This window comes from Hyperoodon ampullatus (genome assembly GCF_949752795.1).
Source record: "Hyperoodon ampullatus genome assembly, chromosome: 7".
Taxonomy (NCBI): Eukaryota; Metazoa; Chordata; class Mammalia; order Artiodactyla; family Ziphiidae; genus Hyperoodon; species Hyperoodon ampullatus.
Window position 1 is genome coordinate 73,402,236 of NC_136920.1, and position 71,523 is coordinate 73,473,758.

At 50.4% G+C, this 71,523-nt stretch overlaps 1 protein-coding gene across 2 annotated transcripts; it reads right to left on the minus strand.

Annotated features, from left to right (window-relative positions):
- Positions 1-1,282: 1,282 nt before the first annotated feature.
- On the minus strand, positions 1,283-33,261 carry PTPN5 (protein tyrosine phosphatase non-receptor type 5; the record flags this gene model as incomplete). Of its 2 annotated transcripts, none has more annotated exons than XM_079709209.1 (13): positions 1,283-1,376; positions 1,812-1,925; positions 2,017-2,177; positions 4,321-4,431; positions 4,968-5,105; positions 5,289-5,368; positions 9,418-9,502; positions 11,930-12,119; positions 13,486-13,727; positions 14,218-14,295; positions 14,537-14,644; positions 15,185-15,399; positions 33,222-33,261. In XM_079709209.1, 13 exons carry the CDS (start codon positions 33,244-33,246, stop codon positions 1,283-1,285), a joined length of 1,641 nt encoding a protein of 546 aa, XP_079565335.1. The 2 variants fall into 2 exon arrangements, with proteins under 2 accessions (XP_079565335.1, XP_079565334.1); XM_079709208.1 differs by having other exon boundaries at positions 15,185-15,378; positions 33,222-33,246.
- Positions 33,262-71,523: the final 38,262 nt, after the last annotated feature.

Here is a 71,523-nt window from a genome sequence, read left to right on the forward strand (position 1 = left end):
CATCTGGATTCATGCCACACTCCCAGCATCCACAAGGGGGTCCCACGGATCTTGAGGGCCTGTGTGTGTGTGTGTGTGTGTGTGTGTTGCTAGGGATCTCGAGGGCCAGGGTGTGTGTGTGTGTGTGTGTGTGTGTGTGTGTGTGTGTACAAAGACAGCGGTACAGGGAGTGGAGGGGAGAGGCAATCACACAGACCCAGTTTTGCTCAAAATGCTCCATTTATTGCTCTATTCAATGACCATGAGCAAATTATAAAAAGACACCAAATGTCTCTGTCTGCCGTGGAATAAGTATTTAAAGTCAGCAATAAAAACACGTGGCTCCAAGATAACACGTTGCCAGAGTCATGCACGCCCTGCTGACGGGCTCTCAACACACGCATGGACATGGGACACACGCAGAGCTACACGCGGTGAGACTTCTGGGAGGCATTTCCCACAGTGACACCGAAAAATGTTTCACACACATCTGGGGCCGAGTCCCCACCCCACCCTCAGAGCTCCCCCTCTCTTACCGTGGCCCAGGTCCTCTAGGTTTACTGTCCCCATCTGTCCCCTTCCTCCCTGATGCCTCGCGGGTTGCTCACTGCCTCCTGCGGGCATCTGACACCCAGAGGCCACCCTGGCTGTGATACTCCTCCCCCCACCACCACCCAGAGACCTCTCCCCCAGCTGAGATCTTTCTGCCACCCCCTCAGGAGCTCCCTGTGCCTGACCTCCAGCTCCTCAGGCCCCCCGTCCTTATCCTGGTCCCAGTAACTAGGGGCAAAGTGCAATCTGCCTGTTGGGAGAAGTGGGGCCGGGGGCCGGGGGCCGGGGGCAGGCACCTCTGCCGGGGCCACTTGGGGGCTGGAGCTCAGTACCCCTCTCCCAGGCTGAGGAGACACAGTGTCCGGTACAGACAGCAGAGATGGATGGACAGACAGAACACGCTGCAGCAGGACACGTGGAGTGCGGCACGCAAATGTTTTGGATCAAGTAGCAATGGAACCATCATTAAAAACTGAGGCCCCAGGTCGCGCAGCGTGGGTCAGGCCCTGGGGCCCCAGGCCTGGCCTGGCACACCCCTCCCCCACCCTCCCCCACTCCCCAATATGTACAGTAGGAAGAGCTACGTTGGGGGGCGGGCAGGGGCCAGGCCCAGGCTGGGAAGCAGACTGAGGAGAAGGAAGCGGGAGGGACAGGGGGCAGGCTGGACCCGAGGCAGGGCCCTGGGTGTGGCCGGGATGAGGGCCCAGACTCAGGCTGGGTGGTACCCAGAGGACCTCGGGGAGGAGTGTGGTCACTCGGGGGACTGGCGGGACAGCTGCTTCTCGTAGAGGCTCATGACGTGGTGCACGAACTGGTACTGCTCACACGTCTGGATCATGCCGCCCCTGCCCGGCAGACGCACAGTGGGGACGGGGTCATGGAGGGACCTGCCCCCAGACCCACAGAGTGCCAGTCATCTGAGGCACATCAGGGACTCTGCCTTTGTGCAGCTTAGAGAGGCCAACCCTGGCCAGCCACTCCCCCTGCCCCTTCCTGTCCCTCCCAGCTCTGGCATAGACAGCAGGGACACAGGTGACATGTCCCACCACACTCGGCCCCTGGCCCTCTGTCCACCAGCTCTGTTTCTCTCCCCTCTTAATCCAGCCACCAACTGTCTGGATCCGGTTCCTCTACCCATCTGTCCTCCCTACTTCCTGTCCGCTGGTCAGTCCCCGCGGGGTGTGTCCCCCTAACCCTCACCCTATGCACACGTCAGTCTCTCTCTGCTGCCCCCAGGGCTCTAGCTCCCCACGTGCTCAGCCCCCCGCCCATGGGCTGACCTGTCCTGACGGAGCTGGCACGTGGTCTTCAGGATGTCCACCACGCCCTCGTGCCGCAGCTGCTGGCAGCAGATGCTAGTGGCGATGAAGCAGCCCGTCCTCCCAATCCCTGCACTGAGGGCCGAGGGCGTGGGTGGGTGAGGGGCAGGGCAGCCTAGGGCTGGGGGAAGCTGCCCTGCCCTCGTGGGTGTCTGGGAGGACCCACCTGCAGTGCACGACGATGGGGGCGCAGCGGGGCCCCTCCTGCTGGGCTGCCTCCTCCACCTCCTGCACCAGGTGCAGGAGTGGGGGGGCCCGGTCTGGGGTCTTCTGGTCGGGCCAGGATGTGTACCAGTAATGCTTCAGGCCTCGCTCTTCTGTGCCACTCTGTCCAGGACACAGAGGCCCACCCCAGGTACACGTGAACTCTTTTGAGCCCACAGGTCAGCCCAGAGATGGAGATGGGAGGGAAGGAGGAGACACACAGGAGGGAGGCCACAGGGAGTGGGGCCTCGGGCCTCTGACAGCTAGACCACATCACCCAGCGGCACCCGACACAGACCGGAAGCCAGGTGGGCAGCAGGGGCTGGTCAGCAGCGTCAGCACTGGTCTGCACGTGGGTTCTGCCCCAGCAACTCCAAGATCATCCAAGAGAGGCGAAGAGTCCCTTCTCCAATTCACTCCTGTCTCCTGGTCACCCCTTAACAGCCCAGTCACCCCCCAAGAGCCCTGGGATCCTTCCTCTTGCCTCAGTATACTTCCCTGCCCACCTCCAACCCCAGCAAGTGTTCCCCCCTCTGTGCTATCCTCTCCACCACCACTGCCTCCACTTTGGACTTTATCATCTCTCGACTGTGTGAGGCCCTCCCTCCTCCTCTCTGACGGCCCCAGCTCCACAGTGGTCAAACCGGTCTGTCTACAGCACAGGCTGCTCTCCTGCTCAGAACCCTTTGATGCCTCTCATTGCTCTTAGAATCAAACCCACACTCCCCAGTCTTCAGCCAGGCAAATAAGACACATGGTTCAGTATCTACCCTCCAGGCCCAACTCCTGCTCCTGGGAACTTGCACTTGATTCTCTTGCACTCCAAATGGTTTGCAGATCAAACCTCTGCTTCCCTCAACTCCTCCACGTATACACACATAGAGCTATTCTATCTTCCACGCCCTTACTTTTACTTTCTCTCTGCCTGGAATGCTCTCTCCACTTCTTTGCCCCCTAGCCAACTCTTACTCATCCTTCAGAACCCCATTCAGCACCACCACTTCCAGGAAGCCCTCCCTAAGCACCCTAGCTGACAAAGGGTCCTTCTTCTGTGCTCTTACCTATTTCTATGTCAGTACTTACCATTTTATAGGTGCTCCTTGAGGAGAGAGTCCAGGCTTTGGACAGCTCTGTGTTCCCAGTACCCAACCCAGAACCAGGCTCAGAGCAGGTGCTTGTAAAGGTTTATGGACAGAAGTAAATACCCCCAAGCCCCAAGCTGTCCCAATTCTTCCCTAACCAGTCCGGCAGCACTGAGAAGGTGAGACACCCCCAGCATATCTTTCGGGGGGAAAAAGGAAGCTGGTTCCTTGCACCCCTGCATTATCTGGCTGTGGCAGCTACCATGGCCTCTGCCCTCTACCTCCTGGCCCTTTCCACCCGCAAGCAAGCAAGCTTGGAGATGCTTAGTTGGGCACTGTCCTCCAGGGGCTGAGTTCTCCTTGACACCCCCTCTTTCACCTTCTCCAGTGGGAGGGGGCAGCTCAGAGGAACAAGTCTCAGGCCCTTGACATCCTATCCAGACCCTGTGGCTGCCAGCATCAGTGGACCTCCTAGGCTGTTTCTGGATAGGATGTCAGCTTACTGGCATCCAGCTCACTTCTTCCAGACTTTGGGTTATTACAGTGGCACCAATTTCCCCAAACATGGGTCGTAAGATTTCTCAAAAACAGAATGCACTAATTCTCCTGACTCCAAAGGAACAACCTCCTCTCTTATGCTGAGCCTGGAAGAAGCACAACTTCAGGGTGGGAGGATACCTCCCCCTACTCTTCTCGGCTGTTCTGTAATTGCTCATATTTTGTATGTCTTCTTCTCTTTTTTTTTTTTTTCCTTTTTCTGTGCAACCACAACCTCCCTGTGCAACCCAGATGCAGCAAGGAGTGCCTGCCCTCTGGTGGACATTGTCATACTACAGGCTGGAAGCTCAGGTCAAGGGACGCTTCTAGGCAGGATCTCAAAGGACAGTGCTGGAAGCTGCTGAAGCCCCCTTTTACAGACAGTCCTGGCCTTGGGTACATTTGAAGCAGAGCTGGAAGACATTATGAATGACAGTGTGGATGGAGAGAACCTAACAATATGAAACGCGCTGAGGGTTTGGTCCTTCTTCTGGCCTCCAAATCTATTCACCACACACTCCCTCGTCCCTGCGTATCAGTAAATCCTGGGAGTGACACACGCCTTAACTTCAGCTATCATGGCCTCTGGGACCCTGTTGGCTGTGGAGTCCCCCAACTGCCCAGCCCAGTCCAACCCCAGGCCTCACCCTGAGAGCAATGAGTCGGAGCCGGTAATCCTCAGTGTGGATGACTTTCTGCACAGTGATCTCCACGCCGTCGTACACCACCTGCTCCTCCGGCCAATACTCGGTGCACTTCTGCAGGGGCCCAGATCAGGCTGTGATACTCCCAGCACCCCAGCCATACGCTCCCCAATACCCCTCCCAGGCCAGCGGGAAGAGAGGTAACAGGGCAGTAGGTTTGCAGTTAGAGAGTTCAAATCTCAGCTTCATAACCTGTAAGTTACTTCCCTTTTCTGAGCCTGAGTTTCCTCATCTGGAACATGGAAGTAAAACCCCTTTTGAAGGACTTCTGTGGGAGTTCAGTTAAACGGGCCGTGATGAGTACAGAAGTAGCCAGCATCAGCCCTGGCAGGCTGAGCAGCAGCAGAGAGCATCGTGCTTAAGATCCCGAGCCCTGGAGGTGGAGAGGCCAGCTCCAGGCTCTGCCTCTGACTCTCTGTGTGGCTCTGAGCAACTAACTTAACTTCGCTGAGCCTCACATTTCCTCCTCTTGGCAGGCAGTGAGGTGAACATACCAACCTCACAAAACTGCTGTAAGGTGAATATGGAAACAAGACGCTTAGCTCAGGGCACAAAGCAGCAGACACCTGGTAAGGTACAGGGGTGCCTACCTCGTTCATCTCCTCGATGTTGGTGATCATGACAATGATGGGCGTGTGCTCCTGCCACACCATGCGCCAGAAGTCGCCAACTGTGCTGACGATGGGTCCCTGAGTGGCGATATACACCTTCTCTTCCCCACCATAGCCCTGCGGCCAGCCAAGGCCAGGCCATCAGGGTCAGAGGCCGTGCTCCTGGGGCCCAGTCCCCACACTCAGGCTCTTCCCGGGGGCTGGCAGGAGCCACATGGGCTTAGGGACAAGCCTAGAGGATGGATCCCATTGACTCGGGCCTCCCTTTCAGGGAGAGGCCATCGGGATGGGGCTACATACCCGGATGTAGTTGGCGTTGATGTAGGAACTCAGAGGATCGTCAGGGTCTGGTGAGGTCAGACACACTCTGCTGTGAGGGTCTGGGGTGGGGGAGACAGGTGAGGCTGGGATTTAACATATGCAGTCCCCCAGTGCAGAGCCCACTTTGTCTGGCCCATTTCAGGGCACCCACATTTCTTCTGGAACTTGAAGTTCCTTCTTCCCTTGCCCAGAAGCAAAACACTGACCCATCCCTGTGGCCCACTCAGGCAGGTGAGGCCCAGGCTGAAGAGGACAGTACAGAGAGAGGCCTTAGGTCTCTCCCTCTGTAGGATCCATGCCGCCCCTTGCCATGTGTCCCTTAAGCTGCCCTGTCCTCACTGTGCTTCGTGTTCGGGGGAGGACAAAGCTAAATCAGTCAGAAATTCCCTAGAGGATGAATCCTGGACAGCAGGGCTGAGTTCGAGTATACACTGCCCCCAATGTGCCGTGTAAGCTTGTAAAGCACATGGCCTTTCTAAGCCTCAGTTTTCTGATCTGTAATATGGGGGTAAAGATGCCTACTTCCTAGGATTGTTGGGAAGATAAACAAGAAAACAGGTGTGAAAGTGCAATGTTAAACTGTAAAGCACTTTATAGCTAAGATTTGGGTAGGACGCTGAGGGAGAATATTGCTATGAAAGGAGTAAAGTCTTCCACATCTGAGATGAGGTGACACACACGTGCACAAGGGTTCCCCCCTACCCCCATCTATTCACATGTCAAATCCCACAGCAGCAGATTCTCACAACGTCCTGCTCTTCTTCCTGGGTTTGTTTTGTTCCAGCTAGAGCCTCCCTGTATTGACTAGTCTGCTCTGTGAGCCTGCAGAAGCTGGGATTGAGCCGGCAGATTGTGGGGTGGGCAGGAAGCTGGGGCCCGGAGTCCGGGGCCCGGGGCTCTGCTCCGGATTTGTCACCAACTGGCTGTCTTCTCCCTTCTCTGGGCCCCAGGTTCTCTTCTGTGGAGGGAGGGCTGAACCAAAGGCCCTGCCAGTGTGCCCCATACGGGGCCCTCAAAGGCTGTGTGAGGAGCAGTCAGGAGCCTACACCACCGACCAGTAAGGCTGGGTTCAAGTCCTGGCAGCGTCAGTGTAGGCCATTTACTTAGTCCCCCCTGTGCCTTCTCTGTAAACTAGGGACATTCCTTCCATCACAACCTCACTCATCTTGTAAACGTTCAAGAGTAGATGTTAATGAGTCCTCAGACCCGTAACTCGGCCCAGCGTAAGGTGAACACTATAGGGCACGTGTCTGCTGATATTACTGCCATCATTACAAGTTCCACTATAAGCTAACAGGTCAAAAGAAGGACCCTACGCAGTGAGAGAGTGGCATGGACATATATACACTACCAAACGTAAAACAGATAGCTAGTGGGAAGCAGCCGCATAGCACAGGGAGATCAGCTCGGTGTTTTGTGACCACCTAGAGGGGTAGGATAGGGAGGGTGCGAGGGAGACGCAAGAGGGAGGGGATATGGGGACATATGTATACGTATAGCTGATTCACTTTGTTATACAGCAGAAACTAACACACCATTGTAAAGCAATTATACTCCAATAAAGACGTTAAAAAAAAAAAAAAAAAGAAGGATCCCAAACCCGGTAGATGAAATGGGACATGACACCCACAAAGCCTCCCCTCTCTGGCCTTTTCATGCCCCGGCCCCAGTGCTTGAGGTTTGGGCAGGTGATGGGTGGGGGGAGGTGGGGACAGGGCAGCTCCTGTGGAGGAGGGAGTGGAGGGGCGTCAGGTATGGGGGAGAGTGAGGGTAAATGGAAGGAGGCTCTGGGTGACGAGCGGGAGAGAGGACGGGCAGCACTGTGTGGGCCACCTCCCTTGTCCTCGTGGTGCCTGCCCAGTTCAGGACTCAGAAGTGGGCACTAGACACCGGGGCCTTTGATATTAAAGAACCACCGTGAGAATGGTGATGGTTCTATTGACCCTACCGAGCGTGGACTCTGAGCCTGACACTGTGCCTGAGCACGGGGGCTCCTAGATCAGCCAGGCCCGGTCCCTGTCCCCTACTGCTGGGCAGGCAGTCGAGCAGTGTATGGCCTGTGAGCACCGGGGACGAGAGAACAGAGGGGACTTGACTTGGCTCAGACGGAAGAGGGGGCACCTGGGTTGGGTTTGAAGGACCAGTAGAAAGCGGAATAGGGAGCACTGCTCTGTCCGATTCAAGTGTACAGGGCCAGGTGGGAGTTGGGGAGAGATGAGGCTGGAGAGCAACCAGCTGACAAAGGGTCCAATAAACCATGCTCATAAGGCTGGACCTCAACCCGAGGATTACGGGGTAACAGTGACAGTGTTTAAAGAGGAGAGTGACATGATTAGTTTTCTGTTTTGCATCATTTTGGTGACAATGGTAGAAGATGGACAGAAGGAGAGAATGTGGGACTCAGGAGACCAGTTTGATTACTGTAATGATCCACATAAGAAGTGTCAGGGTCAGAGGGCTGCCCTGCCCTGCACAACTCCAGGGGGCACTATGTCAATGCAGTCCATGTAAATGGCACCCCTGGAATTGTGCAACATGCAAGTCCGACCCCCCCAAACCACTGGGAAACATGGAAGCCCTCACCCCAAAAAAGTAATTTGGCAGTGAAGTTGGAAAGGGCGAGCTAGATTTGAGGGATATTCATTCATTCATTCATATAGGTGCAGCTCCCCTGCATCCTGTCCTCAGTGCTGCTTGCTGGGTCACTCTGTACTGGAACTGTCCATGGATCTGTCTCTCTCACTAGACTGCGAGCTCCCTGTGCACAGAGTCTGTGTCTCATTCATGTCTGAATTCTCAGGCCCTGGTCATGGTGTAGAATGAATGAGAAAGCAAACCTTTGGGTGTCCTGGATCTGAGAGGGGGCTTTGCCATCCACCCCAGCCCGGTCTCTGAAGGCACAGGGTCAATTCTTGCTGGCCACAGAGAAGGTTCTCTGTTGGGCTCGGGGACCTGGAGGCTCAGGGCATGGCTGGAGGCTGGATTCTTCTCAGGAATCCAGTGGGGACCAAATGGAGTAATGGCCTGGCTCCCATACTCCCCCAGTGGCTATTCTGAGTGGCCAGCAAAGCCCTAGATTGTGGGGTACCCGAACCCCTCCCTCCAGGTTGGGCTGGGTGGGTGGAGGGCGGCAAAAGGAGGGAAGAGGTGAGCAGCCCTGAATATTGCATCCTGGCCTTAAATGGTGCTTTGTTTAACCGGAACTACCTAGACACTGTGTAACCATAGCAACCACAAGTCGATATTTTAAAAGTTAAAAATAAGTCATGACATCTTACATGTTGTTGGAGATGCTAATGGCAAAACTGCTTTTTTAAAGCCTCGTTACTCCATAAACTGAGTGGAGTAGGTTTGTGGATTTGCTTTCAATATATCACCCCCTAAGCTAGCCCTGGGGCCTGGGGCCAGAACTTGGCAGGGGTGACAGGCAGATAGGGGCTTGATGAAAGTTACCTGAAAATGACACTCCAGGGCTAAAAGAGGAATATCAGGTCGCCTGGTCTAACTGCCCCCAAAGGGGGAAAATCCCTATCAGACCTTCCAGGGGACTGCTCGTGCAGTCTAGTTTGAATGCCCTGACTGATGGGGAGCTTACTACCGGACAGGTAGCTCATTCCCTTATGGGGTGGCTCTGCCTGTTAGAGGACTCACAATCTGGCCAAACTGAACTCAAGGTAGACAAAAGAGCCCAATTCTGGGGTCACAGGCCCGTTTGAAACTCAGTTCTGTATGTCTTAGCTGTGTGACAGTGGATGAGCCACTTATCCTCTCTGAGCCTTAATGTCCTCTCTTTAAAATCTGCCCATGCTGAAGAGACCAAGGATGTGATAAGACTTTTCAGCCACCACGAACTGTCTAGGAGCTGCTGTTATTGTTCCTCTTTCTCTCTGGGCTTCCACAGGGCAAGGGTCTGGAAAGTGCTGTGTGAAGGAACAAGGAGCCCTCTACCCTCTATAGGGGGTGTTTCCCTTCACTGGGTACCTGCACCCTCCGTCCCCTCTCCTCGTGACTGTGGAGGCCCACTCTGGGGTTAAGGCCTTCCTCAGGGTGAAGTGGCACCCAGGTGAGGGGGAGCCTGTCCCCACACCCTGGGGCAGTGAGTACTCACTGGGAAGGATGGTTTTGTACCGGTTCTTCCGCACCAGCCCAGGGATGTTATACTCTTTCGGATCCACAAAGTTCATGGGAATTTCCTGCAGGAGGAGGACATGGGGGTGTGAGCAGAGGTGGGTTGACTTAAGTGCATGCATTCATTCAACAAACGCTGACTATTAAATGAGTTGTTGCACATAAAAAGCATCTAGAACAGACCTGGCACACGCTGAGTGCATAATAAATGTTATTATCACCATTGTTTATTGGGGGCCAGCCTGGCACGTAGTAGACACTCAAAGAAGAACAGAAGAAAAAGTGACCTGGCAAATCACTGCCTTCTTCTGCGCCCCGTGCTGCGGCCACACTGAGTGGTTTTACTGACCAGTGTTCCTACCCTGGGTGTCTCTACCTCAGGACCCTGGAGAGTGCTGCTCACTCTGTAGTAACATCCACCCCATCCTCATCTTCTCATGTCCTCCTGTCCATCATAAAGCCACCTCCTCCAAGAAGCCTTCCCTGATTCTCCAGCAGGAAAGGAGCCTCCTTCTGGGCCTCCCAGAGTTGTATTTGCACCTCCCAATCACTCTCTATGTCAAGAGTTCCAAGTTGGAACTTCTCTGCCTGGAATGTGAGGTCTTTTCCGATCTGGCCTTTCTTTACCACCAGCTGCTCTGAAGAGACCCACCCTCCAGTTGTGCCCATCTCTTCCTGTGGCTAATTTGTCAGTATCCAGCTAGCCTCCAGGTCTGAGCTCATGGCACCCAGCTTGTGGGGAGCACCGGTCCCACCCCTCTTCATCACCCCAAATCCTTCCCAGCCTTTAAGGTTCACCTCTTTCCCCCCCACCTATGTTCTCTGGGATGACCTCCCCAGTGTCTGTCTTCTCTTCACGCCCCTTCCCTCTGTCCACACGCTTTAGCACCTGACTTCACATGGTTTACAGTGTTCATTGTTTGTGGACACACTAAGTATGTGCTTTGTACGATGAAGATCATAATACTTACCTTCTAGGGTGGTTGTGAGAATCAAAAGAATAAAAAGTATGTGCAGAAGCGCCCATGGAGTGGGTGTGTGGGCACCCCCTCTTTCTTACTCTCTGAGCAAAATGATCTACTGAACCGGAGATGACAAGGGGATGCAAGCCCTTCCCTCAAGGGGAGGTGTGGCCGTGGGAATGGCAGCTGAGCCTGAGTGGTCGAGGAAGGCCTCCTAGGGGCCTCCAGGGTGGGGGATGATGACAGGGAAGGCACCAGGGCGGGGGCGTGGTGCGGGGCCCAGTTTGAAGTGGACAGTCCCTGCAGGGATGGGGATATAAGCCCGGAAAAGGAGTCTGGGGCTCGTTCAACTCAGGTAAGGCGGGCTGTGCCACATTCTGGAGAATCTGGAGCAACGGGACAGAGGGTGATGGAGGGCTTCTCAGAGGGGAGAGCCATCTGGTCCAGGTAGGGAGCAGGGTGGCCTGGGGTGAGGGGAGCTGTGAGGGAGGCACACGGGTTCTCCATCCCTCTGGCGTCTCCCAAGAGGGACTCTCCCCAAATGCTCACGGCCTCTTGCCCGTTCCTACCCACAGAGGTGGGCGAGTTACCCAATGAGTGTGTTTGATTGAGGAACCGGGCTTTTGGGCCCCAGCCCCTTCCTTCCTCCTTCTTTCCGGGCCCTCCTGCCAAGAAAGAATTATAGGGCTCCCCTATGAGGTGAGGCCGGCGATGTGCCAGCACCGCCCGGGTGGGTGGAAAGTTTGTTCACTCTGGTGGTTGGTATTAGGAAGTTCCCTACTGCTACATACCTAATCCTCATGTTAAATCTAGCCTTTATCAGCAAAAATAAAGGTGGCTTTGTGATTTTCCATGTCTTGGCTCTGAACTGGTTGAGTGCTCAGGCAGGTAAAACAGGGGTGTCATTTAGGGGCCCCTCAAAGTCCAACAGGAGGCAGCTGGAGGCTGCGGCTTAAGTCTAGAGGGGAGGTGGTCAGGTCCACCCTAAGCCTGAATCACAGAACTGGAGAGATTTCAAAGGAGGACGAACGATGTTAGGTGATGTCGGGCAGGGGGTGGGTGGGAAAGCGGGAGAGTCAGAAGAGAAGGCTTTCAGGAATTCCCTGGCAGTCCAGTGGTTAGGAGTCAGTGCTTTCACCGCTGGGGCCCAGGTTCAATACCTGGTGCCTCGCGGCGTGGCCAAAGAAGAAAAAAAGAAGAGAAAGCTTTCTAAGGCTTTCTCAGGCTTTCAGAGAACGTCCTGGATGATAAAGACTTGGGACCGCCACAAACACCAATCACCCCATGGGCGCTTTGCACAGGTTCTGCATCTCTTGAATCCTTGCAACACCCCTGTTATTTTTACTCCCATTTTCCGGATGAGAAACTGAGGCCCAGAGAGAAAACAAGACAGTAGGAGAGGTGAGAATGAAATGATGCTCATCCATCAGATGCTGAGTTTGGGGTACCCCGCTCCAAAGCCTTGCTGGGGGGATCAACCTGAGCAGAACGGGCTGCCCCCTGCAGGGTAGCTGGCTCAAAGGGACTCACAAAGAATTCTGCCTGAAGCAGGAAGGGGTCCAGGGCCTTCTCGTGAAGCTCTTCGGCCTGGAGGACGCGGGAGGCGCTGAGCAGGTACTCGCGGGCCGACTCCTCGCGTGGGGACATGAGATAGCCGAACCCCTCCTCATTGCAGCCCGGGGTGCACATGTCCAGGGTCAGGGAGACGTTGGAGCCCCTCCTGGAACGACCGGGTAAGGAGGGGTGAGTATCAGGGTCAGGGACGGCCATCAGCTGGGGGCCTTGGAGCAGGAGGATGAGGGAGGGACAGATGGGAGTGGGAACCAGGTGGGCTCCAGAGAGAGGAGTGGGTGTGCCATCACCCCTGACACAGGGAGGGTGAGGCTCAGCCCCGAGGCTTAGGCTGCCTGTGGTGGAGCAGCTGAGTGTGGCCTCAGCCCGGTTCCCAAGGTTCAACGCAAGGCCCCTGAGCACTCTCCTCTGCCACCGCTGGAGGTAGTTCCCAGCCCTGTGGCCCCAGGAAGCTCACAGAGAGGGTGCCTGCCTGGAGCAGAGAAGCAGGGCTCGACCTTCTATATGCCAGCCCCGGACCGGCAGTCTGCAAGGATGCAGAGCCCAGGAGAGGCCCGGGAAAGATGGGGTCCCAGGGGCAGCACAGAGGCAGCGAGGATGAGCAGACGGAACAAACCCTACTGTGTTCAGGGCACAGAACAGGAAAGCCCTCGATACACAGGAAGGGAATCTGAGTCCCACAGCGGGGACAAGAAGGGCCCAAGCACACAGTGAGGGGGTGGCAGAGCTGAAACAAAGAGCTAGGTTTTCCGAGTCCTCGTCCAGTGCTCTTTTCGTAACATCATGTGGGCCACTCAACCTTGGTGTGATCTGGCTTACCCAGCCAGGCCCCCAAAAGAGAGTGCTGACACCTCCCAAGGTGTGATCTGTGGAACACTATGAGACACTATAAAAGAGAGCTAGTGGGAACCTGTACAGCACAGGGAGCTCAGCTCGGTGCTCTGTGAGGCCCTAGGTGGGTGGGATGGGGGTGGGGGTGGGAGGGAGGTCCAAGAGGGAGGGGATATAGGTATACATATAGCTGATTCACTTCGTTGTACAGCAGAAACTAACACAACATTGTAAAGCAACTATACTCCAAAAAAAAAAATTTTTTTTTAAATTGAGTTCAAACCAAAAAAAAAAAAAAAAAGTAGGGTTCTGTGGTCAGATGACTTTGAGGAATGCCACACACTCCCCTTAGTCAGTCTACAATGAGTACAAGCATGTTAAAGGTCCCGACAAGTCCTGCAGTAAAGAAACCTATCCAAACCACAAGTGTATGTGTGAGCGTGCACGTGCGTATGTACACTTGTGTATGCCCATGTGTTTGTGTGTAGTAACAGCATCTCTTAGCATTCACCTTGGGGCATCCTGATCTATGTGAATCAGACCTGAAGAGGATGTGTCTCCCCTGGTGGGCTTATGAGCTCAGCTCTTCCCTGGGCACTGGGAGGCAGAGTCAGGCATCTGCCCTTCCGATCGGGAGCTGAGAGCTCCAGGGCCCACAGAGCCCACCTCGCCACTGCACCCACCTCTCCTGCAGACCCATGGACTTGACAGTCAGTGAGGCAGGGTCGGCCTCAAGCTTGATGTCCATCACGCAGTCAAACACAGGTGTCTCAGGGACAGGGTCCAGGTCCAGGAAGTCATCCTCGACCTTGTCCTCCATCCACTCAGAGTAGGTGAAAGAGGGCTGACGGCTCACCGACGGGCGCCTGTCCTCGGGGGGCAGCGGGCTGGGTGGCTCTGGGGGAGTCCTCAGGAGGTGCCACACCTAGTTGGGGGCATATGGCATCATGGACCGAGGACCATTCCGGCAGCCCCCCTGGGTGAGGGGCTGCCCATGGAGTTGAGCCCCCTGCCCTCCATGTGTCTGGAGCAGCCCTACTCTCCTGGGAGCTGTCTGCATCGCACCACCCCTCACCTAGATGGGAGGCTCCACCCCCGTCATGTCCTCCCGGCCCCCTCCATCTCCAACCCTCAGGTTCTTGTGGATTGAAGCCTTCTTCGTGGGGTGGGGGTAGGGTTCCTACTCCAGTCTTCTCCCTGCCTCAGCCCCTTTCCCCAGCCAAGAACGCTGCAAACCAAATTTGAGAAAGACGGCACCTCTCCCCCAAGGCTGGGCGCACTGGGGGAAGGAGACGGGTACCCCATCCTCAGCCCCACCCAGAAGGTCTAGTCTGTAGGTCAAATGGGAGAAGGTGGGGATCGGGCCTCAGGGTCACGGGAGGGGAGCACAGAGGCTGGTTCAGGAGGAGCCTTACCAAGGTGGTGACGAGGACCACGGACAGGGAGACCACCAGCAGATTAGGGACGTCCCAGGTCCCGACAGCCAGCCAGGCCTGGGAAACATCAGACAAACAGGTCAGGGTGATGGGAGGGTGGGCAGAGTTCTCACGTTTCAACAGGGATAAAATCAAGGCTCTGAAAACTTTGGACCCGGTCTGGGTGGGGGACAGGGAGAAGCACTTCAGGGGCCAGTAAATATCTCCTGAACTCAAAGAAGCCCCAGGTAGGGGTTGGTGGGACTGGAGGCCCCCCAAGCATTCCCTCCTACCCTGGGGCTCCGTGGAGCTTACTCACCGAGGGTCCCAGCTGCTCCAGGAGCGTGAGCACGGAGGAGATGAGGTCTGTGGCATTTTGCGACCAGATGGGGCCGTAGCCGCTGAGCCAGAGCATCCCGCAGGCGAGCTGGGGCGGCCGGGGGGAGCACACTGAGTCCGGAGCCTGGGTTCCTTGTTCCCATATACCCCCATCTCCCCACTCTCAAGAGCCCCCCTTCAGCTTCAACCTGGCCCCCCAAGGTCCAGACTGTGCAGCTGGGGCAAGGCCCGGGACTTCTCTCTGGAGAAAAGCTGACTCAAGGGAGCCAAGAGAAAGCCCTTCCAGAGGGGACCCTCCCACCCCATCAGGTACACACATAACAAGGAGAGTCTCCCAGAGATGCCTCTAGAGACAGGAAGTCCTCAGAAGGACCTCTGTGGGGCCAGGGGGTCGGGAGTGGGCCTGTGTTCCTGCTTCTGAGGTCAGGGCGTGAGGGGCTTATCCATTAAGGCTGTGGCTCAGAACTCCAGCCTTCTCCTCACACCAGCCCGAGGCCTGGAGTCACAAGGGACGCCACGGAGGCCCCTCATCCTTCTGTGTCTCCAGGCGGCCATCTCGGGGAGGAAGTGGAGGCCGTCCCTCAACCCACCCTCCCTCCAGGCCCCGCAAGGCCTGTGATGTCCTTACCAGGAACTGGGAGGCAGCCAGCAGGCACAGGCTGCTCCTGACAGCGAGGGAGGGGCTCCTGGCGCCTCGAGGTGGTGGCTTCTGAGCTGTCTCTGAGGGCGGTGAAGGAGGCGGGGGCAGTGGCATCTCTCTCTGCAAGGCCGTGGGCCCCTCAGCCTGGTCCAGCGCCTGCATCCCTACCGGCTGGGGGACACCTGCGGAAGGCGGACACACGGCTGGTGATCCGGGCCGTGCCGACCCCGGTGGACCGCTCCTTCTGGGGCTGCCGTGGCTTCCTCTCAACCCGGGATCAGTCAGCCTGGCTCCGCTTCCAGCAGTCACCCTCGATTAGCAAAGCAATACTCACCTACCTTCGTCAGAAAGAGCTAAGTGTGGGTGGACAAATTATTTCTCTTTGATTTCTCCAGTAAGAGAGTTAAAATGGCAGGAGGTTTTTCAGGGAGTTAACATCGTGGTGTTTACACAGCTTCATTCTTTTCCCATTCCTTAAGGAAGCGAAAAACCACCACCTCAAACTCAATTAAAAGAGAGAGGGAAAAACCGGTACGGCATGACCAGGCCGTGACCCTGAACAGCCCACCCATGCCTGCCCTCTGGGTTTTTGTCTCTCATGCTCTGCCCCAACTCGGTGTGTGTGCCTGGGGGGAAATGCTGGACACTTGACAAGGTCACAGCACCGTGCCCCTTCCCCACCTCAAGACCCCACACTGAGGGGGGATGGGGGTGGTCAGGATGGTGTGGAGGAAAATCTCGGTGCAGCAGAATTGATGTTAAACGTCTAAGATCCAGTTCTGGGTCTATCCCTGGTTGTGTGACCTTGGGAAAGTCACCCCCTCCTTTCTGGACCTCAATTTCCATACCTCGAAAATGGGGGTTGGGGGTCCTCCCTTGGTTTTCTTTTTTAAAGTTGTTGTTGTTGCTGTTTTTGATGTGGGCCATTTTAAAAATCTTTATTGAATTTTTTACAATATTGCTTCTGTTTTACGTTTTGGTTTTTTTGGCTCAAGGCATGTGGGATCTTACTTCCCGACTAGGGTTCGAACCTGCGGCCCCTGCATTGGAAGGTGAAGTCTTAACCATTGGACCGCCAGGGAAGTCCCCTGGTTTTCTAACTGTTCTTTAAGGAGCCCTGGTGTTTTCTCAGGTGCACCAGCTATGACCAAGTGCTCTGGGTCCCTATGCTTGGGCCTCAGCCATGGAAGCTGTTCAATACCGTTCCATATACTGGGTTTCCTCTAAGATGATTTCAACACAAGGTTCCACTACTAAACAAGTCTGAACAGCACTGGCTTGGATCTGATGCCCTGGTGGAGTGTGGGGATTCCAGCAGCACCACCGCAGTGAGCCCCAGAGGTTGGAGCTCCCCATCTAAATCCACACCATCCAATCTATTGCCAAGAAGAGAGGCACCAGCAAGACGGATGTGTATGGCTTGATGGTGGGGATGGGATGGTCCATATATCACTGTGTATATGGGACAATGGGCTCCTTTTCTGGTTGGGAGACAAGGGAACACCCACAGCCAAGACCATGTGAGGCCAACATAGTTGTCTGCATGCTCGCTTGGTTACGTGACAAGTATTTGCTGAGCATCTCGCATGGCCTGGATCCTGGTGGTGATCCTGGGGATACCTGTATTTCTCTCCCAGGCTCCTCCTTCCCAGACCTGACCCTGTATAGCTCCCTACCTGCTGTGGTCCAGCCACACTCTTTGGCAGTTCCTCGGGTGAGCCCACACCCCATGTTTTGCATATCCTGTCCCCTCTGCCAGGAACATCCCAACATCCTGCTCCCCTCAACTGTCCCCAAAACACTTGGCCAAGTTGACTCCTATTCATCTTGTAGAACTCAATCAGCTGCCTCCTAAAGTAGGGGCTCCCCTACCACACACACCCAGCAACCCACATCTCTCCTTCTTATGACCAGCAGCAACAATACGCCTGGCGAGCACACAGCCCTGCTTTGAGTGCTTTGCACATGTTAATCTATTCACTCTTCATGGTACCCTATGAAGTTGGCACTACTATTATCCTCATTTTACAGAAGAGAAAGCAGAGAGGCTAATAGGTGGTTGAGGTGGGTTTGAACTGAGGCACTTGGACAGTCTCTGAGCTACAGTACACTCACTCCAGTCTGTCAAAATTATTTGTTGAATATCATCTCCCCCAGTCTCTGTAAGTTCCATGAGGGCAGGAGCAGTATTGGTTTTGCTCATCCTGATTGTCCACAACATACAGCGCTAGTCCTGGCACGTAAGTCTACAATCAATATTTCCTAAATGAGTGAATGATGATGGGTAAGTGATAAACAAGGATAATAATACATTCTTTGAAAAGCTGCGATGAAGACGGTAGATCTTATAGATGAAACATCCAACTTGGCACCTGGCATGGAGTAGTTGCTCAAGAAACATCAGATTATAATAATGACAACACGTAACTCCTGCCTTCAAAAGGCTCAAGTCAGCTGGGTAAAACAGACCACTGGATGAGTGTTTACAATACAGTGCATTACATGAAAAATCTAAGCGCTGGTGGAGCCTAAGGGCCTCTACCTTTGCCCAGGGAGGCTATAGTTACTAACCACAAGAGCAGATATCTCAGATCCAGCTGCTGCTAAGAGATGGATCACGTAGGAAGCCAAGAGTTTCCACTATTGACAAGCAGAGGGTTGATTACCCAAGTGGCAAGTTCTCCACCCACACCTTCAGAAAAAGCAGTCGATGTGTGACGGCAAATACGGACAGGTAGGAGGGGTACAGCTCAGGGGCCACCTGGCTTGGCTCGTAACACACACTGTGTGGACTTTGGGCAGTCCTTTCTCCCCGCTGGGTCTCAGTTTCCTTATCTGTAAGAAGAGGGAGAACACGGTACTTCTTAGATGTTTCTCCCATCCTTAGAGCAGAGGGGACATGGGTCTTTGGGGAAAAACAGCAAGTCACATGATCCTGGACTTTGCTGCTTTGTTTTAAAATTCATGGGTGTTCTTTATTCTATTCTATGGCATATCTGTGCTTGTTTTGATCTTAAAATAATGTTTTTGTTTTCCTCCCAAAGCTTGGAATCAAATTTATAGTTCAGGAAAATGTTCTACATTTATCCTGTGGCTTTGGCCTCAGGGGTACATGCACCCCAGTCTGAGAAGCCTGGAACCTGCCTGCAATAAAACGTCATCATGCTGCCATTAGTAATGACTCTGTAGATATTTAATAATGGGGAAAGAAATTTCGATGGTGTGGAGTGAGAAAGGCAAGGTTACAAAACAGTCTTCTCTCCTTGGCCTTAGAAATTAAGAAAGTATATAAAAAGGTGGAGAATCCCTGATGAAAGATGAGAGGCTAACTCAAGTGGTGCTTGGAGAGCGTGCAGCACACTGGACGCTGGGCACACAGGAAGTGTTTAATGAACATCATACACGGTAAATGGGAAGAACAGAAGACAGGTAGTAACAATAGTTCTTTGGAGGAGGGTAAGAGTAGAGTGATTTTTTTCATTGTTTACATATTATTTTTATTTTTGGCTGCATTGGGTCTTCATTGCTGTGCACAGGCTTTCTCTAGTTGCGGCGAGCGGGGCTACTCTTTGTTGCCATGCACGGGCTTCTCATTGCAGTGGCTTCTCTTGTTGAGGAGCACGGGCTTTAGGCGCGCGGGCTTCAGTAGTTGTGGTGTTCAGGCTCAGTAGTTGTGGCTCGCAGGCTCTAGAGCACAGGCTCTAGAGCGCAGATGCAGTAGTTGTGGCGCACGGGCTTAGTTGCTCCACGGCATGTGGGATCTTCCCAGACCAGGGATTGAACCTATGTCCCCTGAATTGGCAGGTAGATTCTTAATCACTGCACCACCAGAGAAGTCCCTGTTCATATATTCTAAATTTCCTCCAATAAGTAAATAGGCACATATGTATAGAGATAAATATATATGTATATACATATACATATATTTATTTGTAGTGAGGAAAAATATTTTTAAAAAGAGGGCACTGTTCCGAGTTCAGATATTATGAGGCCTGCTTAATATTCCCAGGTTCAGGACCCCGACTTTCACCTGTCACACCTAAATGGCATGTGGGGGGACTGGGAGAGATTGAGAGTGAGTGCAAGTCTCTGTGAGACCCACCCAGCCAGAGAGCAGCCACTCAGAAGACAGGCCCCCTGACATCACTTTTGCATATGAAAGATGGCAGGTTAACAGCCTGGCACCTTAAGGGGGCAGAATAAAAACTGCAGGCTGGCGGGGCCCTGTATGTACCTCTCAGAGACAAGGGTGGAAGCTGTTTTTTGTTTTTAAACCCACAGGGTACCTGGCAGCCCTGGAGGCTGGATGAATCCAACTGAGTGCCTGGTACATGCCTACCTTTCAGAGCAGGGTTGATTTAAAAGCTTTTCTGGGCAGAAATCTAACATTTCTTTACTCAGGAAGATACATCTTCTCACACACGCTATATTCTGCATGTAATTCTGGAGGGGATCCACAGTCCTCAGGTTAAGAACCCCTGATCTCAGGGGTGGGGAGCAGAGGTCTGTGATCAGGTGGTAGAAGTGGGGAGGTAGAGAACTGGGCTGATTTTAGTCTCTGCTCATTCACGTGTGAGTCTGACACACATTTATTGAGCACCAATTATATATCAATACTTTGCCAAGCACCAGGCTAGGCTCTGTGGATACAGCAGTGAACAACACAGTGCCCGCCCTCATGGACCACAGAGGTGCCTCCCTGTCTTGCTCCGGAATGAGAATGCCAGATCTCTTGGGTAGGCTCTATGCAGCTCCCACAGCGCTTGTGCGCACGCAGTTCCTTTTGCTTCTCTGTGAGGTAGACATTGGCATCATCAGCCCCGTTTTGCCGGTGAGAGGCGGCTGCTTGTGTCAAGGACTGGCTTTTCAATAGTTCACAGCAAGGTAGCTGCTTTGCCATGCACGAAGCCCTGACTCAGAGGCAGCTTGCTGACAGTGACAGAACGCTGGGCTCCTCTCGGGCCTGCTTCCTGCACGGGGTGAAAGGGATTTTCCAGGCATGGAAATCGGGCTGAGCGAGGTTCAGTGGCTTGCCCAAGTACGTGCGGACCCGAGATGCAAACCCGGGCCTTCCTGATGCCAAGCAAGCTTTCCGCTTTGCCAAACTGTTTCTCGGGAGAGGTCACTGCAGCAAAGGCAGGGAGATGATGAGAACCTGGGAGGGAGGGAGTCCCTGTGTCTGGGGATCCTTGAACCCTAACCAGCTGCATGGGGGTGGCGGTGCAGCTTTTGTGCCAAATGCCGGCTCCTCAAAGGCCGTATCTTATGAAAGGAAGGAGCACTGGAAGGCGGGAGCTCTGCATCCTGGGCCAAAGCTCTAGGGGCCCTGGGTAAGGCACGTAGGCAGATGGCCTTGAGGGGTTACCCTGGGCATGTGGAAACGCCATGATCCCTCTCCCGTCACCTGGCACCCAAATCCCACCATTCAACTCTGCAGCCATGGTGTGCCCCAGGGCTGGCCCCGCCTGAGCCCGAGAACATGGCTGTTCCTGTTGGTGACTCATCCTTGGAGCTGCCAGCCGCAGAACTGGAGCCGAAGGCTGGCTCGGCCTGTTTCTGTTTACATGAGGAGGGAGCTCTTGTCCCATTCAGCTTTTCTTCTCTTCCCAAACGTGGCCAGGAGGGGCCTCCCCACCATGCCCACATAGCCATGGGGGCGCTGACCAACAGAACATCACACTCAGCCCTGCCCGGGCTTCTAGAACCACTGATGGGCAGAACCAGACCAGCTTTGAGGGGCATCTGGTCTAGTCTGCTATTTTCTCAGATGGGGAAACTGAGGCCGAGACGGAAAGTGGCTTGCTGTAGGTCAACAGTCAGCCAAACGCAGAGCCAGGACCACTGAGGGCTAACACTTACTGAGCGCTCACCACATGCTGGTGCTGCTCTAAGTGCTTCACGTATATTAACCCATTTAATCCTCACAACAATGCTAGAAGGTACTGCTCTTACTCCCATTTTACAGATGAAGAAACTGAGGCACATGGGCGTTAAGTCACTTGGCCAAGTCAGCCAACAATAGGCAGAAGCTAAGACTAGAACCCAGGCAGCCTGCGGCCAGAGCCCATACCGTTAACCAACCCACCAGATGAGACTAGCTCAGGTGATCCGCTCTCCACACCACAGCATCTTGAAGAAATCTCCAACACTCCTGACCCTCCATGTGTTCACAAGTACAGTGTCAACTCTGTGGGAGATGGTGCTGGGCTCTACAGCCCATCACTGTGTTTGAAACCCCACCCTTAGACACGGACACTTGTTTATAGGATTACTGCTCTTACCTCACTATGGGGATGGAGGGAAGTGGAGGTGGCGGGGGGTCTGTCTGCAGACACCTGAGGGGGCTGTGCTAGGGAAGGGGGCACGTCAAGAGCTGAGAATGGGACCAGTGTGTGGATGCTCTTGGGAGGCAGATTTCCAAGTACCTCAGAGACACTATTGGTTTGGTTCCAGGCCGCTGCAATAAAGCAAATACCGCAATAAAGCAAGTCACACGAATTTTTCAGTTTCCCAGTCCATACAAAAGTTACGTCTGTACTGTACTGTAGTCTATTAAGTATGCAGTAGCATTATGTCTAAAAGAACAACGTACACATCTGAATTTAAAAAAACACTATTGGAAAAATGGTGCCGACAGACTTGCTCAACACGGGGTTGCCACAAACCTTCAGTTTGTGAAAACCGCAGTATCTGTGACGCGCAATCAAGCGAAGCGCAATAAAAGGAGGTACATCTGTAACAAGAACTACCTCTAGGACCTGGCCCTATCCAGTCAGCACTGCAGCTCTTGCTGTCCCTACAAGTGCCTTGTTTCTGGGGAGGAAGCTCCTTGGGGGGGCTCCTAGCCAAAGCTCTGGAGTCACCCAGACTTAGCTTTGAAGCCCGACTATGCCATTTACTACCTGTGTGACCTTGGGGAAGTGACTCAATCTCTCCTCTGGACAACAGATCCACTAAGCCTTGCTGGCTGGGGTCTGAGGATGCCATAAGGTAAAAAACGCCCAGTGCTTAGCCTGGTGCCTGGCACACGGTGAACACTCAGTAAACAGCAGCAGAATTTAGAGAGGAGGGGGAAGAGGGGAGGGGAGCATGAGGGACAGGCAACAGGACCTCCCTTTCCTCTGCCAGGTGAGCCCCTCAGGAGGACAGTGGGTGCCCCACCCCCACCTGGGCGGGGGCTTTGAGGCTGCCGACTGGCACCTGGGGTCGGTGGATGGAGTGGGCATGGGCTGGGGGTGGCGGAAGTGGGGCAGGTTTGCTCTGTCAGTTAATTAAATCTGAAATGCTAACAAGCTTTCAAAACAAAAGGCAACTCAAGTACTCTTTGGATGGGATATAATAAAATGGTTCTATCTGAAATTGCAAACAGCTTTGTTGCTGCAAACAAAGGCTCAGTTCTTTGTGCCTCTCTGGAGCGGAGGCCCAGAAGTACAAGGGTGAAAAGGGTCAATGAAACTCTGAGGGTGCAGCTACCCCCTCCCTCCAGCCCACGGTGAGAACTAAAATAACCAATGGAGAGGCCCTGGGCAGTGGGTACCAGAGGTCCCTAGTGCCTGAGACTTAAGCCCAAACATGTGGGGAGGGAGGGACAGAATTGGGAGAGCCGCTTGCTCCACTCTCCCATTTTACAGATGAGGAAACTGAGGTCCAGAGAGTAAGAGGCAGAATCAGGATTGGCACACATGTGTTTAACCCTCTGGTTCAGTTTTCACTCATTAAGCCAGCATGGGATGTTTCACAGGGGCTGCCTGTGGGTATCTGAAGGTCTGAGGCCTCCCTCCCTGACAGAAGGCTGGGTCCTGGTTTGGGGTTCCTTGGTGGGTCCTGGTAAATGCTCTCAGAGGTCTAGGGAAGTCCAGGGGATAGGAGGTGAGCAAGAGCCAAACAAGACCCCCCAGGGACAGATGTGCTGGCAAATTCCAACCCTCCAGGGGCTGTTGTCCTCAGTAACTGGGGAGGCTCACAACATTGGCAGTGTCAAGAGGCCTGGGTAGCAGTTCTAGCTCTGTGAGGAGTGGGCTGTGTGACCCTGGGCATCTCACTGCCTTTATGGGCCTCAGAGGCCTTCTGTAAATTCAAAGAGTGTGCCTAGGGATCTTTAAGGGCCCTTCTAGTGCTAAAGATCCACAGTTGCCTTTTTAAAAAAAACAAATCTGAGCCCCTGCTTTAGTTTCGTTCAGTGGCTTCCCCTTGTTCTTAGAATAAAGACCAAAATCCCTGCCATGGCCATCAATAAAGGCCCAGCATGCTCTGTCCCCTGCGTATCTCCCCAGCTACCACCCACACCATTTCCTCCTGGTTCTGTGTGTTCCAGATCCTCTGTTGGAACCAATCTGGGAAGTAGAAAACTCTGGAAATGCGTGCTTCTGCTCCAAAAAATTCTTACCTAGTCCTAGGAAACACATAAGCCATAAGCCGAAGCTCCCTCCTGTGCTATCTGCGGTGGGGTGGGAGGAGTGGGGCACCTACATTCCCATCACTTGGGGAAGCTGGTAGGCCGTGTCCAGGGACACACTGGGGAATACTCTGCAGCCCTTAGAAGCAAAGGATCAGAGGGCATAAGGCACCGTGGAAGGACCTCAGAAACATGGCTGAGCGAAAAGAATGAGACCGAACACAACACAATAGACACAAATTTTAAAAATATATATACACGACATATTGCCACTCATTCTGCTAGAGCACATAGAAACGCACAAAATACACCTTAAACACGTTAGAACACACAAACTGGGGGGAGAAGGGACCTGGCGGTGGGAGACAAAAGAGAAAAAATCAGTGAATGAAACCAGAGAGGGGCACTGCAGGGACCCGTGAAGAAAGCAGGGCCACAGAGGAGTATGACTGACAGCTCTGAACCTACCACCTGTCACTATCCCCTCCTCCCCGAGGTAAAAACAAAACCAGTTGAGTTGGAGGGTGGGCCAAGGTCCAATGGGGAAAGAATGAACGAGAGCAGAGGGCCCTTCATCCCGTCTGTGTCCTGGAACTGGGAGAATTACAGAGCGAGAACTTGTTCCTCCTGCCCTGGGAACGGACACCCACTGAAGGACTCATGGACTTAGTGAAACAGAGCTGCCTGTCAAGGACCCGAGTCTCCCCTTCTCTGAACTGGTTCACCAACACGACATGACGTGAGTCATTTCGTTGGCTTTCTATGGGGTGGGGGAAGGGATTCCGTGCCTTGGTGACTGTCTCCACCGATGCCCCCAAAGGATTAACCAGCCCCCATTAAGATCCCTGGGGTTGGGTCAGCCCCCGACTCTGTGCCTGCCAGGCTGACCAACCCAACCTGGAGGGAGGTGACTCACCCCAGGGGGCCCCCATGATCCCCAGCGACCACTCTTGCCTGGCGAGGATTAATAAATATTTTCCGGTGGCCAATCTTTTTTTTTTTTTGGCCACGCTGCACAGCATGCAGTTCCCCAACCAGGGATCGAACCCACACCCCTGCAGTGGAAGTGCGAAGTCTTAACCACCAGATCGCCAGGGAAGTCCCAGGTGGCCAATCTTTTAAAAATGATTTTGGAAAATATGAGGGAAAAAACCCCATAAAAGCATAAATGAACCCCAAGTCATCCATGATCCTACCACACTGAGAAAGGCACTGGTTTCCTTTAGATATATTTTCTGGTATTTTTTTCTCTCTCTGTGGGTGGATTTTTTTCCCCACCATTCTGTATACAGTTGGCTCTCTGTATCTGCGGGTTCCGCAGCTGTGGATATGGAGGGCCAACTGTACTATGCCATTTCATACAAGGGACTTGAGCATCGGTGGATTTTAGTATCCGTGGGGAATCCTGCAATTAATCCCCTGCAGATACGGAGGGACAACTGTATAGGCATATCCTGAGAATATGCCTTTTCGAATTTCAAGGATTCAACTCTTAAGCAGTATGGTAGACAGCCTCCAGGGTGCCCTAGTGTTCCCCTTTCCTGGTATTCACACCAACGTGCCAGACATGTAAGAAAAGCTTTCTTGGACCTTCTATTCCAGCCCAGCACCAGGTGAATACAGCTGAGTGAATGACCTCAGTTGAAGCCACAGGGAACAGAAGAACCCCCCAGCTGAGCCCCTCATGACCCTCTGAATCATAAACAAATAAAATGGTGGTTGTTTTAAGTCAGTAAGTTTTGAGACAGTTAGGCAGCAATAGATAAACAAAGCACATCCTGAGACTTGAAAAGAAGAAATGAGCTTAAATGGAAGGAAAGAGGTTGTTGTTTTTGTTTGTTTGTTTTTAAGGTATAAAGAAGTTCCTGGGAGTTGGGATATTTAGTCCCTGGGCCAAGTCAAGGAGAAAGGTGACAGCATCTGTCACTGCATATCTTAGTTATACAATGATGCCCATTTGTCTGAAAGGGCTTGAGCATCAACCTGGGTGGAGGCACGGGACTGAACCAGATGGCCTCTTTTTTCCAGTTGCAAAGACTCTCTTTGTAGTTTCATCATACATCCAGGCAACTCCCAGGAATGTCAGAACTGTTTCTATACAGGAAAATGGATGATTGGCCTCTCCAGCAAGTCTGGCTCCTCTTCCCATCTGACTTTGCAAGTAAACAGCACTCCTCTATGTGTCTGTGGTGGCACGTGGTGGGGAGTCATGAAAGATCCACAGACCCATATTATCCACTCCACGTCTGAAGGTCTGGCCTGGGACTTGATGCCTGGGAACATGCACAGGTTTTTTTGGTTGTTGTTTATACTCCACATCCTGGCAAAATCATCACCATCATTATTAGCTACCATTTATGGAGCACTGTGTGACAAGCATTTCACACACATCAGCTTATTTAAACCTCCCAAAATGTCTGTGAAGATCTTATTATCACCCTCATTTTGGAGTGAAGAATTTGGAGCTCAAAGTGGTCAGATTATTCACCTGAGATCAAGCTGTTGGTCAGCAGCAGAGCTGAGATTGGAACCCAGGTCTGACTGCCCCCCCCAGGACCCCAAGACCCAGCTAGATGGGCTCCTGCCTCCATATCTGTCCTGGTGTCTGAGGACAGTTAACCTCTACCATCGCTGATCAGTGAGCACCTGGGTTGGTACAGTTCTTCTCAATACAGTGGTATCGTTACGGACTACTCTCTAAATTAGGGTTCTCAGCACATCTGGATGGTGTTGTTTGCCTTTCTTTAATTTCTATCCTAAAGTCTCAAAGACAATTCATAGTACCATTGGCCATATAAACACCCCTAAATGCATTAAAAGTCCCGAATGAAAACAGAGCCATCAATTAAAGAACTAAAAGTCAGCAGCACCTAAGCTGCTGAGCGTTGATGGGCACAAGTGACATCTCAGCAATGATACTATTTCCAAGTCTGTCTTCTCTACGTTTGTCCATCTGGGCTCCTGCACCTGGTCCCAGACCATTTGAACCAGTACCAGGCACCAGATCAGGGGGCTCTGTGAGAACAAGCATTAGCAGGTGGGGGATAAGGCCCATTCTGAGGTTAACCTGTTCTTAAGATGCTTTGATAGCTGGTTCCTCAAGACATGAGCCAGGACCCTACTCATCCTTTAGGTCACAGTTTAAAGGCCACTTCTTCCAGGAAGCCTTCCCTGACTGCCCCCCCCCCACCTGCCCAAGATAACGTAATATTATTGTTGCACACTTCCACGGTACCCTGTCCTCCTGAGAGCAGGGACCAGGTCTCTCTTGCTCTTCATTGTATCATCAGTACTGGGCACAAAGTGACGTTCAATAAACGCTTGCTGAATCAATAACAGGGTCAGGTTGCCTTTTCAGTCAGCCCTTGTTGGCTTCTGGCGAAGACCTCATCCATGTCATGGTGGGATGGCTGTGAAAGCTATGGCCTGACTCTCCCTGATGACCAGGGGTAGTCACTGCATGATTAGGATAACAAAGGTTTCCTCAATACAGGCCTTCCCTTTACTTTATAAAAGACCACCCAGGATGGACAGTCGTCTCCTGCTGAGACCTAGACTTTGACCTCCTCAGAGGAGGGTCCATCTGATATCCATGACAGTACAGAGCCTAGGGCTGGGCTGGGGGTAGCCTTCAAAGAACCAGGACTTAAGGTGTGGAGAAGTCAGCTGTTCCTACCAAAGGGGCAATGACCTACTCAGGCCTTCAGTGGCTACTCACAGCCTTGCATAGACCCAGCTGATCATAACACACTTAAATCTCGGGGTGGCGGGGACTGCCATGGCTCCAACCAGCTGCCGGCTGTAGGAGGCCTTTGGGAGCACCTTGTTCCCCAAAGCAGTGTGGTCCTTAGATCTGGCCCCTGGGCTCCCTCTCCTCTGGCCATGCCACTCCCCATGGAGCAAAAGGTCCACAGGGCCCAGGAGGTGTGCCCATGCCCTGCTTTCCAGGCCATGCTCTGGTTACGAGGACTCCAGAACTCTCTGCCCGAATGGCCTGAAGCCTTCATGAATGCACGTACACCCTTCTGAGCAGGGACATGGCCTTCCCTGGGGGTATCTTTAGGTCTGAGGGGTGGCCAAGTGTCAGCTAGCAGGGTGGAGTGTGACCCATACTTGCACACACAGACTGATGTGCCCCCATGCATTCAGATGAGGGCCCTCCCAGTGCAGGACTGGGCAGGGGGTGGTGCCCCCACGAGAGGCCCCAAGGGCAGTCTGACCTTGGTCCCCGCAAACATTAGGAGCGGGCCTGCTCATGAACCTGCCCGTTGGAGACGCTGTGAGCAACATGTGGTGACGTCATGCCATCACCAGCACCTACTGTTGCCTTATTCACCTCCTTCCCCTGCCCTGTATCCCTGAGGAAGCTGCTGGTCCCAGGCTACGCCTGCACTGGTGCTATTCGGGCAGGAGCAGAGGTCCCAGCATCAGCAGGGTTGCTTGCTTTCTCGCAAATGTGAACACCTACACACAGAAGGGGAGAGAGTGTGAGTTTGAATGTTTAAATGTGTTTGGGTGACTGTGAGCAAGAAAATGAGGGAGGAAGTGAGCAAGTGAGGGGGAGTGCAAGAGAAAAGGAGGGTGAGCACGTGAAAAAGCGTGTGCGCACGCGAGACAGGAGAAACCTGTGTATGCCCGTGCACGGACCTGGAGATACACCGGTGCCCACCACAGTACCTAGGAACTGCGTGCAGTGAGGGAGGGCAGGAATGTGCCTGCTTATCTGCATGTGCAGGACAAGGGGGTGTCGTTGCAGGAAAGAATGAGACCTAAAGAGGAAACAGAGAACAAGCGTGTCCATCTCTAAAAAGCATCTCTCGCGGAAAGGGGTGGATGACAGGGTGATGGAGTTAAGAGGTCCTGGGTGTGCAAGAGGAAGAAGACTCATAGGTGCGGGAACCGCACACGCCCAGGGGACTGCGTGTGGGTATGTGCACGTGCATACGCGATCACGAGGCTGTGACAAGTGACAGCAAACACGAGTGTGTGTGCGCCTGTGTGGAACGCCTCCGGGGGTGCGAGTGAGCGTGCCTGCCCCGGGGGCAGCTGTGGGCTGCCTGCAGGTGTCGGCGATGCCTGAGGATGCTTTCACCCAGAAATCTCAATCTGGGAGGACCGGATGACCTGCTTGGCGCTGGCTAGGGTCTGGGTGACCGCGGCCCCGGGAGTGTTGGCCACGCCGCCCCCCGCCTGGCAGCTCCTGTGGGAATGAGTGAGTCACCCAGGCATGGCTGGCCCTCACTCTGCCTTGCCTCTTAGTCTTGCCCAGCGGGGAAGACAGCTGGGAGGGGGAGAGATTACTCGAGGGCTGTATTTTTACATCATCATTATGCAACTGCTTGCAGTGTCCACGGGCTCATTTTAAAGGCCCATCGCCCCAAGTCTCTGGGCCTGTATGCCTCCATCTCCTTTTATGTCCAAGGTGCAGCTTAGGTTGGTGGTTTTGGCTGACGAACACTGTGGAAGTCTACTCCTTACCAGGTTCCAGGACCACCCTATTTACAATGCCAACCATCCCCCCGCGCCCCGCACCCAGTCACCCAGTCCCGGTCCTTTCCCACCCCTCCCTTTTTGGCTTTAATTTTCTCCACAGCACTTATCACCATCTGCTATACTATATATTTTACTTATTTATTGTCTATCTTTCCCTTAATAGCAAATGCCTATGTCACTTGCCACATTCCAGGCATTGTTCGGAGCTCCATTTAATCCTCCAACAACTGTACATGGTAGTGAATGTTATTCTTGCCATTTTGTAAATGGAAGGCAGAGAGGTTAAGTAGCTTGCCCAGGATCACCCCAGTGGTAAGTGGTGGAGCTACGCCTGGGTCCAGAATGCCTGCTCTTAACTAGGGCACAACACTGTCCTGCAAGGGTGGGAAATTTTCTCAGGTTGCTTCATTGTTGAAACTCCAGTGCTTACAGAGTGCCCAACACATGGAAGTGGTCAGTGAATACTGAGTAAATGGATGAAGAAATGAGTGAATGAATGTTGCCATGGAGGATGGAATAGAGAGGTAGTTGCCTTCAAAGAGCTCACGGTCCCATGGAGGAAACAGACAAAAAGTTATTTCAATATCATATGAAGACGGCGTCATGGGTGCCTAGAAGGGCATATAACTTGCCTGGCCCCTGGCAGGCAGGCTTTCCAGAGGAAGGACACAGGTAGGGACAGGCACAGTGACATCGCCCAACTCCTCCAAACTCCTCCCTTGGGACAGACATACCTTAGTTCTTCCTGCCTCAATCCACAGGGTGACAGAAGATCAGGATGGCTCAATGGCAACAAAGAAGGCAGAATGGGGTAGTGGCCAGGAGCCTGGGCTCTGGAAGGAAACTGCCTGAAGGGACTCCTCACTCTACTAAACACTGGATGAACCTGGACAGACCCTCTAACCTCCCTGGACCTTGGTCCTTTCTTCTATGAGATGGTGATAGCAAATAATACCGACTTCCTAGGGTAGCAGAGAGGATTGCATGAGATATAGGTTGTGATATTATGATTTATCAGAAATATATAATTCGTCATTCAGATGACCAAAATACGTATCTCTCATATATATCTGGTCTTCAACCACAGTTCCTAACTCACAGCTCCCAAAGTCTTTGGAATTTCCTGAGCTACTAGAGCAGTGGGATCATATTTGGTCTCTTGTCTTTAGTTCCTGAAAATGCTTCAGGGAAGGTGACTTTTGGATCCCACCCAAGGGTGGGGGCTGGTTGCCAGGAGAACCAACAATGTGATTAGAACACTGGAACTTTCCAGTCCCAGACCCGACCTCCAGGGAGACGGGCTGGAGGTTGAATTATTCGCCAATGGCCAATGATTTAATACACGATGTTTATGTAATAAAGCCTCCAGAAACATCCCAAAGGACGGGACCTGGAGAGCTTCTGGGTGAGCACATGGAGAGGTGGGGAAAGTGGTGCTGGGAGAGGGTATGGGAGCTCCGTGCCCTTTCCCCATGCCTTGCCCTATGCATCTCTTCCATCTGGATGGTCATCTATATCCTTTAATATCCTTTTACAATAAACTGGTAATCTAGCAACTAAAATGTTTCTCTGAGTTTTGTGAGCCTTTCTAGCATGTTAATTGAACCTGAGGAGAGGGTTGTGGGAACCTCTGATATATAGCCAGTCGGTCAGAACTACAGGTAACAACCTGGGCTTGCAACTGGCGTCTGAAGTAGAGGGCAGACCTGTGGGATTGAGCCCTTTACCTGTGGAATCTGATGCTATCTCCTGGTAGACAGTGTCAGAAATGAGCTGAATTCTCAGATAACCTGCTGGTGATCCTGCACCTTTGCATACATGTGAAAGCATTTAGTACAGTGCCTGGCACAAGGTAGGCAATGTGCCAGGTCCAGTGGAGATGACCAATACTCCTCTTTGATTCTATTCTGGTTGTTGGCTTTTGGGGAGGAATGGGAGAGAAGGTTGGAATTAAACAAATCACGCTTATCACTGTAGCCTCTGCGGTGGCTTCATCTCATTTTCCAGAAGCAGCTCAAGCAGGGCAGGGACCTTGTCTGTTATACTCACCACTATATCCCTAGCATCTAGTACAGCACCTGACACATAGTACATGCTCAGTAAGTATTTGTTGAATGAATGCTTGTATGATTACATTTATTTTCCTTGTGAGGATAAATGTTCATACTGTTGTTGTTTCCATTTGCAAATAAAGGACTGGAGGACCAGCAGGTTACATGACTTGTCCATAAACACACAGCCTGTGTGCAGAACAGCCAGGCTCCAAGACCAGACCCCATGCTCTTTCCTCCACACCATGCTACTCTCTAGATTCCTATACATGGTGTCCTATTTTCTGTGGATTTTTTTTCTAGCCACTGGGGCCATCCCTGGTTGTAGAATCATCTCTGAATTCTATGACTCATATCTGAATCACAGAACTGTTTAATAGCTGAAAGGGACTTGTGCTGTCACCTCGACCTCCCACCCACTGTGGAAATTTCCTCTCCAATGTCTATCCAGACAATAGTTGAATACCTCCAGTGATAGAACACTCATTTTCTCCTGCATTATCAAGTTCAATGACTGGACTATTTTTAGAGTCAGAAAGAAAGTTCTGCATCCCGTGGGCCAACAGGCCTCTTTTAAATTTCTATGTATTGGATTTATGCCCTCTTCATAAGACACACACAGAATGAATATGTCGTCCCCTTCACAAGACAGCCTTTCAGATGTTTGCAGACAGCTCTTACATCCCTTTGGAGAAGTCTAGTCCTCAAGCTAGCTGTTTTGGGTCCCACAACGACACTGGTGCAATGGCATCCATCCTAGCCCATCTCAACGGGCTGTCCGAAGTGTTTTGAGCAATGGCACCCCCTACTGGATAAGGTGAGAATTATACTGAAGGGCTCAATGCTCAGTGGGAGGCTGGAGGAACTTCATCCGTAGATGGGGCAACTGCTCATGGGGTGAAAAAACCTTTTTTTTTTTTTTTTTTTTTTTGCAGTACAGGGCCTCTCACTGCTGCGGCCTCTCCCGTTGCGGAGCACAGGCTCCGGACGTGCAGGCTCAGCGGCCATGGCTCACGGGCCCAGCTGCTGTACGGCATGTGGGATCTTCCCGGACCGGGGCACAAACCCGTGTCCCCTGCATCGGCAGGCGGACTCTCAACCACTGTGCCACCAAGGAAGCCCCCAACCACTTATTTTAAAGAGTCATGACTTTAGAGTCACACCGAGTTGTTTTCCATGTCTGTCTTAAAGAGGGTCACTGAAGACTCGACACTCTAAGGTTCCTTGCCAATCATGAGGTTTCTGACAAGCTACAGGTTTGAGAGTTCAAAATTAGAATTCAGAATCGGTTATTTCTTAACAAAAAGGTTTGGAAAGGGAGATGTGAAAATGTGTGTAGTGTTACAGGATTATGGTGATTTTTCTTTTTCTCTTGTCTTTATTTTCTAATATTTCTACAATGGATATTTGTTATAAGGAGGAAAAGAAAACAATAAAAACTTTTATAAAAGGAAAAAACACAAAAAAGTTTCCCCCACCTTCCTTCCTTCATTCCTTCCAAGGCTGTTAATCATGACTTGGGTATTTGGCCTACAACTGGACGTGCTGCTTCTCCACGGGCAGGAATGCCTTGGTAATGTTTCTGTGGCGACAACAATGGCCCGTGGTTCAACTGTGGTCAACCAGACTCAAGCAGCACAATCTGACATTCACAGCCAGGCTTCTCCTCAGGGCTGTCAGGGATTTTCTCCACTTCGTCCACCCCACCCTTGGCTCATGGCATGGTCAGGCTGTGTTTCCTAATCTTACCTTTCGAAATCTGCCCAGCACACCACCGGCCAGTGGTCATGTCCTGATCAAGCCTGGACTCCCCGGCTCTTCACCCTTCTCTCCACCCTCCCCGCACACCCTCAGCTGCCTCTTCTTCCCTCCAGCTGAGTCTAGAGCAGCTCCAAATGGTAACAGGTCAGAAAGTCATCAGGGATTAGAAAAACAAATCCTCATTGAAACGAAGACCTACAGACCAGCTGAGTCACTCCTCTAAAGCAAATTCACAGCCACCCAGGCTTTCCTCCAGCCCCAGTGCCATCTGGAGCTCTCTCCCTCCACTTGCAGCTCTGGGGGACCTGGTGCTGGGAAGACTCACCCGGCAGCCTCTCGCTGCAGCACATGTCCAGGGCCCCTCCCTCGGAGTCATCAGCAGTGTGGTTCTCTCTCTCTCTCACTCCTGCAGCAGAATGAAAAATGTGAGATGAGGCTGTTGAGCTGGGATCAAGACAAAAAACCCTGAGCAAAGAGAAAAAGCCTTCCTTTCTTGCACTGTGTCCCTTGGAATAACCCTGCCCCATTAGGGGGACCGGAGGAAAAGACCAACCTACAGAGGGGTCAAGCTGCAGAGGCAGAAGCAGAATTTTACACGTGTCTTCCAGGTGGAATAACCACCAGCAACATCTCTAAAACCACCATCAGCACCATCATCTCTGCCACAGAAGGAGGGCTTACTACGTTCAAAGCACTTTACAAACTTTATCACACTGAATCTTCATCAGGGCCCCATGAATTAGGGATCATTCCACTGGCTCAGAGAAGTCAAGTAACCTGCCTCAGGTCACACAGCTCATTAGGGTAGAGCTGGGTACGAAATTACAGTCTAGGACTCCAGGCTCACACCTTCACTGCTGTGCCATTCTGCCTCCTAGTTCCTGTGGGTTTGAACCATGGGTGAGCAAGAGGGATCTGGGTAACATACAGTGTGTGTCCAGCTCCCCACATCTGCACATTCTCTGTGCCTCAGGCAGTAAAAAAGTGGTATGCAAAACTCTTCTCTGGGGCTTCCCTGGTGGCGCAGTGGTTGAGAGTCCGCCTGCCGATGCAGGGAACACGGGTTCGTGCCCCAGTTTGGGAAGATCCCACATGCTGCGGAGCAACTAAGCCTGTGCGCCACAACTACAGAGCCTGCGCTCTAGAGCCCGCGAACCACAACTACTGAATCCCCTGCGCCTAGAGCCCGTGCTCTGCAACAAGAGAAGCCACTGCAGTGAGAAGCCCGCGCACCGCAACGAAGACCCAACGCAGCCAAAAATAAATAAAATAAATTTAAAAAAAACAACAACTCTTCTCTGGAAATAGCTAGAAAAAGTAGCTGTATATGTACGTGAATATTCTAAATGTTCTATTTCTTTTTGAACTCAGAAAACCCTCTTTCTAGCTCATCAGGGCACCTTCCAGGACTATACTGGGGACTAGCTTTTCTCCTTTACCCAGTAAGCTGGGGAAAAGGTTGTTGGAATTAGTCAGACCCCAGACAGTGTCTGCACTTTGACATATCCTGAGGGTAATTGCGTTGCTCTCAGGGCTTCCCCTGCTTTGGGAATAGCCTGCTGTGCAGGTGTGGGCTCCAGTGGCTCTGCCTGCCCTTTGTGTCTGACCCCTGGCAGTAGCTGACTGATCCAGGGCTGGACAAACCAACTAGGCTGGGCCAATCAGATCCTCTCCTCTGCGCTTTTCAAATGCATTCTGGGGGCTGAATCACGGTAGCCACAGTGTCATGGAGAGAAGGTCCAAAAACATCTGCTGCCAAGGGTCTTGGAGCTACTTCATTCCAGCCCATCTTAAGTCTTGATTGGGCAAAATTTCTGTTAAGGCCATAAGATGCCCCAGTATCCTTCCAATAAATGCCAACATTTCAGCTCAAACCAGCGGAATTTGACTTCTGAAATTGGCAACCAGAAGAAACTTTAATACAGCCTTGCTAGCATCATACTTCCAAGAAGTTCAAGAAGTCAGCTGCCTCTCCACCCACTAGTCCTGCAATCCTGCCTCCCGGACTGGTCCTGAGGCTGATTTCAGGCCCAGCTGCACTGCAGATCGGAATCAATGAAGGGCACACAGGCCGGGTTAAGGATGGTGACCGTTTTCACTCTGACATCTTCTGCTCTCAACTGGCAATTGTTTTATTTTTTCCTCACTCCATTGGCAGGGTCTCTGAGAATCCCAAATCCCAGGGCCCAGCTCTCCTATGGAGAGAGGGCTGCTATCTTCAAGGCCCTTTTTTTTTTTTTTTTTTTGCGGTACGCAGGCCTCTCACTGTTGTGGCCTCTCCCGTTGCGGAGCACAGGCTCCAGACGCGCAGGCTCAGTGGCCATGGCTCACGGGCCCAGCCGCTCCGCGGCATGTGGGATCTTCCCGGATCGGGGCATGAACCCGTGTCCCCTGCATCGGCAGGCGGACTCTCAACCACTGCGCCACCAGGGAAGCCCCTTCGAGGCCCTTTAAATGTCTCCCGAGTCTCTCCACTTTTCTCCCTCTTCACTACCTACATCTTGGCCCAGGGCAGCATCTCTTGCCTAGATTACTGTGGCAGTCTTTTAACTGGTCTCTGGCATCCACTCAGCCTGGCCTCCAGAACATTCTCCATATGGCTCCAATACATACGGCTTCATAGGTTGTGTAGTTTACAACCTGTACATCTGGATGGGGCAGGCCTGAGCTAGAATCAACTTTTTCACAACTCAACATTTATCATATAACTTTCCTTAAAAAAATACTTGAATGGCATCCTATTACACTTGGAACAAAGGCAATGGCAACCTTTGACATGGTTTATCAGATCTTGAATGGTCTAACCCTTGTTCGGCCCTCCAACTTTATTTCCTGCCCCCTTCCCCTTTAACCTCTGCACTCTAGCTACACTGGGACAGGCTCTTTCTTTCATGATGCCTTTGCACGTGTTTTTCTCCCTGCCTGGAGAGCCCCCCACCGCTCCCCGAGCTCTACTTCCCAGTACTTTTTTTTTTTTAAACATCTTTATTGGAGTATAATTGCTTTACAATGGTGTATTAGTTTCTGCTTTATAACAAAGTGAATCAGCTATACATATACATCTATCCCCATATCTCCTCCCTCTTGCGTCTCCCTCCCACCCTCCCTATCCCACCCCTCTAGGTGGTCACAAAACACCCAGCTGACCTCCCTGTGCTATGCGGCTGCTTCCCACTAGCTATCTATTTTCTTCCCAGTACTTTCTACTCACAGCACTTGACAGAGTTTGAAATTTCATTTTAACTCAGGCCATTATTTGACTAACATTAGATTATAAGCGACATGAGGGCAGGGACCACCATTTCTGTTTCATTTACCATTGTATCTTGAAAGCCTCGCAGAGTCCCTGGTTCACAGCAGGTGTTCAATAAATAAACAAACACTTGTTGAATAAGTGAATGTTGCCCTGACCTTCTTGGAAAAACATCAGGAACCTCAAACATGGCCATTATCTGAGCTGCCTTTGTGAAGTCACTTGGAACCTTCCTCCACAGCTGCTGCCCACAGCAGGCCAAGAATCACACATCGGGAAGGCCCCTCATTTAGCAGAGGAGGAAACGGAGGCACAGAACAGAGGTCTGACTTGCCCCAGGTGATATATCGAGTGGGTGGCCATGTGGATTGGGATGGAGAACACCTACCCCCTACCTCCTGATCTGAAGCTTTTTCTTTATTTATCTTGAAGAGCACCCCAGCTGGAGGGCAGCCCCAAAGGCCTGGCCCCTGGCTCAGTGCAAAAAGGTAACTGAGGTATCCAGATACCTCTGGAGGGGGACCCATGTGTGACTCACAGCTGCTTTCACACCTTAAGCTTCCCAGGCCCCAAGCCATGTTCAGAATAGCTCAGCGCTGCATGTGTGCAGCGGACTCTATAAATAAGCTTCCTAGAAAATGACTAATTTCATAATCAGGAAAGCAGAAAGAGTAGCACCTCTCGTCTGTAGAGGAAAATGGAGCTAGAGCCTGCTCTCGGCCCTGCAGTTGAAGGACTCCAGGCAACCTCGCCAAAACCTGCATGTCTAGGCTGTTCAGAGGAGGGTTTTAATTAGATTTCCAAAGAGAAGAGCTGGCCCATTCAGGCTGAATGGAGAAGCCCAGTCTCTGGGAACTGCCCTCCTTCCTCCCTGCCAAGAGCAGAAATAGCTGCTTGCAGTGGATTACTGCAGGCTCCTTCTCCACTTCTACCAGCCGGGCAACAGGAGCAGACAACTGGCCTGTGACAACAGGCAGCAACTTGCTGCGCTGGCCCCTCACTGCTGCTCTTAGAACCAGAGAGCCCCAGACATAAAGGGACTTGGAGATCACCCTGCCTGTCCTTCCCTCACCGCTGGAGAATATCTGGGAGGGAAGAGGACTTTTCCAAAGCCATTGCCCCATTCAACAAGCGTTTACTGAGCACCTCCTGTGAGCAAGGCACCAGGGCTATCCTAGGAACACAGTGGTGAACAAGCCAGGCCCTTCCCCTCCGAAGCTCCCAGTCTTCCAGGGGAGACACACAGGCAAACGTGATCGTTTCCACAGCTGCTTTAATAGGCTGTATGCATGTGATACCTTGGGGAGCTCAGCTTGGCTCGTGGTGAGGGGGCGGAGGGTGGATGTCTCCTGCAAGGGGAAGATAGGACCTGGTCCTTAAAGGATGTTTCTAGGTGGATGAGAGGGTCACAAAGGAAAGAACCTCCTTCATAGTGCAAACAGCAAGAGCAGAGCATCTCGGAGGCCTGAGATGTATGGAATATTTGGCATTAACTGGAAGCAGGTTGGTCAGTGGGATGGGGAAGTGATGGAGGCCGGGCACCAGCAGAGGCACCTGAGCAGGAATCCTGTCCTCTTCCAGTTGCCCATGAAGCTTCCTCTGAACCAAGCCCCATCCCTGGGCTGAGGAGCTCTGTCATAGGAAGGGCGCTCAGTGGCATGTGTCTGAGGAATAAACATTAGGCCCAGCTGGTGGCATCTGATCTGGTCCCAATCTACTCCTTTTTTGAAACTGGGGTGAAATTCATATAACCTAAAATTCACCATTTTAACCATTTTAAAACATACAATACATTCACAATGCCGTGCAACCACCACCATTATCTAGTTCCAGAAGAGTTTCATCACCCCGAAAGGAAACCCCGTACCCATTAAGAAGTCACTCCCATTCTCCCCTCCCTCAGCCTCTGGCAACCACTAATCTGCTTCCCGTCTCTCAGAGATTTGCCTATTCTGCATATTTCATATAAATGGAATCATACAATATGTGGCCTTTTGTGTCTGGCTCCTTTCACTTAGCATAACATTTTCTAGGTTCATCCCAGTTGTAGCACGTACCAGTACTTAATTCTTTTTCACGGCTGGAAAATATTCTACTCCATGGATAAACTATATTTCATCCATTCATCAGCTGACGGACATCTGGGTTGTTCCCACCTTTTGGCTACTGTGAGTAGTACTGCTATGAACCGAACTTCTCTTTTAAACTCTGCTCCCAACATGCTTACGACTTTGGGCAATCCTCTCTCACCCTGGGCCCCTGAGGCCTCATCTATAAAATCAGGTGGTAAGATCCTCCTTGAAGCTTGAACGTCATCACCGTCATTTGTCCATTCGTGTGTGCAGGTAATGTGTACCTGGCTGGGTACTAGAGACCTGGCCTGGACCAGCCCACCCACCTTCCTGGAGCTCATGGCTGGTGGGGGAGACACGACAGCTAACGCTGTGGCCTGGGAGAAGTGTGCTAACAGAGGCCTGTCGGGGATGGGCTGGGAGCAGCTCACCTCTGCCTGGGCGGTGGAATGGTGGATGGGTGGGTGCTGTCAGGAGGCATCCTGGAGGGGATGCCAGCTTTGCCCAGGTCGTATGCAGAGAAATAGCTGACAGGTTTGGGGAGGGAGGCAGAGGAGCTTGCGCCCACTTCCCAGGTGGGTGAGGGGTGAGGAGGAACTGGGATGCTGAAGCCAGATTCCTGGGTGGGAGGCTGAGCCCCCAGGAACCTCCTGACCCAACCCCAAGCAGACATGCCCTCTACCTTGGGCTTCATGCTCCTGGGGCTCCCGGGGCCCTCTAGACACCCCGAACTGTCAACTCAGAGCCTCTGCCTGAAGCCTCTGCCTGTGAGCCTGAAGCTCCAATCCCACCAGACATCCCTATTCTCTGAATTCAAACCTGTCCACTCCCACTTCTAGGCCTTTGTTTGTGCTGTTACCTCAGCCTGATGTTTCCTTTCCTCCTCCTGCCAAATCTGACTCATTTGCAGCATTACCTCTTCCATGAAGCACCCCCTGATCTCCCGGGAAGAATCACGCTCTCCCATCCCTGGGCCACGCCCCCGCACCCCTGGCTCACACTCCTCTCTGCCTCTGACTTTGTTCTGCTGCTTAGTTAGCTGTCTGTCTCCCCCACCAGGCAGCCAGTGACTTAGGAGCATCCCCACCCCCTCAGCCACCTCCTGCATCCCAGGTGTTCAGGGCCCGAGCCTGTTGATGTACATGTTAAAGGTCAAATGAAGGGCAGTGGCAGGGTCTTAGGGTTAATGGTTTTGGGGTTCTGGGAGGGCAGAATCTAGCCAGGAGCTTCCCAACCTGGAGAAGATGGCCAGACCACGGCCGGAAAGAGACCCATAATGCCATCCAGATTTTCCTCAGCACGTTCAGTGTACAGGGGCAGAGGACATTCTGGCTTCATGGAAAACCAGCTGACCGCCTCATGCAAATGAGTCACGTGTCCCAAAGCGGGCAGGTGGAGAGGCCTTGCCCCTGCTCCCTGGGGCGGCGGCAGAGAAGCACACACACGCTTGCTCACCGCGCTCACTCATCATCACCCCTACGGTGTCTGGATGGGGAAAGGCACCATCTGGGGCCAGGGCAGGAAGTCTTCTCAGCACAAAGCACACTGGAGATGTGAAAGGAGGAGAGAGGCCAGCTTTAGAACATCCAAATAGGGAAACTGAGGCAAGAGAGGTTAAGTGACTTGCCTCAGGTCACACAAGGTGTGAACAATTGTTTTCAGGTGGTTAAAAATCCAGATTCCCTTTTGGGAGTTGCCTCTCTCTTCCCCAGGTGCTCTACTTGTCCCTTGCTACAGGGAGGGTCCAAGACCAGAGGTCATTCTGTGTCACACCCCAAAGCCTTCTAACAAGCAGCTTTCCTGCCTAAGTTACTCAGGCAGTTTCTGTTGCTGGCAACCACAGAGCTCAGACTGATGCATGCTGCAAACTCGTGGAACAAATAGGCTCCGAGCCCAGGACTCCCAATGCTTAGTTCACTGCTATTTCCATCCTGCCAAGCTGCCTACCCTCCCTGCCCAGCTGTCCACTGTCCAGCCATCTGTCCCCACGTCTGAGCAGACTGCAAACTCAGAGTGTTCTGGATCCCAAACACAGGGTCTGAGTGTTCTCTGCTTGGGATATGCCCAGATGAATGATGACTTCTCCAACTTGCTCTGTTGGTGGGAGACTGGGGCGTGGGCCTGGCAGGCACCCCAGGGAAGGGAAGATGGAAGGGGGCTGGAGAGGCCCAGCTTGCAAAGGGGTGGGGAGGGCTCGGCAACAGAGTTTTCCATCTTTCTTGTGAGTCCGATTCAGGGACTGGAACATTCATGTGTTCAGCTAGTGTTTACCAAACACCTACTATGTGCAGGCCATGGGGTGAGGCCCTGGGGATACAATGAAGTACACGCTCTCACTGTACAGTGGGGGAGTGCAGGTAAGCAAAAGGCAATGGAACACAGGTGGCCCGTTTGATGGGAGAAATGCAGAGTGCTATGGGGATGCTGGTGAGGCCCCCAGTGAGGCAGAGGAGTCAGGGAAGATTCCCAGGAAGGGATCTCTGATGAGACATGAAGGAGGAGTGGCGGTCAGAAGCTGTGGAGTGAGACAGGAGCAGCTGGGGTGCTCCAGGCAGAAGGAGGGCCCATGAATGGGCCTGGAGTTGAGAGGAAGCAGGGCACACTCAAGGAATGGAAAGAAATTCAGTCTGACAGGGGCATGTGGGAAGGGAGTACGGACAGGGAGATTTACCGAGGTGCTCATTTGTGATGTTCTTTCTTCGTGTCTTCCTCCTCCCTCCCCTTTTTCCCAGAGACATAAGGCAGACCTTAATTCTCACAACAGCCCTAGAAGGAACATACTATCATTACCTGTAGTTTCTAGATGAGAAAATAGAGATCCAGAGAAGTGCAGTGACCTGCCCAAGGCCACAAAGCTAGTAATGACAGATCTGCTTCTCGCCGCCCATATTCCTCAGCTCTCTTCTCTTTTGGCTTTCAGCCTTCGTTGTTAACAACACTCTGAAAATAGGAAGACAGTGAACATGAACGTAACAGCAGACTACAGCAGTTGCGTTATAGATGTTCTTTGAAAAATCCTCACCATAGGTCTTTGGGGCATCATCCCCATTTTACAGATGAAGAAACTGAGGCTCAGGGGGTGAAGTGACTGTGCTAGACTCTCACAGTGGTAGAGTCAGTGAAGGAGCCTGAGGGAGACTCCAGTCCCCAGGGCTCTGAAGGAGCTCACTGCTGCGGGGCCATTACCTTGTGTGTCCTCCCTAGGAACAGAGCGACAGGAAGTGCTGCCCTGGACCCCGACCTCAGGTTTCTCCACCTGAAGCAGCGGCCCCGGAAGCCCTCCTTGGGAGACTGGCTGGAGTGGAGAGTGTGCATAATAGTGGCAGCTGTGCTCCATTACTGGAGGAACAAATGTGCTCCATGGCCAAGGACCCAGCAGCCCTGGGCTCTAGTCCTAGGCCACTGTAGGACCTTGGGTCAGTCATTTCCTCTAATCTGAGTGTCAGTAGCCACAAATGAAAATCAAAGGAATTGAATTTTATGACTTTTAAGGGCCTTTCCTTAAGGTCAAGTTTCAGTTCTGGGGCTATCAAGGTTTGATGAGGCGGAGGTGGTGCAGTGGCAGGGAAGCAGCAGAGGGTGCTCCCAGCACCAGGGAAACAAGCCCTTGGTCCATGCAGCCTGGGGCAGAGGCTGCCCAACCTTCAAGTGGGGAAGGTGTTCCCACCCCAGCCAGTTACTCATGGAGGCCCAGCTCAGCTGTGTGGATCAGTATGTACTGAGGACAGTCCTATCCATGTGGTGGACAGGAGCCCAGAGATGATCAATTGAACAGCTGGATTTCAGAGTTCAAAGGTCATCTGGTTTAACCATCTGCTCTGCAAGATTCTGAAAACATCCCCCTTCTGCTTCCTCTTTCTACACCCCCCATACTCCAGGTATACAGTTTAATTTACAAGGAGGAAACAATTACAAATGTGAAGGCGTGATCACACCTCTCGGGAGGGGGGTGTTCTGGTATTTCCATTCTGTTAGATGCTTGCTCCTACTTATGATGCCTTGGAATGCACTTTTCCCTTCAGGGAAAGCCCCCTTTTCCCTTCTCTGCTTGGAAAACTCTTTAAGACCCTTTCAAGACCCTGTTCAAATGTGACCCCTTCAGCAGAACCCTCCCTGACTCCCTTAGGAAGAACTGGGTACCTGCCTTCTGTTCTCACACTATTCGGTGATCATCTGTTGTTTTAAAAACTTATTTTATTTTTTCATTTTATTTTTGGCCATGCCACGTGGCATGCGGGATCTTAGTTCCCCGACCCGGGATCGAACCTGTGCCCCCTGCCATGGAAGTTCAGAGTCTTAACCACTGGACTGCCAGGGAAGTCCCTCAGTGATTATCTTTGATGCCTGTATCCCCACCTCACATGGAGCTACCGGAACACAAACCTGTGGATTATAATCACGGCAGCCTCCTTTTACTGAGTGCTTACTGAGTGCTGGATACCTTGCCAAGTGCTGTACATGTATTACATCACTCATCCTTCATCAAAACCCTATGAACTAAAACACCATTAGTCCCCTCCTACACATGTGGAGATGAGGACTTGGAGAGACTGAGTCACTTGCTCAAGGTCACCCAATTGGTAGGCTGCAGAAGCAGGCTTCAAACTCCGTTTGCCTCAACCCCAGGCCCAGGCTTTATTGAAACCACTAGGTATATGGCCTCTGATGTGGACGTTCCTGTTTCCTGTATTTAATACCCTATTACCCAGCAGGCAGATATTCAAGTCCTATTCTTGAAAAAATAAATGAAAAGTAAGCTAGGGTTTGAGCATTTATAAATGGCTCATTAAAAACACCACAAAACACAGGCTTTGGGATTGGGCTGCCCGAGTCTGAATCAAGGCTCCCTCACTGGCTGCCTGATCTTGGGCAAGATACTTGACTTCTCCGTGCCTCAGGTTCCTCATCTGTGAAATGAGGAAAGCAGTTGTCTACACTTCAGAGGGTTCTTACGGAGATCAAATGAAGTTTGATCCTCACATGAAGTTTTTACATGAGATGCATGCAAAATGCTTAGATAGGGCCCAGTAAGCTCCTAAAAATGCTGTCTAGTGTGTCAGGCGTTGCCTGCTTCTCAGTTAATACAGGACTTCTGTCCCATAGATGAGGTCCACGGAGGCTCTGGGGTGAGTTTGGTGGTGTGCTAGTAAACTGGTTCTCAGAAAAGAGAATCTTTTAAAATAAATAAAAAATAAAAAAGCCATGATTTGTGGCATTTGCTGATTTCCCGGGTGTAAATGCTCCCACTATGGCTGATTTCAAGCTATGAATGTGAAGGCTCATGCTGCCAGTCTTGGAGGAGATCAGGAGTTTTGCTCAAACTCTCTGTGCCTCAGTTTTCTCATCTGTAAAATGGACCTAACTCAAAATATTATAGGTACACAGTAGTAGTACCTAACTCGAAATATTATTGAGATGAGAAAACATAAAACTCTTATAAGAGTTCCTAGCACAGAGCGTACCATGTAAGTGGTAACTAATATCACTGTTAAGAGTTTTCACAACACTCAGTCTCACTGCTGCTTGTCTGGCTCAGACACTGGCCCCATCCCAGCCCCTGGCTTTCCGCCTGAGTCTCTGGCTTGGTCATCTGCCTTCTAGGACTGAGGCCTTGTCCACTCTTACAGCTCTGGCCCCTCCACTTGGGAGGGGGCAGTGCTGGTTATATACCCACCCTGATCACAAATGATCTTGTGCTTCTGGTCTCTGTCTCTGGTTTTAGCCCTAGACATCCCTGATGCCAACCCTGGGCCTCGATGCCAGGGCTGCTTGTGCCTTGGTCCAGATCGTCCATGAAGATCCTGTCTGGCATCTGCTCTGCTCTTCGTCGCTTACAAAACCACTTCTCATAGGGCTTGTATGCACTTACAGAGGGGAGAGCTGGGGTACAGAGCTAGGTCTGCTCCCACCTGCAGCTAGGGAAACCTCTAGCTCCTGCCATACCTCACTGGGGGGGTCTAGTCCTCTATCAGGGCCTTCACACTCAGCCTCTGATTTAACCCTTCTGTGCTCAGGTTGGGAAGATCCTGGCACTTCAGGGTTTGGTAAAAGAATCAGGCAAACAGTCAGAGGCAGGGCCTGGGAGGCAGAGGCTGTTTGGAAACTTTAGCTAGGTCTGGGGCACCTTTGCCAGGAGAGAGAATAGAGTGTGAGCCAGGAAGCTGAATGGAATGGGAAAGGAAACAAAAAAAAAAGCAGAGAGGACCAGGAATCAAGGTTGAAAAGGGTCTGGAAACCTGGGGCCTGGGGTGGGCTGTCAAGACTCTTCCGTCATTGGTGGAATGCCTCAAAACACAACAGACTGGCCATTCTGGGGCTGCATACCCTAAGGCAGCCACGGTCCTCTGCAAAAAAACATGGATTTGGAGGCCAAGAGACACAGCTGAAACGCTGTGCTCTGCCACCCTCTCCCCACGGGGCCCTGGACCAGTGTCCTAACTTCTCTGAGCCTCGGTTTCTTGCTCTGGGCCATGGATGCAATAGGAGTTGCTGGCCGCAGGGTTGTGGTAATGACCGAGGAAGTGACTGAAGCACAGAAAGTACGAGGAGACCCAGGGCTGACATCCTCCTTGTCACCACAGCTGACCTGGCTTAAAGCTGCATCTCCTGGCGCCCTCTAAGTCAACCCGGCACGGGAGCCACTCCTGCCCTTTGTACCAGGCAGTGCCATCAGCTACAAAGCTCTGTTTCCTTTTTCCTCAAGCTCTGCCAGGTGTTCTGGAGCTAATGAGAACGACGCAGGAGAGATTAGCTGGAGGATGAGCAGGGCCTCTCGGGGAGAACCATCCCCTCCCCTCTGGAGAGCCCTGGGCTGTTTCCAGGTCCCCTGGGTCAGACCCAGAGCCCTCAGGAAGGTGGGGCGCAAAGAACTGAAACCTGATCGTAGGATTCCCCAAATCCTCCTCCGCCATGCATGTTGCCCTGCCTCCCAGCCACGCTCACTCTTGCTTCTCAGCTCTTGTTTCCCCCATTCCTCCTTCCTGGACGGGGCTCCCTGCTCCTCTCCTCTGAGCTGTGGCCTGCTGCTCCTCCAGGGTCTGCCTCAGCTCATGCTGCCTCCAGGAAGCCTCCCCGGGGAGTCTAGTGCACGTTGACCTCTCTTCTGGCTGAATTCTTCCCCCACCGTTTTGATTTGTAACTCGGCACCTCAAATTGGACCACACTCCACCCTGGGCTGCTCCCTCCCTCTCCTCTCCATGAACTTGGCTTCTGTGAGCTGCCCAGGCTGGGAGGGGGCACGGGATGAGCCTCCTTCTATAACCCCCAAGACAGGGAGTCCAGTGCAGAGAAGGAGGCATGGAAGGCCGGGCAATGTACATCCAGCTCTTTCTGCACATTCAAGTTTGGAAGGAAGATGGGAAGGAGCAACTAAACAGAAGAAAGAAGGAAGGAAGAAGTGAGTTAAAAGGAGTGAAAGGGGAGGAAAGGGCAGCTACGTGAGACTCAGGACCACAGTCACAAGAGGACAGATCAGACCATGATCCAGGCTGCCTTGGATCATGCTTTAAGGCTCTCTATACATTTCCCGATTATGTAACTCTCTGGCTCAACAGACTCCTCTTTGAAAAACCTTTGGAACTCACCTCCTCCAGGCAGCCTCCCATGACTGACTCTACTCTTTTGCCCATCCCCTTGGCTCCCTGAGCCGTACTACTTCGCACTCATCAATGGCCATCCATTTCCCATGATGCCAGGTCCTCTGGGGGAAGGGCTGGAGGTCTCTGCCTCACTGGCAGTGAGTTTAATGCTACCTTTATCAGCTGTAGTCAAAGATTACACTGTATTTTTTCATCACCTTTCTTTGAACAATTTCAGAGAGTATTTTGGGGATATATTTTGCACAGTTATTTTAGACCCAATCTACCTCTACGTAACCTTGAGACAAGACCTGCTGTAATCTTAGATCCGTGTCTTTACCATCAGGCTCTGTATGTTGGGCCTGCGAGGATCCCCAGATGACTAAGCCGTAGTCCCTGCCCTCAACCAGCTTGCAGTCTTGTGAACAGAGTCAAATTTGTGCTGTCAACAGAGGCTGTGTAACGCTAGTGCCTGGGAGGGCAAAACGGAGAGTCCGGGAAGCTGCACAGGGAGGTGATGTCTGAGCATCTCAAGGACAAGCAGAGTTCAGCAGACAGTGGGGAGGATGTTCCAGGCAGAGAACACTGCGGGGGCAAAGGCCAGGAGAGGTGAGAGGGCAAGGCAAGCTGGGAGAAGGCGGGCACCTCAGTGTGACTGGACAGCGGGCAGGTGAGGGGCCTCACATCACACGGCAGAGGGCTTCGTGCATCTGGCGAACACACACTGACTTTAACTCACAGCCCACTTCTCCTCAGTTAGATTAAGGCAGGGACCGCCATTCTAGTTGGCATTTAGAGATCTGTGTGTGTGTCAGGGAGGGTGAGGGTGCAACAACACAGATGAATCTCAAAAACTACTTTATGACACAAAAGACCGCATGCCACATGAGTCCACTTATACCAAGATCGAGAACAGACAAAACTCATCTTCAGTGACAGAAACAGCAACAACGGTTACCTCTGAGGGCAGGTACTGACTGGGAAGGAGAGAGAAGGAACTTGGCGGGATGATGGAAATGTTCCACATGTCAAGCCCGGTGATGGTTATTCAACTTCATACAATCGTTGAAACTCACTGAATGGAACGCTGAAGGTCTGTACATCTTCTCATTCGTAAAACAGACCTTAAAAATGTGTGTGAGTGTTCTTGCTTGTCACAATGATTGAAGGGTCCTCCTGGGAAATATTCAGGGGAGTGGCCAGGGATGCTGTCATAACATAGAACTCCCCCACCCAAACGCCAGCAGGGTCCCTGTTGAGAAACATTGCTGTAGGCCATGGGGAGCTACAAGGGCTTCAAAGAGCAGAAAGAACTGGCTACATCTGGGTTCTGGGAAGACGGGGCTTTTGAGGTGATGAGAGCCCACAAGGTCCAGGTATCTTGGGTGTGAAGTGACACAGAGGTGGACGTATGACCTCCACTGCCACTCCTGGGCCTTATATTTGGCCAACTCCAGCCCACTGGCCTGAAGCTGCCCAGGCCCAGGAGGTGCCCTGGGATGTCCCTCTAAGGCATCCCAGAAGGAGGCCAGCTAAGGAAGTCAGAGGTGGCAAATGTAAGAGGGAAAAGGACACATCCCACCGCTGGCCTCCCTGCCTCACGATAAGCACCAGGGATGCTGACTGTGATCGCCTTCCTCTGAAATGCAGTCTCAAGGAGGCGGGGCGCCCTGGGGGAAGTCACGGGAGTCACGGGAAGCAGGGCTGGATATTGCTGCTGCTGCTACCAAAAGCCATGCTCTGAAATCATGGGCAAAAGACGAACACAGCCAACTTACACTAAAACGCTTGCCTGACCCCTTCCTTCAGGAAGCCTTCCCTGACCACCACACTGGGCAGGTGCCTCTGCTGTGTCCCCACAGCCCTCAGTTCATCACCAAAGCACAATTACTACCTAGGTGTGAATTCTGGCTCTGCCACTTACTTGCTGTGTGCTCCTGGCAAGTTACTTAAGCTCTCTGAGTCTATTTCCTTATCTATAAGCTGAGTATAATAAAAACCTTGTGCAATGAACTGTGATAAAGATTAGGTGAGATAACGTAGTAGGCACTCAGAAAAGCTAGTATTTCGGATTACTGTAGCGAGTATCAGTACAGATCACTGCTGCCCAGTTACTCTCTGGTGCCCCCAACGGACACACACAAGCTCCTTGTGGGCAAGGTCCTCATGGCGTGTGGATTTCCTGGCACGGTGAATACCTGCCTGCATGAATGAATTCCATCCCTAAGGTCTCTCCTGAGAGCTTTCTTTTCCCACTCACGATGCCTCTAAATCACAATAATTCTTCAGAAATGGAGGGTGGATTCATTTGTATTCTGTTCCCTTGTCTGTCTTCTCCCTCATGCCATGCAGAAACCTACACAAAATTTGCTTTAAAAAATTAATGGTTTCTTCCCGGACCCTCCAGTCCTAAGACTTCACTTAGAGGTCTTTTTTGATGAGTACACAAAAATCCTTAATAAGAAGCACCCTGTGGTTCCTCAAAAAATTAAATACACATTTATCATTTGATCCAGCAATTCCACTTCTAGGTATATACCCCAAATAACTGGAAGCAGGGGCTCAAGCAGATACCTGTATATCAACGTTCATAACAGCATTATTCCATTATTCACAACAGTCAAAAGGTGGAAGCAACCCAAGTGTCCATCAACAGATGAACGGATAAGCAAATGTGTTATATACGTACAACGGACTATTATTCAGCCTTAAAAAGGAAGGAAATTCTGACACACGCTATAACACGGATGAAGCTTGAAAACATTATGCTAAGTGAAATAAGCTAGACACAAAAGGACAAATGGTATATGATTCCACTTACATGAGGTACCTAGAACATGTGAATTCATAGACAGAAAGTAGAAGAGAGTTTACCAGAGGCTGGGGGGAGGGGAGAATGAAGGAGTTATTGTTTAATGGGTACAGAGTTTCAGTTCTGCAAGATGAAAAGAGCTCTATGGGTAGATGGTGATGACGGTTGCACAACAATGTGAATGTATTTAGTGTTACAGAACTATATACTTAAAATGGTTAAAATAGTAAATTTTATGTATTGCACCATAATTTTTAAAAGGCACACCAAAAAAAATCAATAGGGCTTCCCTGGTGGCGCAGTGGTTGAGAGTCCGCCTGCCGATGCAGGGGACACGGGTTCGTGCCCTGGTCCGGGAAGATCCCACATGCCGCGGAGCTGCTGGGCCCGTGAGCCATGGCCGCTGAGCCTGCGCGTCCGGAGCCTGTGCTCCGCAACGGGAGAGGTCACGGCAGTGAGAGGCCTGCGTACCGCAAAACAAATCAATAAAATGTTGGAGGGACTCCATCTGAAATCTGACACCCCTCCATCACACCCTCAGCGCTCTGTGACTTTGGCCTCCCGGCCCATAATGTCCCTCTCCATCCTCTCCGTGGCTCCAGCTCTGGTGTCCATTGTTTTCTTTCTACTCCAGGACCCAGGACCACGTCATTTGTATCCATGAAATCAACCTGCATCTGTCCACAGACGACATGTACTTTAACCTTGTGCTCTTCTTTCCCCCTCCCCCGGGTCCTGTCATACCCTACTGGGGATGCTTAAATCAGATGCCTTGAGAATCTGAGATGGAAAAGCTGTGTGCTTGAAGATGTTCACTGCTGACTATGTCCACCAATTAAGAAATGATTAAGTAAAGTATGGAACCCATTGAGGATAGAAGGTCATGTATGAGTACAGAAGTTATGAGAAAATGTTAAGTGAAAAATGCTAGGTACAAAACTAGATGTGGACTCATTTCAACTATAAAAGATACAGATCTGTAGAAGAAACAGAATGGGACATATAAAATCATGGTTCATCTTACAGTTGTTCTATAGTAGGTTGTGTTATTTTTACACTGTAATTTATTTTTCAAAGGCTGGGTCACACTCTTAGGCAGATGATGAAATGTACAATCTTTGGAGTCCACTTCAGACAGCCACATGCCACACACCACTGAAGTCCACTGAATCCCTCCTGAGTGGCTTCCAGAGAGTTGGGGGAGAAAGGGAACATTTCCACTCTTAAGAAAGACATATCAAAGCTTGGTATGTCTCTCTAATGACATCAACCAACCACCTCACCATGCAAAGGAAGGGCAATTTAGGGTCTGTATTCTGCTATCACAGTAACAGTAACCAGACTTGGCCAAGAACAGTTTATCCCCTACATTAGCTCAAAGTTAGGAATTCTCACCAAGATGCTTGCTCGCTTACAAATTGTGGATCCCCTGCATCTAGCTCGAGGAGACCCCTTCCCAACTCAGCATGCCGCACCCCAGGTATGGAAACTTGCGTCAAGGCTGCTTCAAGGGGGACACAGCAAGGAGGGTGGCTTTTACTCTATGTGCCGCAGCTGAGTGGGAAAAGCTTTCTTCTGTCTAAGAGTCGGGAATTCTGGAGCTTTGCCAGATATTGGTGGCCAAGGTGCTTGTCCCACATCTCACCAGATGCAAAAAAGATGGGGATGATACTGAAGAATGGGGGAAGACCATATTTTCCGTAATGCCATGGTTTAAGGTAAGGAAGAGCTTGTTGGTGATGGTACTGCTCAAAAACTAAAAGGGTTTTTAGTTTTTTCTTCAGCTGACCTGAGTTTCCAGTTCCTAGAGGTGACAAAACATGCAGAATCAGATGGAATTTGGACCAGGGCACCTAAAGAGACTATGATTCTAAGAAGACTTAGACTACCTGTCAACTTGCCCTCTCAGAAGGTCCAGCCTAGTATCTGGCTCTGTCTGCTTGATGGAAGCATCCCGTCTCCTCTGTGACAGGACCGCCTGTCTACCTCCCATCCACCAAATTGTCTGAGTGCCACAGGGAGCCACAGCCCCACACTGTGACAGTGGTCACTGTCCTCCAGGAAGACAACAGTGTGGGCCTACAGATATCACAGACCATAGTGCTTAGTGCCATAGGGGCCCTAGAAACCCAAGCCCTACCTCCTAGAGATGGGGAAACAGTTTGGAAGAGGGGAAGGACCTTGCCCCAGGTCACTGAATCATGAGTAAACTTTGGACTGAACCCAGGTACTTACACACAGATAGCTGCGCTGACCCACACTGGTAAGAACATATTTCCTGGTGTGTGAGTTAAATTTTTGGTAAAGGGTGCCATATATTTTGAAATGTTCACACATACCCTGTGTTCAACTGAATGCAGACAAAAAGCTTTAAACGATTAACCATCTTCTGGAGTTTTTCCATTCGCACTTATAGATCCATTTAAACAATTAATTGGGTGCTTAAAGAATTTATACTTCTATAAATAGCTTCTCTTTCCCCACTGCCCTATCTGCCTTTTTGGGGAATCTGTCCATTTATTGAAGATGATAATTCCTTGTCCTGCAAATATGGGTCTTTGTGCTAGAGATGAGTTTCTTTAAAATCTCTACAAGGGAAATGGCTGAGGGCATAAGAGTTGCACGAGAGAGAATTTGAAATGAAGCCAGAAGGTTGTATATTTGCACTGGAAAGGGGATGAGGGAAGACCAAAAAATGTTACCATTTTAATTTTTTTACAGTCATTTCGGGTATGTTTTACTATTTCGCCTTAGTCAACAGCCATACTGAATATACACACGTGACTCAAATTTGCATACTTGAATGACATCACAGATATTCAAATCATCTGAGCTTTATCATTTTGATCATACATAGCTTACTATGCCCTTACTATGCTACAACATCTTTATTTAGTCCAAGATAGGAGGCTTCGTACATAAATGGTGGTTTCCAACATTCATTCATTAGACAACTATTTAGTGAGCCACTGCTGAGTGTCGGGCTTGGTTTTCTAGGCATGATGAACACAAGGGGAATAGGACTCCAGTTCTCCTGTACTCATTAACATCATACAATCTCTTATTCCTCAGGCCTGTAAGCACCTATGTGATCTGGGCCTGCCCCTCTCTCCTACCGTTTTCCTTTCCACCCTCCCTCTTGACCTATGTTTTACGGCCACACTTGCTGTTCCCTGAAAACACCAAGCTATTCTTACCCCCAGGGCCTTTGCACTTGCGGTCTCTCCTTTTCCCAGAATGCTCTTCCCCAAGGTCACTTCCTCACTTCATTCAGGTCTTTGTTCAAATACCACTTCCTTGAAGACAATTCTTTTTAAAGGTAAATCTCTTCCCCCGTAGTCAACCCTCATCCTGCTTTATTTGTCTCCAGAGCATTGCTCACCTCTTGAAATGTTATACTTTGCTTACGTTTTCTTTTCTGTCTCCCTTGGTAAAGCTCGGACAGGAAGTTCATCTTTTTCAGCAATGTATCCCTAGAGCCTAGAACAACCTCACACGTAACAGATGTTTCTGTGTATTTGGATAATAAGTGAATGAATGAAGGAGGAAGGAAGCAACTGGCTCTGGACACTTTGGGGTGCTCGGTGAGCCAGCTTTGCAGGAGTCATTCTGGTACCCTGTCAGATCATGGCCCCCACTCCTGAGCCTCCCCTTCCCCCTCCTGCTGGGCTCTGTCTGTGAATGGATGCCCAGCCACTCAGCCTCCAAACCTTGCCATCACTTCTCATTCCTCCCTCCCTCCACTCCCACATCCAATCCGCTGCCAGTTCTGGTGACACTGTGGCCTCCTGTATCAACTCCTCTTTCTCTTCATTCTTACAACTCCCTGCCCCCCACCTCCACTATCCAAACCCTCCTTAACTCTTACCTATACCGCTGTCATTGTTTCCTACCTGGGCTCCCTGCCAGCAGGCTCTCCCCCTCCAATCTGTTCTCCACGGGGCAGCCAGAGTGAGCTTCCTAATGGCCACGTTTGATCATGTCTCTCCCCCACTCAAAAACTAAAGGCCGACGATCACGTGGCTTGGCACTCAATGCTCCCAGCAACTGCCTCCACCTTTCTACCCAGGCTTCCTTCTCACGGCTCCTCTCTTATCCTTTTTGCCCAGTTGGAATGAATTGCTTTCCAGTTTCTACACACGTCCTAGAAGCCCTCACCGCCGGCTCTCTGCTCATGTTATTTCCACTAATAATATTTTCCTCCTTCCTTCCGTTGTACAAATCATTTAGACCCAGCTCAAATGCTTCCTCGCTTCTCCAAGAAGCCATTCCTTGTCCTCCAGAAGAATAAACCCCTCCTTCTCAATTCTATCCAAGGGGTCATCTGTCTCTCTTTTCGGACAGGTTTCAGGAAAGGACAGGCAACGTGACATAGAAGAAAGAGTTCAGAATCTGGGGTCAAAAGCTCTGAGCTGGAGATACAGCTCTCTGGCTCTGAGACTTTTACAGTACAAATCCTTAGATAAGTTAAACTCTGAGTCTTAACTTCCACATCTATAAAATGGGAATAATAATGCTATTGATATCGTGGGTGTGTTATGAAGATTAAATATAAGTGACAGTGTGTAAGAAAAGCTTTGACTGTATATAAACTATCAAATTCAATCACCCTTAGGTGAGAAATAACTGATAAACAAAAGTAACTTCTCCCAGGGAACTTCATGGATGCCCTATGCTGGCTGAGCCCTAAGTCCAGGAATAGATCAGTGGAGGAGGGATTTTTTGAGGGAGAGGGACTTTCAGGATTCAAAATCTCATGTCCTTGGGCAATCTGAAGAAGCGAAGAAGTGGAGGGTGGACTTCCCTGGTGGCACAGTGGTTAAGAATCCGCCTGCCAATGCAGGGAACACGGGTTCGAGCCCTGGTCTGGGAAGATCCCACATGCCACGGAGCAACTAAGCCCGTGTGCCACAACTACTGGGCCTGCGCTCTAGAGCTGCAAGCCACAACTACTGAGTCCGTGTGCCACAACTACTGAGCCCACGTGCCACAACTACTGAGCCTGCGCTCTAGAGCCCGTGCTCTGCAACAAGAGAAGCCACCACAATGAGAAGCCCGTGCACCACAACGAAGAGGAGCCCCCACTCGCCGCAACTAGAGAAAGCCCACGCAGCAACGAAGACCCAACACAGCCAAAATAATATGTATGTACATACATACATACATACATACATACACACATAAATAAATAAATAAATAAATAAATAAATGAAAGAAAGAAAGAAAGAAAGAAAGAAGTGGAGGGTATATCCATAAGGCTGGGGCCTTAATGGTATTAACAGCTACCTATTCGGAGCTTTTTCTCTGCCCCAGGCCCTGTGCTAAGTACCCTACATAAATGATTTCATCACAGAGTAACAGAAGAGGAAAACTATAAGTGCTCCCCTTCCTTCCCCACCCCCCCCCCCAACAGTTCAGACCTGAAAGATATCCTGACACCAATCCAATGATCTTATTTTGAGACCCAGAAGGTTATAAGCATTCACTGCAACTGTCCAGCCAGATCTCTTCACTCTGAGGATGAGAGCCATGGCACTACAATAACCCACGGTCCACCGCTCATTATGAAGTCTATGTTAATGGTGCTTCTGGAGCACAACGCCATTTACAGGCACAATAATGTGAGTGGTGGCCCTGGAGTTATGCCAGCTGGTCACCCTGTCTCTGCTCCATGCCAGATTGCTCACCCAAGAAGCAAGTTCTTGAGACAAGAGCCTCAGGCCCCTAGAGACTGGACACTGTCCTCCTGCCAACTCCCTCATCCAACAGAGTCTTCTCAAAGATGACTGACTTTATCCATTCACCATCCAGCTTGCACTCCATCAACATACCTCTCGGGGCACCCTCTCTGCACCAGACATCGGGTTCGGCTCTGGGGATACCCAGCTGCCTTTGAGGGAGCCTTGCCTGAGCCATCACCCGAGCCTGGTGAGGCTGTAACTCAAGCTTCCCCAGCAGCTCTGTCAGCAACACCAAGAGGCCGCACTCAACAAACATCAAGGAGGGAGAGGTGGCCGGACAGGAGACTCAGAGACCTCTACAAAGGGATGATGAAGGGAGCCTGGTTGGATTAGAAGACCTAGACCCTTAAGGAGGGGGGTAGAGTGAGGGGGAAGGCACACAGTCAGGTCAAGGTGGGGGGAAGGGGGATGACTCCTTGACCATGACATTACCTGGTCCAACTAAGGACACTGGTTCAGTGACTCCTGGGAGAACCAGGACTAACACCCCGGAATCTGATCTCCTGTCCAGGACTGCTTCGTTCTCCCAAACTAAATCTCAAGATCTCCTTTGAGGCTGAAAGAGGCAAATTAAAGGCCAGCCTTTTTTTTGTTTTTTAAACAGTAAGTATGGTAGCAAATGAATGGCACCTGACACTCCAAAAGGGGGCAGGGCTGGAATTACAAAGACTTTCCTGATACGCTCAGGTAAAATTTTGGGATCTGGGGCTTCAACAAGGATAAGGATGGAATTGTATAGGAGAGGACATGAGTATGAAAGCCAGGGATGCTAGATTCTAATGCAGGCTTTGCCACTAACTCTCCCGTGACCTTGGTCAAGCCACCTCACTGGGTCTCAGTTTCTCCGTCTGTAGAATGAGGGCGTTGAATGAGTTCCCAAGATTCACCTGGTCTTGACCCTCTAAGGTACATGATCCTTGGTAAGGTAAATCCCTCAGAAGTCTGACCCGAGCAATCTCCAGGTTTTGCAGGAGCCTGGGCCTCATCCAGGAAAAAGGGGCATGCTGGGGGAGGGGAACACGCTGGGCTTTTATTTTGGGGGCGGGTGGGGAACTGGTGGTTTAAGCTACACAGTCCGGGGGAGGCGAGGCAAGGCGAGGCGAAGCGAAGGCTGGGAGCCCCGGTTTACAGGCCAGCAGGCTAGCGGCGATCTCCAACCTTCCTCCGGAGCTTCAGACCCTGGAGAGGTAGGTAATGCAGCCAGGGCCGCGCACCAGCCACAGCAGCAGAGAGGCTCGCACCCCGGACCACCTTACCGATCCCTCCTCTCCCTCTCCGGAACCGCGCACGAGCTTCGTGGGGAGTGGCCGCTGCTCTCTCCCCTCTACCCAGCGCCGGGTCCCCTCCCAGGCGTGGGGGACCCCTCCCCCAGTCCCGGGGCGCCGGGAGCCCCATGGGGGCGTGGCGGGGGCGGGCGCTGGCTTCTACGCCTGGGGGTCTGGAGGAGGTCTCAGTTGCCGGGGCTCCCTGGGAGGGACCCCGCGCCCTCCACCTTCCAGCTCCCCACACAAAGGCGCCGACGGAGGCGCCGCACTTACCGGCCAGAGCGGGCTCCGGGCGCCGACGAGCGGGCGGGTAGGCTGGCGGGAGGATGTGCGCGCGCGAGTGGTGCGTGTGTCCCTGTGTGTGTCTGCGCGAGTGTGTGAGTGTGTGTGTGTGTGACAGGGACTTCGCCGAGCTCTGTGCGTCTGCGTGTGCGGGGGCGTCCGTCCGTCGGTCCGTCTGCCCGGCGCTCAGTCCCGCGCTCCGTGCGCGCTCCCTCTTCAGATCGCCTCACCAAATGCGCTTCAGCTGCGGAGTCTCGGGCGCAGCCGCCAGGTCGGCTCCTCGCCCCTAGTCCCGGCTCCGCCCCGCCCCCGGGCGGGCTTGCGCCGCTTCCTGGGAATTGCGCAGGACTCGCGGGGCTGGCGAGCGCGGGGGCGGGGAGCTCCGGTGGCGCCCAGGGCCCAGGTGGGGCCGGGTCGTGGACCCTTATTCCCTGACCCGGATCTCGGGCGCCCCCACCCCGCAGCTCCGCTCGGAGTCCCCTCAGGCACCGCCCCCACGCCGAGGTTGCCTGGACCGGGAGGGCGGGGGAGCGGGAGCACGGCATCTACTTCATTCATGATTTTCTCCTCTCAGGAGCCCCAGGCCCGGGTTGCGCTGCTACGGCGGCCGCCAGAGGGACCCCGGCGGGGCCGTGCGCGCCGAACCCGGTGCAGGACCGCCAGGCAGACAGCTGGGGCCAGGGGAAAGTGAGACAAAGGGGTCATAGCCGGGGGGTGGGGGGGAATTGCATGGAGGGGGTGCTGTGGCGCTCCCCGCATGATGCCCGCACGATGCCGTTGCCGCACCTGCACAAGCAGAGTGGTTGCATACAGCGGCGCGCACAGTGCCGGATGCCCAGGACCCGCTCCAGGACTCGGGAGAGGCACTCGCCTTCCCACCCTTCCCTGTTCAGTCTCTGAGGAGCAAGACCTTCCTCCGCCAGGTCTCACCCTCCTGACGCGCATCACGGGACGTGTACCTGTCTAGGCTTTCTCGTGGGCACCGGCGGCCTGGACGCGCAAGGAGCTGCCCACGCGCCCCACAGTCCCACTTTACCCAGGCTGGCACCCCGCTGGCCGGAGGTTCCTGGCATTCCATCCCGATGGGGGCTTTTTGAGACGTTGGGAGGCATACAGGGCCGGCATCCTAAGCTTCGTTTTCACATGGGGAAACCGAGGCGCACCATCACAGGGCTACCACCCTGGTTCCAGCCGCCGTCCTCTTTCGCCTGGATCTCTGCAATAGCCTCCTTACTGGTCTCCTCGTTGCCACCCTTGGCCCCCTGCAGTTGATTCTCTACGAAGCAGTCAGAGCTATCCTTTTAAAACGTAAGTCAGATCGCGTTGCTCCTTTACTGGAAATCCTACAATGGCTCTCCATTCGTTCAAGTGAAAGCTAAAGCCCCTGTAATGGCTTGCAAGGCCTCTCATGAGCTGACTCCCTTTTATTTAACTCTGTAATCTCACTTCCTACCACTCCAGTCACACGGGCCTTTTTAATGCATCACCAACATGGCAGCCACCCTGTGGCCTCAGGACCTTTGCACTGCTATTTTCTCTGCCTGGAAACTTCCCCCAGATAGTCAAATGGCTTGCTCCTTTACTTCTTAATTGTGTCACCTCAAAGAGGCCTTCTGTGACCACCCTATTTTAAATGCAGACCCACTCCCCCCATTCTCTCCATGGTAGTCATGACCTTTATTTTGTGTTCCTTGCCTGTAAGGTTCACCGGCCCTTCACTTCCAGCTCCCACCTTAGTCCTTTGACATCCTAGTTCTCCAGCCTTACCACACTACTCTGTTCTCTAAACAAACTGCATTTTCCCATTTCTAGCCTTTGTTCATGCTGTGCTTTCAGCCTGGGATACCATCCCCTGCCATGTCTTACCTAATTTTTAAGTTCCAGTTCAAATACCTCTTTCTCCATGGAGGCTTCTCTCATATTCCCAAGGACACTCAGCCCTCATTCCTTTCTCTTTGCTATAGTAACGGTTCCTTGTCTTTTACCCCAAGTGCCCTATGAAGCCCTGAGTCTCCTCTCTCTCCAGTTCCCAGCACAGAAGGGACCATCAGTCCATGTTGGTGGATCAAGGGCAATGAATGGGAGGCCCTGGGCTGGGCCTTGATTCATCTTTTTTTCTTTTTCTAGGAGGGGCACAGAGCCCAGCTGGGTCTTGTTATCCTCAAGTTGTTTCTTGTGGAACAAGGAGAAGGGTCAAATGTCAGATAATGGGGAAAGTGTGGGTAGATGTGTCAGCCAGTGCTCAAGGGCCCACTCTCCCTCCCTGAAAGTATCATCTCCGTCATTCAGCATAAGGCTGATTTTCCCCAGACAGTGTCAGTGTAACAATAGCAGCTACCATAAATGAGCGTTTGGTATGTGCTGGGCCCTGTTTTGTATGTTTTCAATGCACTATTTAATCTTCATGGCAATTTTGCGAGGCAGGCATTTTGGTGTCACCATTTTCAGAAGAGGAACCAGAAAGAAGTGACTTATTTACAGCCCTACAGTTGATATGTGAGGGGTACCTGTTTCAAATTAAGATCTAGCTAATTCCAAAGCCCAAGCTCATAGGGCAGAGACCCTGGTGACTGATGAAGTGAGGGAGCCTCAGCAAGGTCACCCTGGCCCAGATTTTTTTAAAAAATTAATTTATTTTTGGCCGTGTTGGGTCCTCGTTGCTGCATGTGGGCTCTTCCTACTTGGCGGCGAGCGGGGGCTACTCTTTGTTGTGGTGTGCAGGCTTCTCATTGTGGTGGCTTCTCTTTTTGCGGAGCACGGGCTCTAGGCACGCGGGCCTCAGTAGTAGTGGCTCGCGGGCTCTAGAGCGCAGGTTCAGTAGTTGTGGCGCACGGGCTTAGTTGCTCCGCGGCACGTGGCATCTTCCCAACCCAGGGCTCAAACCCATGTCCCCTGCGTTGGCAGTCGGATTCTTAACCACTGCGCCACCAGGGAAGCCCTGGCCCAGATTTTTGCTGAAGCCAGCTTGGGAGTCACAAGGGCGTGGCTCTCCAGGGAGGGTGGGAGCTGGCAGATTTCTGTCAGTGGTGCCTGTGATGTCCTATGGTGGAAGCTAGTTGCTGTCCTTCATAAAGTCAACTTTGGAAGGCCAGCACTGCCTCCTAAGCATTCCTACCTGTGTGCTCTGGGTTCAAAGCCCAGCCCCAGCTGTCAGGTGTGGATAACAATGCCCATCTCAAAGGGTTATGGTGAGGAAGGAGAATGATAATATACCTAGAAAATAGTAGGGGATCAAAAATGATCTTTCTCCTTTGCTTCTTGTAGGGAGTTTCTATCACATAGAGATATACCCAAACTTGTCTTCTCATCCCGTTTCTGCCCTGTACACCCTCTTATTTAAATGTTCCAGATTCCTGTAGTCCATTGAGTGTTCCCCTCGGGTACAGATAAGAAAAGAAAGTCTGACATTTATTGAGGGCTTTACAAATAAGCTATTCACATTGCTTTCATGGACTCTCTTCTTTCTTCTTCACAAGCCCCTTAAAAGGGAGGTTCTGTTATTACTGATGAGGAAACTGAGGCACAGAGAGGGCAAGGGACTTCCCTATGGCCACAGTGCTCACTAGTTAATAGCAGTAATGAGATTCTAACCTACGTCTGACTCTGCACTCAGCAAGCACCCCTCTTCCTTAACCCCATCACCATGGAAAGCAACCCCATCGATTTCCTTTCTCTTCTCTGATGGGGAAGAAAGAGTGTTCTGTGAGGTCCACGGCAATGAAGTAATTGTGAGGTTGGGAGGATTTAGGCTTCTTGAGTCATTTTGTGTGACTCATTTACCCTCTCTTGATGAGGGGAGGAAGAAGGCTTTGGGAGAGAGAAAGATGGTCTGAGTAACCAGAGCGTGGCTTGCTGGTGGTTTCTGATGCACTGTTGGAGTCAATATTTCTCGCTTTTGACCTCACTTGCAATTCACTCTATCAGTAACGAAATGTTTTGCTTCAGTGAAAATGTCCCCCATCCAGATTTTTATTTATTTACTTATTTATAACCCACCCCAATCAACAAAGGAATTCAGGTTGCTTACCACAGGAGTAGAAACCATAAAACACTGTTAAAATATCAATAAAGATGGAGAATCAGCACCAAGGAAAATGTAAATACACTTTGAGAGACAAGACCAAGGCTTAATCATTGTAGCCGGTGTTTATTGAGTTCTTCCGGCATGCAAAGGAATTTGTGTACATTATTTCATTTAATCCTTAAAAGAGTCCTACGAGGTGGGTGCTATTATTATCTTTATTTCGGGATATAGGGAACCAAGGCTCAGAGAGATTAAATACGATGCCCAAAGTCATGTAACTAGTCAGTGGTAGAGCCAGTATTTAAATCTAGTTTGATTTTGGAACGCATGCCCTTAACCACTGTCCCGTCCTGCCTCTCCAGGGGACAAAAGACCACACATTTGCAGACCACAGGGGCCTCTAGAGTACTGGGTTTGAGTCTCAAATTTGGTTCTAATTTTCTTGGATATCAAAAAGGAAGGCCACAGCAAGTTACATAGAACTAATGCCCTCACATTCTTCAAGTCTTTGCTCAATGTCACTTTCTCAATGAGACCTACCCTGACCACTCTTCTTAACCTATACTGGAGCCTGCCTGCCTCTTCAGCAGTTCCAATCTCCCTTTGTCTTTGCTTTTATGATGGCACATTTTACCTTCCAAAGTACTGGATGATTTATAAACTATGTTATATATTTCAAATATGTTATATGCTTTATATAGCACATAAGAGGTTCTCTTATATATTTTATAGTAATAAATATACTTATGAATTACAAATTAGATACTTTATCTGTTTAATATGTTCACTGTTTTGTTGTCTGTCTTCTTCCACTAGAATACCAGGCCGCTTGGGGGAGCATCATTGTCTCTTTGGATTGCTGTTGGATCCCAAGTGTCACGGACAATGCCTGATATATAGCAGGTATTCAATACATTTTTGCTGAATACTTGAATGATAATTTCAGAGAGGAAGGACAGAACAATATACCTAAAGTGGCAAAGTAGGTCATTCTTTTTTGCCAGCTCATATTTTCCTTCCCTTCCCACTTTCTTTTCTCCTTTTCTTTTTCTCTACTCATTTCCTTGATGAATTTAGGCAGCTCTAGCACTTCGCTCTCAGAGCAAGTCTTCTGAGGGTTTTCTGATGGTAGACCCTCAGGGTCCCTATGGCCAGTGACCTTTGTGTCACTGTTACAGCAAATGCATAAATGGGATTCATGATGCTGGTTTTGGTGGAGTCTCTCAGTGAAAGCTGGACCTTATCCCCACACTTAAGTTGGCAAAGGTAATCCTTTCAGTGGTCTAAGAATAGTGTCCAAGTACCATTCCCAAGATTTGGGTTTTATAGCAGATGCTATGGAGATGGAGATGGGAAAACAAAAAAAGCAGAGCTTTTGTGTGAAACGATTGATTTAAAGGGAGGACATCCTTGTGTTCCTAAGAGCTCACCTCCCTGAGTTGTGTTTCCTGGCTGCAAGCCTGAAGATTGAAAAGCCAAGGTTGTTAGCGAGGTTTATCAGAGGAGAACCTGAGCTGAGACCAATTGCTGGGGTGTGTGTGGGTGTGGGTGTGATGTGAGCTTGCTTAGGAGCTGCCCACAGATCCTGGCCAAGCCTCCGGGAGCTGCAGACGCCAGCCTGTCAGCTCAAGGTGAAGGCCAAGGGCACGTGGCTGCCTCAGGAGGAGTGGGAGTCAGAACTTCGTCTCTCCCGTGGTCACTGCTGTGGGCTCCTGCAAAGCACATTTATTCAACGAGTATTTTATGGAGCACCTCCTCTGAGTTAGCCATTGTTCCAGAGGCTGAGTACACGTTAGAGAACAGGATAGTCAGCTTCTCTGCTCTCACGAAACTTACATTCTAGTGGGAACACACTGCCAAGGAACTGGGTGAAAACAATGAATAAAAGGATCATTTCAGACAGTGGTAAGGGCAATGAAGAAAAAGAAAAGAGAGTGTGGGTGATGGGGAGTGTAGTTGGAGAGGAGACACTTTGGATTGGGGGTTCAGGGAAGGCCTCTCAGGGGAGATAACATTTGAACAGGACTTGAGTTACAAGAAGGAGCTGATTCAGGCGGCCTCAGCCTGCAGTGGCTTGAAGCAGGATTTTGGTTCCCTGGCCAGAGACTGAGGTCAGGCTGAGGCAGTGAGTGTGCTGAATCCTAGCCACTAGACCATCAGGGCCAGTGGCCAGTGACAAGGCCCTGGCCCATCGGCTTTGTAGAAGTGAATTTCCACAAAGAGACAGAAAGTAGTGAAACAAGTAAAGTGTTTATTAGGAGGAAAAAGGGTACATGTGGATAGACACATGGGCGGGCTCAGAGAGAGAGTCGTGCCCTCGTGGTAGTTTGAATCACTTATATGGGGCATTTCTTCCAGGTTTCTCTTGGCCAATCATCTTGCTTTGCCTGGTTCTGAGTCCAGATTTGTTGTATCTCAGGATCCTTCCCTGTGTGCATGTGCATCTCTAAGCAAGATGGATTCTAGCAAAGAGGCCTATGGGTAGGTTGAAATCACTTACTATGGAGTGACGCCCCCTCCCCAAACCAAACCAAACCAGGGGACTCATGTTAAAGAGTTTGGACTTCATCTTGAGGGCAACCATGGAAGGATTTTAAACCGGGAGTTTGTGTTTTATGAAGAGAACTCTGACTGCAGTATGAAGAATGGACTGGAGGGGGGTAAGAATAAAGGTAGGGAGATAGTTAGGGGGCTGATGCAGTGATTCAGGTGAAAAAAATCGTGGTTGCCTGGATTAGGATGATGGCCCTTGAGGCGGAAGGAAGTGAACAGTCGAGAGAGAAGTGGAATTGACAGGACTTGCTGATTGGATGAGGGTGGTGGGGGAGGGAGGGGTTTAAGATGAGGGCAAGGTTTTTGACCTGGGCAACTAGGTGAGGAGTGGTGCCATATACTGTGGGTAAAGGCTGGCTGAGGGGCCATTTGGGTAGGGAGATGATACGCTCACTTTTGGACAAGTGGTGTTGGAAGTTCCAGGGGACAAGGACATGGAGAGACAGGAGTTTGTGGGCCTTCTGCCTCCAGTTCCTATGCTGTACCCACAGTGCCTTGCTAATTTAGAATCTCGATCTGTCAAGAACACTCAGAAACCACAGACTGTCAGATCTAACTTGAGAGATCCCCTCACATTACAGATGAGAAAAGAGACGCCAGAGAAAAGTGGTTTCTGGAAGGTCACAAAGTGAGTAGATGTCTGAGCTGAAGGCCCTCTCCCTACCACCCCCAGTACCCTGGTCCCGAGGGTGCACACAGGAAACTTGCAGCTCAGTCTAGACTCCAGAAGGGCTCTGTTTGACCTACAGCTAATTCAAATCAGTTGCCATCGTTAAAAAAAATTAGGACGTTGCAAGTACAAATCCATATAAAAATAACAGAAGATCTGGTAAGTTCAGGCTCACATGCCTACGTGACAGCGACCAATGAATCTGGGTAGCCGTTGCTCCCTTGAGGCAGACCATGTCCAGTTTGCCATGGTCTCCACTCTTACCGCCTTTACTGAGGGCCTGTGTTATTTGCCATTTGTCAGGATGCTTGCTCTGTTGTTTTTCTTTAAGGGGAAAGTCATATATTTCCTGGAACCTAAGAGACCTCTTATCTGACCCCAGCTTGCTTTCCCTGGTCTCTGTAAGCATTTGAATTATGGCCCTATCGCTTCCCCTCTGTGAACCACACATTCCTCATTTGTAAAGTGAGGTATTTGAATATGATGATTCCAAGATCCTTTCTAGTTCTGGCTTGCAAGGCTCTCCAAGTCTGCACTTCAGAAATGAGTTGTGCTATTGACAATGCTTAATTGTTCTGCAGATGGTTTTTGAGGGATTGCTCACCCTTGACTCTTTTGTCCTTGAATTATGGTTTATCTAAGCCCTTGGAAGAAAAATGCCTTTTGTTTTGGGAGTTTATCCTTCATCTTTTGATTTTGGGAAAAAAAAATGAGTACTTCAAACAATGCAGCATAGATGCAGTTGCTAGGAAGGGAGAGCAGCCACAGAGGCTGCCTGGAGACAAGGCCATCAGAAAACTCTTGTCTCCCTTCCCTCTTTCCCTTCTCTTCCTTCCCTCTTTCCCTTCTCTTCCTTCCCTCCCTCCCTCCTTCCTTCATTCTCTCTCTCTCTCTTTTTCTCTTTTGAGCAAAGATATCATAATCAATAACCTCTTCTAGAAAGACTAATCTTAATCACCAATAGAGTTTAGGTTGTCCTGAATCCAAAGGGTAATTCCTAAAGACCACCCCCCACCAGCCAAACTATTAAATACTCAGTGAAATGACCTTCGGGGTTTTAATTCTGGTTCCACCACTCGATTGTCATTTGACCTTGGACAAATAATTTTTTTCTCTGGGCCCCAGCTCCCCCTCTGTAAAACAGGTTGGAGGAAATGCTTGTATGCTCTTGTAGTTCCTTCTAGCCCTAATATTTTAGAAGGAGACTGCCAGGGATTTAGAGAACAAGGTAGCACCAGCAGGTAATGTCTCTACGACTCTCCTTCCAGGTCAGCAAGGCTCTGGGACCCCTTCACCGTGAAGCCATAATATTCAGCTGTAGGTCTTTGGCTTTCTCTCCTCTGGCTATTTAATCAATGGTAAAGGAAGGATTTCTATCCACCCTTCTCAGTAGATGTGACGTGCCCCGGCTATCAGCATTTCAGCATCGTTCCTTTATTATATAAAGGGCCAGTGACAGGATCTAAATGTCTCTGGTTAATTATTTTTCAAGTCCAGTGTCGCCCTTCAGACTCTGCCGGTCTCCAGCTGCAGGGATGATTAAGTGACGATTTAAGCAACAAGTGCGCCCCCTGGTGATCTATGTAAAAATTGCAGAAAGGCTCAGCCATTCAACAAATACTGAACTTAAATCCTGCCTCTGCCTAACCTTCAAGGCAGGATTAAAAAAATGGACATATATGTCCTGTAAAGTAATATATAGTTTACAAATGGGAAGGTTATATATGTGAAGCTTGTATTTACACTCGCAGAACCAACTTTTGCCCATTTGGCGTGTCCACCCTTCTGTAATTGGGGTAGAGGATATATTGAGTTTGACACGGCCATCCTTTAGTTACACCTGTCTCTCGGTGAAACAGTGGAATCAATTATTCCAGGAGATAATCAGCTTTCTGTTGTTGGAGATGTAGAAGCAGATGTTGCAGGCGTCCTACTTGGGAATGTTAGAAAAGGCTAGGTATAAGTTTAGATTCACTGATTCAAATGAGTGAATATTTATTGAGTACCTACTATATCTCAGAAACTTCCAAAAAGACAGGATGTACAAGTTGTGAACAAAACAAAGTCCTTGTTTTATGAGCTTACATTTTATTGGGGGAAATAACCTCCAATGTTATTTTCTAATCAGAGATTCTCAGATTCAGCAATTCTAAGTAATGGTAGTCTTGCTTGGCAAACATTGGTAACAGATTTTGGCCAGGGGCTCAGGGCCCTAAGGAGATTTTGTATATCAGAGTGAGAGCAGTTGAGACCTCTGGACATCACCCTGACAGACAGGAGCCCAATCACTAGGTGCCGTTCTGAGTTCTGAAAGTGGAGAGGCTGGTTCAAGGCTTTTGTTCTCCAAGGTACAATTAGTCCTGGGTGTAGCCTGTGGATGGGAGGAGAGGAGAAAGAGGAACATGTATAGGCATCAGGAGTTGCATATATTCACAAGTCACCAGAGCTGGAATACATCTTCGAGATGATCTCTTCAAACATCCTCATTTTATTTATTTTATTTTATTTTTTAAATTAAAGTATAGTTGATTTACAGTGTTGTGTTAATTTATGTTCTTTTTAAAATATTCCTTTCCATTATGGTTTATCATAGGATATTGAATATAGTTCTCTGTGCTATACAGTAAGACCTTGTTGTTTATCCATTCTATATATAAAGGCTTACATCTGCTAACCCCAACCTCCCACTCCATCCATCCCCCAGCCCCCTCCACCTTGGCAACCACCAGTCTGTTCTCTATGTCCGTGATTCTGTTTCTGTTTTGTAGATAGGTTCATTTGTGTCATATTTTTGATTCCACATACAAGTGATATCATATGGTATTTGTCTTTCTCTTCCTGACTTACTTCACTTAATATGATAATCTCTAGTTGCATCCATGTCACTGCAAATGGCATTATTTCATTCTTTTTAATGGCTGAGTAGTATTCCATTATATATATATATATATATATATATATATATATATACCACATCTTTTTATCCATTCATCTGTCGATGGGCATTTAGGTTGTTTCCATGTTTTGGCTATTGTGAATAGTGCTGCTTGAACATAGGGGTGCATGTATCTTTTTGAATTATAGTTTTGTCTGGATATATGCCCAGGAGTGGGATTGCTGGATCATATGGTAATTCTATTCTTAGTTTTCTGAGGAACCTCTGTATTGTTTTCCACAGTGGCTGCACCAACTTACATTCCTACCAACAGTGGAGGAAGGATCCCATTTCTCCACACCGTCTCCAGCATTTGTTATTTGTAGACTTTTTAATGATGGCCATTCTGACCAGCGTGAGTGGTACCTCATTGTAGTTTTGATTTGCATTTCTCAAAACTTTGAGGTCCCTCCCAATACCACATGTCTGTGATTCAGCTAACCATTCATTACAAACCAATATCCCTTAACTGAAAAAAAAAAGTGATCTTGATTTTAAATCAATCTTAGTATGAATTAGCAATAGGTGAATTAGCGATAACACCCTCATTTTAGAGGCAGAGTAACTGAGACCCAGAGAGAAATGCCTTTCCTGAAATCACAATCAATGATCATTAGCAAATGGGAATTAAAAATTGAATTTGTATGTATTGATAGGAGAACAAACGTATTACAAATTAATGTGAATAATGTGATTCTAATTTTGATTAGAAGTCATATCTGACTATCTTTTGGAGATGAGATTGCAAGGGTTTTAAATTTTCTTTGGTACGCATTGATGTATTTAAAAATATTCTACAGTGAGGATGCATAATTGTAAAAAAACCCATTATTCAAAAGAACTTGTATTTTCAGTGACTCAAAGGAGATAAACCAAAACCCAATAGCAGTGATAGAACACACACATTTTTTTTCCCACTTTTGTGAATCTTCCACATTTAAAAAATAACTGTAGTAGAGATTGCTAGTCTTCCCTGTATGCAGTTCTCCTCTCCTCTGGGCATGCAACAAGCAGGATTACCCTTCCTTGGCTCTTGCACTTATTATAGGATCATATGACTAATTCTGGCCAATATGTGGTGACCCATGTGATCAGAGGAAATGGCCAGGATTGCCTCAGGGCCACCGCATTTAATTTCCAGTGCGAGTCTTTCTAGCACCAGAGAATTCCAAGTCTTGTACTGAAACTGAGGTGTCTTAAGATGGAAGCTTCCTGCACCACTGAGTGGTGGACCAGGAGGACAGCTGCCCTGTAGAGGTGCTCAGACATGCTGTGGACTTTGTATTAAAAGGAAATAAACTTTTCTGGGTTATGCCTCTGAGATTTTGGTGGTGTTTGTTGCCCCAGCATTACCTAGTCTATTCCGACTAATACAATAACATGTATAACTTATATACTATGTATAACTTATATATTAAAAAGAAGTATTACCATTTTATGCAATATAATCAAACCTGTACCATAATCAGAAATGTTTATGTCCAATTTTATATTAAATTATATTTTAAAGACTAATCAACTAAGATTGATTTAAAATCAAGATCGGGCTTCCCTGGTGGCGCAGTGGTTGAGAGTCTGCCTGCCGATGCTGGGGACACGGGTTCGTGCCCTGGTCTGGGAAGATCCCACATGCCGCGGAGCGGCGGGGCCCATGAGCCATGGCCGCTGAGCCTGCGTGTCCAGAGCCTGTGCTCCGCAACGGGAGAGGCCACAACAGTGAGAGGCCCACGTACTGCAAAAAAAAAAAAAAAAAAAAAAAAAAAAAAGAATTTAAAATCAAGATCACTTCTTTTTTTCAGTTAAGGGATATTGGTTTGTAATGAATGGTTAGCTGAATCACAGACATGTGGTATTGGCAGGAACCTCAAAATTTTATCTTGCACATTTCACAAGTTCATATATAGAGAGGTATATAGCAACCATCCAATACAAGTTAAATTGTCTAAACCAGGGGTCCCCAACCCCCGGGCCTCAGACTGGTAGTGGTCCGCGGCCTGTTAGGAACCAGGCCGCACAGCAGGAGGTGAGCGGCCGGTGAGTGAGCGAAGCTTCATCTGCTACTTTGCATCCCCCACATCGGTCATATTACCGCCTGAACCACTGGTAGCATTACTGCCTGAACCAACCCTCCATCCCACCTCCCATGGAAAAATTGTCTTCCACAAAACCGGTCCCTGGTACCAAAAAGGTGGGGGACCGCTGGTCTAAACCAATGGGTTCCAAAACTTTGATGAACTGAAATACCAGGAGAACTTAAAAAAAATTGAGACTCCTAAGTCACACTTCTGGAGTTTTGGTTAAGGAGGTCCAGGATAGGACCTAGAAATGGCATTTTAAGAAATCTGCCATGTGATTTCAGTCACAAGTCTGGGAATCGCTGGTCTAAAGGATGACTTTCAAATTGAATTTGTCATTACTTAAAATTAAGCTTCATTTAAATTTTGTATTCACATGAAAACTGAAATCACTTTTGTAAATTCAGGTCAGGTTCTTTAAAAGCAGAGTCCAAGATGGGGATTCGTGTGCATGTGATTTATTAAGGTGTGCTCTCAGGAGAAGCCTATAAGGGAATGGGGAAAGCAGGGAAGGGGAGGGGAAGAAGCTGAGCAAGAATATGATTTCAGCCAAGTCTAGCCTCAGCATGATTTTGTAAATTGCTTGGAAGTGCAAGTTGTACCACAGAGCTTGCCCCATTTGGGGTCAAGGAAGCTGGGCTTCTGCATAGCCCCTGCACTGGACAGTCATTGGCTAGGGGCAGCCTGGGTTGGGGGAAATGTAAACTGTGAGGTGCCTGCAATCACCCAAAGACAATTTTTGGGCGGAGGTTGGTAAGCTCTTAGTAGGAATTCAGTTGGTAGCTGGGGCATAAGTGTACCGAACTGGACAAGAAGATCTCAGGGACACCAATAACGTCTGCTATAGTCTACCTCTGCCACCACTTAGATCCACCTGCATCTCAGATGGAATTCACTTCATCTTGTCTCAGGTTCTCCAGGATTCTGGATAGCTGTAACTTACAGTGAAAGTTACAAGAGAGGAATGGGATGAGTCACAGCCCTCAGTTCTGTAGCTGGCCCTCAGGCTGCCATTGCCACTTATCTTCTCCTTTCTCTCTCACCCATTAGAGATTCTCTTCACCTCCATTTAGCATTTCTGCTGGTCTAGGTGGCTTGACTGGTGGAGCAACCTAGACCCTCAGGGGGTCTGAACCCCTTATTATCATGTCCTTATCAGGCCATGGTTGCTCTCTTTTGCCCATTTACAGTTAAACTTGGCATGAGAGCAAGAAGAGACACCCAGTGGCAAACATGTTCCTCCCTGCCCCCACTCTTGTGACAGCATCCTACCTTCTTATGGTGGTAAGGGTCAATCCCTGCTGGAAGTAAGGTGAGGCCTTGCTTGGACTGGTGGTGTACTGCCACAAGGAGCACAAAGTGTCCAGGAGGCAGCCATACTTTTAAGTTCAATGAGATTCTTATTTTGTTCCCTGGTGTAAGCAAGCTCCCTCTGGGGACCAGGACCTCTAGACGCCCAGAGTCCAGAGTTGCAGGCATGGGAAGCACAAATTCCCTAAGAGGGTCACAGGGAATAAAGGTGAGCGGGGGCCTCTCCTATTTCCATCTCTTGGTTCCTAGATGGAATATTCTACCCCTGGAGGACATTCCACTTATACTGGCCATTGGTTTAAGGATACCTGGCACCTTGCATGCATCTTGAAGAGGTCATTTAACCAGTATCAGATTAACCTCTTTTGGATGATGTGGTATGTGATAAGACCACTGGATTCCATGTGCCCACTGCTTTCTTCTTTGGCCATTGATAGGGTCCCTTGGTCCAAGGCAAAATTGTCTATGGTTTCATGATGGTAAATCAGATAATCCACAGGAATGGGACTAGAGTGAGGAGAGTGAGGTGCCTAGGGTGCAAACCTTAAGATGAGTACCTGAAGTGTACCAAACTCACTCTTTTGTACTCTTTTGTACTGCTTCACCTTGGTGCAGGCCCTGACTCTGTGAGCCTTCAAATAATGGTGTTAATGGAGACACTCCAGGCAGGGAAGGCAAATGACATACCCAGAATATGTGCCAATCCTAGTCAAGGTGAATTGCTGCCGTTTCCAGGATGGATGGTTCCAGCTATGGCCCACATGGCCATAGGTGGCTGGTTGGCCTCCTTGAAGGATGATACCATACTGGGGGCCTGAGTGTTGGTCTTTGTTGCTGACAGGTTGGATATCAGCAGCAGCAGTAGCCAGATCAACCTTGGGGAGAGAGAGATGGTGCTGTAGGGCCTGTGCATAACCTCCATCTCTGTCACCATGGCTGTTCCACTCATGATCCCATTTCACCAACACTAAGGTGGCCAAGGACAGAGGCTGGCTAACATCTACTGGATCCTGTCCACTTGTTTTTTTCATGCCTTTCCTGCAGTAGAAGCCCTCTGGTTGGCATTAATGTGTGATACAAAGTGTACAATTCATCAGAAAGACGCATGCACCCCAGTGTTCATTGCAGCACTATTTACGATAGCCAGGACATGGAGAAAACCTAAATGTCCATCAACAGAGGAATGGATAAAGAAGATGTGGTACATACATACAGTGGAATATTACTCAGCCATAAAAGGAATGAAATTGGGTCATTTGTAGAGATGTGGAGGGACCTAGAGACTGTCACACAGAGTGAAGTAAGTCAGAAAGAGAAAAACAAATATTGTATATTAATGCATATATGTGGAACCTGAAAAAATTGGTGTAGATGATCTTATTTACAAAGCAGAAATAGAGACACAGACATAGAGAACAAATGTATGGATACCAAGGGGGAAAGGGGTGGGTGGGATGAATTGGAAGACTGGGATTGACATATACACTATTGATACTATGTCTAAAATAGATAACAAATGAGAACCTACTGTATAACACAGGGAACTCTACTCAATGCTCTGTGGTGACCTAAATGGGAAGGAAATCTGAAAAAGAGGGGATATATGTATACGTATAGCTGATTCACTATGCTGTACAGTAGAAACTAACACAGCATTTTAAAGAAACTATACTCCAATAAAAATTTTTAAAAATAAAGTAAAAAAAAACACCAAAGTGTACAGTTCATCAGTTTTTAGTATATTCACAGAGTTGTGCACATTTTAGTACATTTAATTACCCCAAAAAGAACCCCTGTACCCTGTAGCAGTTATCCCCCATTCTTGCTTCTCTCCCCTTCTCCCTGCCCCAGCCCCAAGCAACCACTAATCTATTTTCTTTCTCTTTGGATTTGTCTATTCTGGGCATTTCACATAAATGGAATCATATATAATATGTTGTCTTTTGTGTCTGGCTTCTTTCACTGAACATGTTTTCAAGGTTCATCTATGTTATAACATGTATCAGTACTTCCTAATTTTTTATTGCCAAACATTGGCCATTGTATGAATATACATT